The 60,401-nt window shown below is 45.2% G+C and overlaps 2 protein-coding genes across 4 annotated transcripts; both read left to right on the plus strand.

Moving 5' to 3' along the window:
• Positions 1–6,166: 6,166 nt before the first annotated feature.
• NMRK2 (nicotinamide riboside kinase 2) lies at positions 6,167–20,190 on the plus strand. Its single transcript, XM_081895939.1, has 8 exons — positions 6,167–6,344; positions 9,390–9,480; positions 14,151–14,199; positions 14,427–14,598; positions 16,015–16,086; positions 17,316–17,422; positions 19,636–19,721; positions 19,827–20,190. Exons 1-7 carry the CDS (start codon positions 6,319–6,321, stop codon positions 19,719–19,721), a joined length of 603 nt encoding a protein of 200 aa, XP_081752065.1. The 5' UTR covers positions 6,167–6,318; the 3' UTR covers positions 19,827–20,190.
• Positions 20,191–21,939: 1,749 nt separating this feature from the next.
• Positions 21,940–56,097, plus strand: FSD1 (fibronectin type III and SPRY domain containing 1). 3 transcript variants are annotated; one of them, XM_081895657.1, is made up of 13 exons: positions 21,940–22,275; positions 33,459–33,554; positions 34,502–34,633; positions 35,652–35,753; positions 37,945–37,967; positions 39,978–40,099; positions 42,427–42,636; positions 44,419–44,517; positions 45,440–45,599; positions 46,597–46,676; positions 49,912–50,163; positions 53,154–53,242; positions 55,565–56,091. In XM_081895657.1, exons 2-13 carry the CDS (start codon positions 33,537–33,539, stop codon positions 55,673–55,675), a joined length of 1,398 nt encoding a protein of 465 aa, XP_081751783.1. In that variant the 5' UTR covers positions 21,940–22,275; positions 33,459–33,536; the 3' UTR covers positions 55,676–56,091. The 3 variants fall into 3 exon arrangements, with proteins under 3 accessions (XP_081751783.1, XP_081751782.1, XP_081751781.1); XM_081895656.1 differs by lacking the exon at positions 21,940–22,275 and adding an exon at positions 29,725–29,856 and having other exon boundaries at positions 55,565–56,090; XM_081895655.1 differs by lacking the exon at positions 21,940–22,275 and adding an exon at positions 29,920–30,053 and having other exon boundaries at positions 55,565–56,097.
• The last annotated feature ends 4,304 nt before the right edge of the window (positions 56,098–60,401 follow it).

Genomic DNA, 60,401 nt, shown 5'->3' on the forward strand with positions numbered 1-60,401 from the left:
TCATTAAAAACGCCGAGCCTTCAACAAGAAATATGTCTGTTGTATTTAAAGTCATAACAGTTGTTTTTTTTAAAAAAAGATCTGCCGTACTTCCCGAGGTAGCAGGAGTTTTCGTAACAGCCTTTACCAAAACCAAGCAGGCAGGATGCGATGAAAAATAGCGACTGGGAGCAGGGGGCACACAAACCATTTGTCCCTTTTTCTCAGCCTGGCAGCAGACGGGAGAGTCTTGCTCACCTCTAAATAGCGATGTCAGAGGTGGAACATGTGCTCTTCTGCTGAACTTCAGTCCTCGTCATCTGAGAGACAGTCATCTTTCCCAGACCCACCCAGAGATGATGGAGGCTTTTTACAACGCCTTGTTGTTGTTTTTTAAAAAAGTCATTTGAAGTGTTTTAGCTGACCTCCTATCACATTTAGTTCCTGCCCTAGATGGTGAGCCCAGAAATGTGGGTGAGCACTAGCAGGAGGGAACGTCATTTGTTCTTGGCAGGGGCTTCCTCACTCATACGAACCGCCTGACTCCGAGGAACGTGACGGGCGAGTGTGCCGGATAAACTTTGCCGCATACCACTGTAACTAAACTATGACTTATAAGTGTACGGCGCGCAACTGAAAGAGGATTAGCGGCTGCTTTTATGAGAAACGCCAAATGTGCAGGTGGAAAGAGGCAAGACGTCCTTGGTGAGACGCACAAGGCTCTGGGTGCCCATTGCTGTGTTTTCCACAAGCACCGATGAAAAATGTGCCAATATTTCCTTCCAAGCTGGGGTGGGAAGAAGAAGAGTCGTGGCCGCTCCATACAGCTGTTTCATCGTAGCTGGCTGCTGCAATATATTCTTGACACCGTAATAGCGCAGGGTGGCTCAGTTGGTTAGAGCATGGTGCTGATGATGCCAAGGTTGCAGGTTCAGTCCCCGTAATATACAGTGGTACCTTGGTTCTCAAACGCCTTGGTACTCAAAAAACTTGGAACCTAAACACTGCAAACCCGGAAGTGTTCTGGTTTGCAAACGTCTTTTGGAAGCCGAACGTGCTCCGTTTTGAGTGCCACACTTCCGTTTTGAGTGTTACGCTGAGGTCTGTTTTTGCTATTTATTTTGCGTTTTTGTGACTTTGTGGAACCCAGTTCAGCTACTGTATGACCGCAATACAGTGGACCCTCAGGTAATATAACTTTCGGGTTGCGAATGGGGCAAACCCGGAAGTGTATTCTTCAGGGTTTCGCCGTGCGCGCATGTGCAGAAGCGTGCTGCGCATGTAGAAGCAGCACATCTGCTTACGAAATTTCCAGGGTGCGCACGGACCCCTGGAATGAATCAAATTCGTATCCGGAGGGTCCACTGTACATTGTTTATTGCTTTCATTTTATGGATCAATGGTCTCGTTAGAGAGTAAAATTCATGTTAAATTGCCGTTCTAGGGGTAGTTTATTTAAAAAGTCTGGAACGGATTAATCCATTTTGTATTATTTTCTATGGGAAAGCACACCTTGGCTTTGGAATGCTTTGGTTTTGGAATGGACCTCTGGGGTGGATTAAGTTTGAGAACCAAAGTACCACTGTACTTTTTATACAGTCATACCTCGGGTTAGAGACGCTTCAGGTTGCGTTTTCTTGGGTTACGGACCGCCGAAACCCGGAAGTACTGGAACGGGTTACTTCAAGGATTCGGTGGTCGTGCATGCGCAGACGCACTGAATCGCGCTTTACGCATGCACAGACGCACAGCTGCAGGTTGCAAACACTGCGGGTTGCACGGATCATGTTCGCAACCTGAGCATCCACTGTATACACTTTTGACCCCAGCCCCCCACAGTTATAAACTCATGGTGGTATGGATCACATAGAGACAGGGCCAAGGCACCATCTAACTCAGAAAAGGGGCTTACCGGAGTCTGAAGAATAGCCAAATGCCTTGCTATTTAATAGTGACATTAACAACAACAACAACATGAATGGGTGAGATTCACACCACCCATACTGGCTCTCTAGTGTAGGGCTGGAGAACATGGATGGAGCTCTCTAGCTCTTCTTAGACTACAATTCCCATCATTCCTGATCATTGGCCATGCTGGCTGAGGCTAATGGGAGCTGGGAGTCCAATATCACCTGGTGCCCCATCACTATCATGTAACTTCCTAAATTATAATCTGTTACTGGAACCTGGGATAGCTCTGTAGGTAGAGCATGAGACTTCATTACAGGGTTGTGGGTTTGAGCTCCACAAGGGGCAAATGATTACTGCATTGCAAAGGGTTGGACTAGATTACTCTCGGGGTCCCTTTCCAATTCTATTATTCTAATAAAAATGATGTGTCGTTTACATACCGTGAGGAATAAAGAGAGAGGCAACTTGATTGCAGTATGCTAGGGGCTGTGCGATGGATCTTGGAACGTTTCTGTTTAAATAGAAATAATTTGACGGCAATTATTTGAGGCAATTACGGAGCAATCCGAACCCCTGATCTGTGCTGCTGGAGAATGTTTGGCTCTGGCAGAGGTCTTCTTCCGCTGTGCGCTGCCATGCCTCACAAAGAGCTCTGCTTTCCTGCTAAACCTGCCAGAAGCAGAGCAAATACTTGTTGTTTAGTCGTTTAGTCGTGTCCGCCTCTTTGTGACCCCCTGGACCAGAGCACGCCAGGCACTCCTGTCCTCCACTGCCTCCCGCAGTTTGGTCAGACTCATGTTTGTAGCTTCGAGAACACTGTCCCACCATCTCATCCTCTGATGTCCCCTTCTTCTTATGTCCTCCATCTTTCCCAACATCAGGGTCTTTTCCAGGGAGTCTTCTCTTCTCACGAGGTGGCCAAAGTCTTGGAGCCTCAGCTTCAGGACCTGTCCTTCCAGTGAGCACTCAGGGCTGATTTCCTTCAGAATGGAGAGGTTTGATCTTCTTGCAGTCCATGGGACTCTCAAGAGTCTCCTCCAGCACCAGAATTCAAAAGCATCAATTCTTTGGTGATCAGCCTTCTTTATGGTCCAGCTCTCACTTCCGTACATCACTACTGGGGGAAAAGGGTAAAGGATGTCAATCAGGTCAACCAAAGGCCTGGCGCCGAAAGGTGTGTGATGAAGGTGCCAGGCGAGCTTCCCTGGGGAGAGCATTCCACAGATGGGGAGCCACTGCAGAGAAGGCCCCGTTCTCGTCTTGCCACCCTCCGGGTCTCTCGAGGAGGAGGCACAGGAAGGACTCAGGGCTGATTTCCTTCACAATGGAGAGGTTTGATCTTCTTGCAGTCCATGGGATTCTCAAGAGTCTCCTCCAGCACCAGAATTCAAAAGCAAGAGCCAATACTACCAAGCATTAGTGCCAAGTGCATTCACAAGGTTTCAAAACGGGCCGTCACGGAGGCAGAATGGGAAAAGGTGATAAATCGGCTTCATCCAAAGCCACCTGTTTCCTCATGGGGGGCCTGAACTGGGTTTTCTCTGCTGCACCCAGGGCCAGATTTAGGTTTGATGAAGCCCTAAGCTCCTGAAGGTAATGGGGCTCTTTCTATGTCCAGCTGTCCTTTGTCAACAACAAATTGTCGCTGTTTGGTTGTGTTGAATATACGCTATATGGACATTTATGGACCTAATGGGTATCTAAAGCCGTTTGCACATAACAAAGTAAGTATTTTATCAAAGGAATTGTTGAACTGAAATACAATTAAGGAGACGTATATTAATAGTGATTAATTAAGAAGGAGTATATTAATAGTGAAATAATTATTAAGCTCTAACTTAAAATGATTTTTTTATTCGTAACAAACTTAATAATGCAAACACATTGGCATTTGGCAATAACAAAAGTTCCTTTAGAAACACAATTTACAAACACTAATAACCTAGTCTCTAGAAACTTACAATAACATGAAATAATAATAGGTGTCAATATATGATGCAAACTACTAATAATTACTAGTAATAATAACTAATAATTATAAATAGCAGGATGTAGGCACCCTATATATAGAAATGAGCAAACCAGTGATATTTTAGGGAGCAGGCTAGCAGACAGGGCCCAAGACTTGCATCACAGGAGCCTACACAACACAAAACACTGTTGCTGTATGTAGGCTTTATTTTATTCGTTTTTTATCTTATATTTTGGAAATGTACATCCGGGTGTTCTTTTCCTTTAAATATTTTCGGGGGTCCCCAAGAGAGCGGGGCCCTAAGCTACCTGCACCAGTTTGTCGCTTCCACGGCCGGGAATTGGCGGTTTTCTGCTTCCGCCCCAAGAGGCACCAACTAGCAGGGTTGTGGGTACACCATTGAATCTGCCGCGTTGCGCCAGCCGAGTCTCAGCTTGGTTTGCTTTGCACTGGGCCAGTAAATCGCTTAGCAGCCTCACACACAGATGTTTAGAGATGTTTGGGCCTTCAGCTGGCTCCTTCATTACTGGCTCCCATGAGAAATTTAAAAACATTCCTTTTTTTACCCATGCATTTGATAGCTGTTCCTGACACACTCGGGGCAACTGTTTTAAGAATGTCTATATCTGCTTTGAGAATATATATATATATATATATATATATATATATATATGTATGTATGTATAGTTATTGATGTGTTTGCTGCTCCAGGAGGAAGATACATACAGTGGTACCTTGGTTTCAGAACAGCTTAATTTATGAACAACTTGGATTAAGAATGCTGCAAATCCGGAAGTAGGTGTTTTGGTTTGTGAACTTTGCCTTGGAAGCAGAACATGTTCCACTTCCTGCTGAGTGTCCCTCGCCGCTATGGGAAAGCACGCCTTGGTTTAAGAACGCTTTGGTTTAAGATAAGAACGGACTTCCGGAACGGATTAAGTTCGTAAACCAAGGTACCGCTGTATAAATAAACCAAGTTCTGCTGCTCCAGAGAAGCGGACACGGAGCAATGGATCCAAACTACAAGAAAGAAGATTCCACCTCAACATTAGGAAGAACTTCCTGACAGTAAGAGCTGTTTGACAGTGGAATTTGCTGCCCAGGAGTGTGGTGGAGTCTCCTTCTTTGGAGGTCTTTAAGCAGAGGCTTGTCAGGAGTGCTCTGATGGTGTTTCCTGCTTGGCAGGGGGTTGGACTCGATGGCCCTTGGGGTCTCTTCCAACTCTATGATTCTAAGTTAAGGGACTATGCTGAAATGGCGAAATTGACTGGAAAGCTTAGAAATCAAGATGACAAGAAATTTTAAAAAGAATGGGAAATGCTGATTATCTATTTGCAAAAGTATTGTAAACAGGTTAATACACTGGATTTTTAAAAATCACTTGCAATTTTAGAAATACTGTAGTAAAGGAAATCTGAGGCAAAAATAATAATAATTTGGAGTAGAAATGATATGCAGTTAAAAAGAAAATTTAAGGAACCAGGGGTGAGGCGAGGAGGGAAGTCACAGGGTTCAGAGAACCCCATTCTATGGATTTGACACTGATTTTGTGTACAACTTTCTCTGTTTGTGGTTGGTATTGTATTTTTTGTTGTTGAAAACCTAATAAAAATATTATTAAAAAGAAGATTTAAATAAATAAGCCCTATGATTAAAGGCTTACATGGATTAGATAATTAATTAAATAATAAGCAAGCCTGTTCCTAGTATTTAGGAGGAGTAATAATAATAATTTATATCCCACCCATCTGGCTGGGTTTCCCTAGCCTCTCTGGGCGGCTTACAACATATAAAACGCAACAAAGCATCAAACATTAAAGAAACAAGATATCCTATACAAGCAACATAGAAACCAATAAATCAGCAACAATAAACAGTTTGTAGTTATAACCCAAATCAAAGTAACCACCAACCCCAGCTGAACATTTAACCGACCCCAAAACTGACAAAAAAATGAAACAAGAGGAACCAAAATTAGGGAGGAAAAACCCTGCTGTACTTCTAGGGAATTCTGCCATAGAATCCTAAAAGGATAAAAGAAATAGGTGACATTTCTGTGTCCCCGTTACTAATTTTAGGCAAAGGAAAGGCAGCCACCAGAAGCTATTTATAACAAAGCAAGTGAGAAGTGAGTGAGGAGATGTGAAAAGTGCCTAACAGGTGCAAGGCGAGTGCGCATGACTTCTGCGCATTGGCTGAACTGTGCGCCCCTTGTGCTCTGGAGAGATATTTGTGCTTTTCCACCAGGCTGGGGAGGGGAAGGGGGGGGGGAGGAAAGGGGAGAGGCCATTGCTGCAGTGCTGTATAAATTACAGGCACACACGCCTTTTTTTCCTGAATGAAATAGCTGGGCAGAGCAGAGCACAGGATTTAAGGCAGGAGGCCTCCAGTGCTTTTCCTCCGTTCGTTTTCTACATTCCCGCCTCAAGAAGAAGGAAAAAAAAATCAGGAAGAAGATGAAGTACATCATAGGAATAGGAGGGTAGGTTGTTGCTGAATCCCTCGTTGCGTTTTGTACTTCTGCATGCTCCGGGATCCGAAATGCGCCAATGTGCTTTACGCCTTGGACAAAAGCCAAGTTTGTAAACAGAAGTTAGGCTCAGGAATTCCATGAAAACCTCAGGCTCTGTTATAATAATAATAATAATTTTAAAAAATGTAGTTTGGACAGATGTAGTGATGTTTTCAAAAGTATTACCCGTTCTTTCTCACTGTTTATGTATGAAATAATGAGATGAGGAGTCAACTAACCGTGGCCTAAAAATGGGATATGGAAGCCTAAAAGAGGGAATCTTGAATAGCCAATTAAAAGGCATCGCTTTTATTCTACTATTTCATAAAACCCCAAAGCATCGCTTTTAATAATGGGAGATGTAATAATGTAATGGGGTGGGGAGGAGAGAGAAGGCGCCTGGTGTAACCTGCAGAAAAAGAAAACTATCGAAAGAATTCCTGTTGCAATGCGCGGAATGAAATTGCGGGGAGACATCTGTCCATGTCCTTCCCTAAATTTGCTTTCGTGTGAGTATTTTGGATAGATCTGGAGCCTGGCCGAGACACTGAGATATTAATTCCCACCCCCACCACCTCCATTAATAGGGAACAATCCAGGCAGTGGCTGCAACCCTAATACTTTCGTTAACAGCATTTAGAAAACCTTACAGAGCAAGAATAGTAATGATATGCACTGCCCTATGCCAATAACCTTATTACAGTGCATGATTGAGAAGTACCGGGAAAAGGGTGGGTGGAGTTTGGGAATCCAAAGGGTATACAAATATAATTTGCTTGGTTTTTATATTTTTGTTAGTTGTATGGAAACTGGGAAAACCGTGGAAGGGAAATTTTGGTCGACTTTAGGAAAAAGGTTTAAGAATAATTAATGAGGTATAAGTATTGATGTGTAAATTTGGATAAGTTAAAATTGGTTTTTTAATCAAATAGAAATAAGGTGTGCAAAAATATAAATTGAGGAAATGGAAGAAAGAAGAAAAGTAAAATAACAGCAGGTTAGAACAAATTATTAAGTTAAAGTGGAGGAATAAGTTAAGGACTTGCTGAACTGACAATTTAAATTGGAATACAAGAAGGGGAGGTGTGAGGAGGTCTGAGAAATAAGGTAAAAGAAAATACGTAATTGAAACTTTATGTGTTTTTAATTGTTGCTAAGTTTTGAATTTTTTGTATTTTTGTGTTGTTTTTATTTTGTTTACTTTTTATTTTTGTTTTTGATTTTTATATGTATGCTGAAAATACCAATAAATATTCATTAAAAAAAAAAGAGAAGTACCGCTTTGTATTAATTGGGGTGCTTTCAGCCAACACGAGTTTTGAGGTTGCTAAAGCCTATGGGATGTAGGAGGCCCCACATTCAAATCCCCTCCACTCTGGCAAACCTTAAGAATCCCAGAATTGCAGATTTGGACGGGACCTAGAGGGTCATTCAGTCCAACCCGCTACAATGCCACAGCTGCCAACTTTTCCCCTTTTTTAAGGGAAATTCCCTTATTCCGAATAGGATTCCTCGCAAGAAAAGGGAAACGTTGACAGCTATGTACAATGCAGGAATCTCAACCCACAGCCCTGGCAGGGCTGTTGCAAGGACAAAAACAGTGGGAGTGGGAGATGAGATATAAAATATCATGATTATTATCTTAATGGATTTACACAAGGTGCTTCCAGGAAGTATTTTCATCTGAAGGTGTGTTGCGACAGGTGCTTGCTTTCCTAATTTACCAGATTCCCCCCAGAAAGGATAAAATCGGGACTGAATTAGGGATGCAGCCTGGCATTTTGAAATAATAATGGGGAGGGGGAGGACGAACTTGCAGGCAGGAAGGTGCACCAATTCCACAATAAATGTCAAAATGTGGATTATTGGGGGGGGGATGTACTTTTTTTTTAAAAAGCACAGGCATTTCCTTCTGTTTCAAAGCCAAAAATGCTTTCAGAGCCTGCAAGATCCCCTTTGCCCAACCATAGGTTGAGCTTCCTTAAACCCATTATTACTGTGCAATGCCTATTAGATGCTATTAATAATAATAATAATATACCACCCTATACCCAGAGGTCTCAGGGCAATTCACGGAAAAGATCAACATAAAAACCGCAATATATATAATTAATAATAATAATAATAATAATAATAATAATAATAATAATATACTGCCCTATACCCGGAGGTCTAAGGGCGGTTCACGGAAAAGATCAACCTAAAAACTACAATATAAATAATCAAAATAAAAACAGCAACCCAATAACATGCTATATATTTTATAGCATGGTATTACTTCAATTTGAGTTCACAGCATTAATTTTAGGAGGGTGGGCAAAAAATAAAATAAAGAGCAGCCATGAGTCGCTTGCCTCCGGGATCTTACAAAAGGGTTGTTGTTTTTTTAGGGAGGGTAGCAAACCCACCGCCAGATCTTAAGTTATTATAATTTATTATAATAATAAATTCTTGTTGTTATGGGAGCTCCAGACGAGAATCCAAACATCACTTCTATTACTGCTTTAATTAAACAGTTCTATCCGGTTCTATCCAGATAGTATCTTTTTTACTTTCTTCATCTCCTTGTTGTTGTCATATATTCCTTTCTTTGCGATCTCTGATAATCTTCACAGGCAGGTTAAGAACAGAAGCTTGTCTTTCTAAATGGAATTGAAGTGTTTAGCTTTAATGTTGTTTTTTCAAACAAACAAACACATATTTGATGCGATTTCGGCACGTATCTCGTTCTGATTTCATAGCAGGAACGTCTGAGGTCGTCTTATACACGGAACGTTGCAAATAATTATCTCTTAATTTGGGGCTCAAAAAATAGGGGTTCGTCTTATGCACGGGGGCGTCTTATACACGGAAAAATACGATATATGCACATCTACATTGTGTATTTAAAGTGCACAAAGAAAACGGGGGACTATGCTCAAAGGCTTCCTATGCGCGTTGAATTTGCATCCTTGCTCTGTTAACCATTCTCACATTATCCCCACCCCAATTCTGCTTCATGTTTTCTTAATCTAGGGTGACCAATGGTGGCAAAACCACTTTGACCAAACGACTTACCCAAGCGCTCCCAAACTGTTGCGTTGTCCATCAAGATGACTTCTTCAAGGTAAGCATCACACCCTCTTTGCTTTAATGTTGATTTTTTCAAACAAACAAAGACGTATTTGATGTGATTTAATGCATAGTGCAACAACTAAAACTGGTAAGCATTGCTCTGTCGTTGCAAAAAAACCCAACTTGTCCGGGGAGGGCATTAAAACCTTAAAGGCATAGATGCTCATTATTTTTGGTCCGGGCCACAATTTTAGGGCTCGTATATACTGTATTTTTCCCGTGTATTATTTCCCCCCCCCAAAGTTCAAAATTGGGGGTCGTATTATACACGGAATGTTGCAATTAATTATTTCTTATTTTGGGCTCAAAAAATATACACGGGAAAATATGATATATGCACATTCACACCGTGCATGGCTCTCCCCCACAAAGAAAACTGGGAACTAGCTTGTGATCGGCAAGGATAACAGGGAGAAGGAAACTACAATTCCCACGATTCCTTGCAGGGGAACAGTCCCCTTAACTGCATGGTATGGAAGTGACTGCCTGCAGCGCAGTTCTTAACTGTGTCTACTCAGAAGCAAGTTATGCTGAATCCAAGGGTGATTCCTTCTCAAATAGGTTAGGATCATAGCCATTTGTACTGTTTTTACTCCAGGTTGGATAACCTGGGATAGCAATTGCACCCTTGTTTTGGGGATAACTGCAGACGCAGGTTAAAATCCCCCACTTCTCCCATACCCATTGAAAATACAGTTGCACCTTGGAAGCTGAGCAGAATCCGTTCCGGAAGTCCGTTCCACTTCCGGAATGTTCGGAAACCGAACCGCGGCTTCTGATTGGCTGCAGGAAGCTCCTGCGGCCAATCAGAAGGCCCGCCGGTTCGGGTTCCGAAAGAACGTTCGCAAACCGGAACAATCACTTCCTGGTTTGCGGCGTTTGGGAACCAAAACGTCTGAGTCCCAGGGCGTTCGGAATCCAAGCTACGACTGTATTCCATTCATTCTAATCTTTCTATTGTGAATATATTGTAGTGGTTCAAATGCGTTACCTGGCGATGGGCTGGTCCGTGGGATATGCTACCAACAGTGGTTTTCCATTTTTTAAACTGTCTAGGACGGTTGCCATACATTGAAAGTACATAAAGGTGTGTCCCCCCACCCCAATTAATCCTGGTCACTGAAGATTGTTGAGAGTGCTGGAACCTGAAGGGTAGAAATGTAGATCTGCAAGGAGTAAACTGCAATACCCGCGATTCTTGTATAGCGTGAAGGTGTCTTTCTAGAAACTCCTCGTGTCGCAAAGTTGTGTTCTTGGGGGCATGGATTCGCACTCGGGTCACGTGGGGCCAGACAGGCAGATTGGGGCTCCCCGCCACGCTGTGTGAATTGGGGGGGCGGGTTGAACTGTAGAATACACCCAGATATTCCATATGATTGATAGCAATGAGCCAGGGCTGGATAGGGATAGGTTCAGGGAAAATAGCAGCCACAGAATCGCAGAATTGTAGGGTCACCTACAAGTGTCTCCATCTTGTCCAACTCTCTGCAATGCAGGAATAACAGATCTTCTCGCTGAGGGGACCACACACCCCAGTTTTGCCCAAACGCCTAAACCAATATTGCACATTTTAATTAGTTGCTACCTGCCAGCTATATATATATGTTATAATTTTGCATTGAAAATAATATATGTGTGTATATAGATATAGATAGATAGATATAGATAGATAGATGATAGATAGATAGATAGATGATGATATAGATAGATAGATAGATAGATAGATAGATAGATGATAGATAGATAGATAGATAGATAGATAGATAGATGATAGATAGATAGATAGATAGATAGATAGATAGATAGATAGATAGATAGACACACACATATATATTAATAAATTTTATTTTCAATGCAAAAATATAAAAAAAATTACAAACATTGAAACCAAAATAATACTATACAAAGAAGAAAGAAAAACAGAACACACAAAAAAGAAAAAGCACACATCTACAAATAAAACCATATCTCCGGTCTAATCTAGTCATTACATACATATACATATATTGACTTCCTTCCTTTGCTCTAAGACCTCAAAATTTTTACTCTTACTAAATTCTTGTGTCTAATGTAGATTACGTCTATCTTTATACTTTTTTACACCATTTTTCTTTTTCTTTAACCCTGCAAAGCATCATTCATTACATACGGATATGCTTACTCCAGAACAATGTTTTTTTCATATACTCTTTAGCACATCCCCATTCTTTTAATAATTTCTGGTCCGGTTGTCCCCTTACGAATGCTGTGAGTCTTGCCAGATTTATATATTCACAAAATTTAATTTGCCATTCTTTCATTGATTGATTTTTTCTCCCTTTCCAATTCTTTGCTATAAGCATCCTGGCAGCTGCCGTAGCATAAAGGAATACTTTCCTCTGATTGTCAGGAATATCGTTTGTGATTATACCTAAAAGGCATGCCTCCGGTTTTTCACCTGCCAGCTATATAAACCGAGTACCCTCCGGGTATCTACACATGTATACGGACAAACAGGCATATGCTTTGATTTAAAAAACAGCAGAACTGATTTTCTGTTGCAGCTGTTCTCTTGTATATTGTGCAAGATTTCATCTTGCGTCACAAAATATTTGATTCTGAAGAGCAGGACAGCATTGGAACTTTAAGTGACCCCAGAAGACAGTTCTCCCCTCCGCAGAAAATTAGTTTAACACCCCACCCCAAATTAGCCATTGTAGCTAATTAAAAGAAATATACTTTTTTGGGGGGGAGTCCCCCTTCCACCACCAGAGAAATGCACTTTATGCCCTCTGTAGCCTTATTTTTTTCCCTTTCGGGAAAGCCATAACTCATTGGTAGAGCAATTTGCGGCATATCCCTGCCTGAAATCCTGGAGACTGCACTGAGCTAGGAACACGGATATATGTTCCTGAGCATGCCTAATCTAAGCAAGTTACATTAAGCCCAAATCATTTGTGTTGTTAAGTTGTGGGTCAACATATCAGACGACACAGCGATTCTTCAAACAGCTCTTGTTTATTCACAGGCCAGGACAGAACTGAACTGAAGGGTTCAGTCAGCCTGCTTATATAGAGCTCCAGTACAACGCAACTGTAACAACTTTCTAAAACTATCCAATCACTGAACGTCACTTTCGATCCCTTATTTGCATATCTACAATATCCCCCTGCTGGCCCAGGGTGAGAACTTCAGTACATAACGTGTGTTGTCATTTCCTTTAACCAAAATTATTACTGCTCCTTAGAAATGCCCTTCCAGCATTCCTTTAATTTTGTAGAACTTGAATTGCAGTTACACACACACACACACACACACACACACACACACTACTCAGCTGTTAATAAATACAATTTTCACCTGTGTACTTCTTTGGGGGTGTTGTTTTATTTCAAAAATGTAGCTCAACCTGGCAAAATTAATTTGCTACAGAGTTTAGAAAATCTCCCCCCATCTTTCCCACTTCCTCTCCACACCGCATGTACCACATGATTCCCAAGTTTTCCCCCAGAATGCCAGTTCAGATATGCAAGAACGAGCCGTTTCATGTCTGGAGATCACATGTGTGTACCTTACCTGGTGCATATAGGACACTGACACATGTTTGTGTGCACAGGTCACTGCACATGTATGTGTGGCCGGTGCAATACGGCAGGAGTGGAGAACATTTGACCTCCTTAGATGTTCTTAGGCAGACACCCCCAACCTGCAGCCCTCCAGATGTTTTGGCCTACAACTCCCATGATCCCTAGCCAACAGGACCAGTGGTCAGGGGTGATGGGAACTGTAGTCCCAAACATCTGGAGGGCCGAAGGTTTAGGGTGCCTGTTCTTAGGCTACAACTCCCACCAGCCTTGACTCTTGGCCATGCTGTCTGCCGTTGGCTGGAGATGCTAAACATCTGGAGTGCCCATATGGAGAATGAAACTTATGGATTACGCAGAATTGGACAAAATGACTGGGGAAATTAGATACCAAAAAGACCACAAATTCATCGAGGACTGGGGAAAGTTTACGGATTATCTGGAAAATAGATGTGATGTACAGACAACGTTAGTCGGTTTTAAAGAGGCTTTGTGATTGTTAAAGATGTACTGTAAAAGAAAAACAGAAGTTACTATTAACTGGCAATACAAGACATGAAAAATGCGTAATGAATAAGAAATATGGATGATTGGTGGAGGAGCTGGCGGAAGTTCAAAAATTGTAAAATACGAGAATAAGATTGTGTTGAATAATTTGTAAAAGAAAATTTAATAAAAATTATATAAAAAAAACAAACATCTGGAGTGCCCAAGGTTCTCCACCCCTGAATCAGCGCAAAATGGGGCACTGCCCCTCCAACCACAATCAGCCCTTATCTATCGGCTTTCTTACTTACCTGATATTCAGCAGGTGACCCCAGGTGTCTTCGTGTTGGTCACCACAAACGGGGAAAAATAGCAAAAAATGGAGATCAGCTAGCTTGGGACTCGGGTGGATCGGTGGGGCTGGGGGTTGTGTTGGTATTGTCGTTTGTGCTGCAGCACAGCTGTTTTTGCTAAGTCAGCACCTTTGCCTCCGTTGTGTGTGTGTGTGTGTGTATGTGTGTATTTTGCAGTAGTGTCCAGGTTGTGATCGGATCGTAGATAAAACTGATCACCCTGCCTTTGCAGCAATGTTTTATTGGTCACTATATTTCAGCCACAAGATCAGATACAAGTCGGGGAAGACGGATTTAAACAATGGGATGGTAAGAGCGGTGTTCGCTGTAGGATGCAGTAATGTATATTTTCCTAAGTATATATATTTTATTTTTATCACTATAATATTATTAAATAAAGACTTAACAGTAAAATCTGCACCATTCTATAAATACACCTTTAATTTACACACTTTCACACTCTTGAGTTTTTCGTCTTTATTTCTTTACTGACTTTTCTGCGTGTCTGTGTACATATATATATATTTCCCACCTAGTGCTGGCTTCCTTGGATATGGATGCGATGGTGAGCACTGTTCATGCATGGATTGAGAATCCCGTGAAGTTTGCCCGATCCCATGGAGTGAGTGTTTCCTGTGAATCAAAGCAGCCCAGTTCTGATGATACGCATATACTGATTGTTGAAGGTTTCCTGCTTTACAACTACAGGTAATAATAATAATAATAATAATAATAATAATAATAATAATTTATACCCCGCCCATTTGGCTGAGTCTCCCCAATCAAATGTTAAAAACAGTACAGCATTAAATACTAAAAACTTCCCTAAACAGGGCTACCTTCAAATGTCTTTTAAAGATAGGATAACGGCTTATTTCCTTCACATCTGAAGGGAGGGCGTTCCACAGGGCGGGCGCCACTACTGAGAAGGCCCTCTGTCTGGTTCCCTGTAACCTCACTTCTCGCAATGAGGGAACCGCCAGAAGGCCCTCGGAGCTGGACCTCCGTGTCCGGGCTGAACGATGGGGGTGGAGACGCTTCTTCAGGTATACAGGACCGAGGCCATTTAGGGCTTTCAAGGTCAGCACCAACACTTTGAATTGGGCTCGGAAACGTACTGGGAGCCAATGCAGATCTCTCAGGACTGGTGTTATGTGGTTCCGGAGGCCACTCCTAGTCCCCAGTCTAGCTGCCGCATTCTCAATTAATTGCAGTTTCTGGGTCACCTTCAAAGGTAGCCCCACCTTTGCTTTTTTTGCTTTTTTGTAGTAAAAAAAAGGTAAAGGTAAAGGACCCCTGACAGTTAAGTCCAGTCGCAAACGACTCTGGGGTTGTGGCGCTCATCTCACTTTACAGACCGAGGAAGCCAGCCTTTGTCCGCAGACAGTTTTTCCGGGTCATGTGGCCAGCATGACTAAGCCGCTTCTGGCGAACCAGAGCAGTGCACGGAAATGCCGTTTACCTTCCCGCCAGAGTGGTACCTATTTATCTACTTGCACTTTGATGTGCTTTTGAACTGCTAGGTTGGCAGGAGCAGGGACCGAGCAACAGGAGCTCACTCCGTCGCGGGGATTCGAACCACCAACCTTCCGATCGGCAAGCCCTAGGCTCAGTGGTTTAGACCACAGCGCCACCAGCGTCCACTTTAAAGTATGCAGTTGGTTGCTGCCTGTCTTATTGACCCCTGGTGCTGGGCTTTGGATAAGAGTGTCATCTGCAAACATATCACCCGCTCTCTGTATAACACTTGATTGTCTCTGCCAGTCAATAATAATAATAATAATAATAATAATAATAATAATTTATTATTTATACCCTGCCCATCTGGCTGGGCCTCCCCAGCCACTCTAGGTCCCTGTTGCAAGAGACCCTAGAAATCGTTGCTGGTGATTATGATGATTTTATTATTTATTAAATTTCAGCACCACCACCCGAAGATCGCAGGGTGGTTTACAATATGAAAACGCAAAAATACACAACATAATAACAAATGAAAACAATAACCCCTGCCCTACCCACAATATTATTATTCACCACAAACAACAGTATGACTTTATGCACCCATGCGGTTTAGGAAAGATCATTTCTCAAGTAATTTTGAACCTTAATTTTTCTCACCTGCAGGCCACTGATTGACTTGTTCGACAAACGCTATTATCTAGCAGTCCCATACAGTGAATGCAAGTGGAGGAGGAGGTAAGAACGGGTCCTCGACTTTAATATTGTGATGCTGAAATTTCATGTCGTAGTCACCTCATTCCTATGACATAATTGCAAGTTGCAGAATTGGAGAACCTCTGAGCTCCACGTCAGGCTAAAAGATTCCTGCATTGCAGAGGATTGGACGAGATAACCCTCTCATGGTCCTTTCCATCTCTGATTCTATGATTCAGTCACACTTCTCTGAATTTTGCAGTTCAGTTCTCCAGATTTTTGTACTGTATACAAAAATACATGTGCTAGGGCAAATAATACACACAAAAAACCCACATTACATTAAGGGAAATCGTCTTGCAAAATTGTATAGGTTAGACGTAAAGGTAAAGGGACCCCTGACCATTAGGTCCAGTCGTGACCGACTCTGGGGTTGCGGTGCTCATCTTGCTTTATTGGCCGAGGGAGCTGGCGTACAGCTTCCGGGTCATGTGGCCAGCAAGACTAAGCCGCTTCTGGCGAACCAGAGCAGCGCACGGAAACGCCGTTTACCTTCCTGCCAGAGCGGTACCTATTTATCTACTTGCACTCTGACGTGCTTTCAAACTGCTAGGTGGGCAGGAGCAGGGACCGAGCAATGGGAACTCACCCCGTCGTTGCGGGGATTCGAACCGCCAACCTTCTGATCGGCAAGTCCTAGGCTCTGTGGTTTAACCCACAGCGCCACCCGCATCCCTCGGGTTAGACATAACTGCATAGAAAAATATGTAGATTAGAAGAAATCAACACTAAAATGCTGGCAAATTTTCATGAGGGCTTTTAAAAAATAAAATTGAAACTGATTGATGAGGACAACTGAAGACTGGGGGGAAATGAGAAATTGAGAGAAACCATCTAACCCTAGTAGTTGCATATGGCACAGAAGTGCTTACCAACACTGCTGTACACACCAGATGTGGGAATTCAGTTGTTGTTTAGTCCATTAGTCATGTCCGACTCTTTGAGGCCCCAGCTGTGGGCCGGTCCATCGTCCCACAAACCATGTGGGGGGCCGGACTATATATTTTGGGGGGAATGAACGAATTCCTATACCCCACAAATAATCCAGAGATGCATTTTAAATAAAACGACACATTCTACTCATGTAAAAACATGCTGATTCCCGGACCGTCTGCGGGCCGGATTGAGAAGGCAATTGGGCCGGATCCGGCCCACGGGCCTTAGGTTGCCTACCCCTCGTATAGATTAACAAATTCCTTTTCTGTTTGCAGTACACGTAAATACACAGTACCGGACCCACCTGGTCTCTTCGATGGCCACGTATGGCCCATGTATCTTAAGCACAGGAAGGAAATGGAGGCGAACGAAGTGGATGTTGGTAAGAGACAATTTGGAGTGTTGTGCAAGTGTTCGCATGTGATAATTTTTTAAAAGATGTGATGTGCTTAGAGCAGGGCTTTCCAATCCTCTCACATTGGTGGCACCATTTTTAAGACATGCATTGTTTCGCGACAAAGTACCGTATTTTTGCTCCACAAGACTCACTTTTTCCCTCCTAAAAAGTAAGGGGAAATGTGTGTGCATCTTATGGAGCAAATGCAGGCTGTGCAGCTATCCCAGAAGCCAGAACAGCAAGAGGGATTGCTGCTTTCACTGCGCGGTGATCCCTCTTGCTGTTCTGGCTTTTGAGATTCAGAATATTTTCCCCCTTGTTTTCCTCCTTCAAAAACTAGGTGCGTCTTGTGGTCTGGTGCGTCTTATAGAGCGAAAAACACGGTGATTCAGTTTTACTAGCAAACCAGAGGTCAAACTAACCCCTTTCCAGCCCTGGGAGTAGCACAGGGGGCGTTCGCGCGACATACCTACACGCTGCGGCCGACACACTAAATATGCTGCGGCGCACAGTTTGGAAAGCCTTGGGTGGCCCTCCCATTGTTCCTAAACATCCCGTCAACCCCAGAAATGGTCAACGGTCAAGTCTTAATGGGAGTTGTAGTCCAACATGGGGCTTATCCACACCTCCACTTTCCCCTGGGAAAACCCGTGCTTTAGTGCTGAATCGGAACAAAAGGCAGCCGGTTTTCCCATGGATTGCTTTTTGTTCCAATTTAGCATGGAAGAGAGTGCTTTCTGAGGGGGGGGGGAGTGGCTGGGGAAAAGCAAAACCGCTCAGATCCATGCCTAGAAAATGCAGTGTAAGTGGAGAACTACCCCGGGGCAATGTTTTCTAGTCAGAACTGTGTACAGCCCATCTGGAGGGCTAGAGGTTTCCCACTCCTGAGCTAGGTGATGAAATTATTTCTTTTAGTTTTGCTCAATCGTCTCTTCAGTTTATATCCTGCCCTTCTTCCCAAAGGCATTTTGAACGCACCAGTAATATTGTTAAAAAATAGTTAAACAATCAAATTCTCTCAGCCAATAATTTCAGGGTTGCTTATTTTGTATGCTTGCTAATATAATAATAATAAATAATAATAATTACTTATTTATACCCCGCCCATCTGGCTGGGTTTCCCCAGCCACTCTGGGCGGCTTCCAACAGAACACTAAAATACAATAACCTATTAAACATTAAAAGCTTCCCTGAACAGGGCTGCCTTCAGATGTCTTCTAAAAGTCTGGTAGTTGTTTATCTCTTTGACATCTGGTGGGAGGGCGTTCCACAGGGTGGGTGCCACCACCGAGAAGGCCCTCTGCCTGGTTCCCTGTAACTTGGCTTCTTGTAGCGAGGGAACCGCCAGAAGGCCCTCGGCCTTAATTAATTTATTTTTTAAGTTTGATTATAGATAATAAAATCACCTCTATCTCCTTTGTCACCTTGTGAGGGTGAACCAACCAGATCGTACTTTGAATAAGTAAATATCTTTTCCCACAATACCGCACTGTTGAGCCGTCCTTTTATAAGCACTTGAGCCGGCTCCAGATCTGCAGGGATCCTTCTCCCTCATTGAGTCTACCTCCTCACTCAAATTACCGCCTACTTGCTGCCAAAAATCCACTGAGCCAACAGGGCAGTGGTGTGTTCAGCTCCTCTTTATTTTGGCAAGAGCGAGAGTCTGGTGAATAAGCAAGTAAGCCTCACTGGATTCAATGGATCATACTCACTTGCTTGGCAAGATTGCAGTATTATACATTTTGCGAGCCTGACTCTAGCGGGTTAGATCTCTTAAGGTAAAGGTAAAGGGACCCCTGACCATTAGGTCCAGTCGTGACCGACTCTGGGGTTGCGGCGCTCATCTCGCTTTGTTGGCCGAGGGAGCCGGCATACAGCTTCCGGGTCATGTGGCCAGCAGGACTAAGCCGCTTCTGGCAAACCAGAGCAGCGCACGGAAACGCCGTTTACCTTCCCGCCGGAGTGGTACCTATTTATCTACTTGTATTTGGACGTGCTTTTGAACTGCTAGGTTGGCAGGAGCAGGGACCGAGCAGCGGGAGCTCACCCCGTCATTGCGGGGATTCGAACCGCCGACCTTCTGATCGGCAAGTCTTCGGCTCTGTGGTTTAACCCCGTGTCCATGCAAAACTGTCGTGTTGATTTATTTACTGGCATCCCTGCCTGTGAAATTCACAACTGCCTGTTCTTCTTTTCAGTTTATCTGGATGGGCTGAAGTCCAGAGACGATCTTTACATGGAAGTCTTTAAAGAAATACAGAACAAGCTTTTGAATCACTCATAGGTGAATATACTCCTGGATGAAAGGGGAGGAGGTTATTTTCTGCCTTGCTCTTTATATCTTCCTCATAATACTTTGGGTATTAATTGCCTGTTGTTTGCTTTTCAGGATCTGTGGGAAGCTGAAAGATCTATGTACAAATCTGATGTAAATACTATTTTGGATATTTACTGAAACATGTTAAGCGAACATGCCTTCCTTGGCACTGCCCTTTGGAAAATAACTTTATGTATATAATTGAAAAAATAAGGTAGTTCATTTACAACTCAACCACGGGCAGTTGTTGTTTTTTATGTACTTATTTTATATTCCATCGGCTTAAACGTGTATGTTTTAAAAACACATTTTTATAATGGAAGTCTGTAAAATACCACTGGTTTTACGTCTGCGGCTTTGTGTCAGTAATAAGCTTCTGTTTAACTGCTTGTGCAAGAACACACGGCATACTCAATAAAGAAACATTTGAACGTTTGGTCTCTCGTTTTGCTTTACGGAACGTCATCAGGGCTGGACAAAAATTCAGAGAAGGCTACCAGATCTCTAGGGAGGGACAACAATTGTCTAAAATCTTAGAGAGCCGCAGTGTAGTCAAACCTGAGCAAAACAACCCACCTTTGTTCCTTTAAAAAAAAATATTCGGTTTTACAAATAATATATAGAATTATAACAATACAATACAAAATACAAACCCATATTTAGAGATTTTTCCAAATCTCTGGACTTCTCACCTTCCCTTCCATGGCTTCTATTGCCATCCTCTTCAACAGCATATTATTTCATAATCCATGTTTTATGTCTCTCCATTTTGTCCATAATATTTGCTACATTACAAGTGTTATTGCGATCCTGCTAGTGTTTTCATCTACTTACAGTGGTCCCTTGGATAAGTTATACAATTTTTTTGAAGCTTTGGTCTTCTTGGTTTCCTGAGCTTTCCGTTTCAGCATAGTCCAACAGCTTAATTTGTCATTTCTCTCTGGTAGGGTCTTTATCTTATTTCCATCTCTGGGCTAGCAGCATCCACAATCCACCTTCGTTCCTATTTGCATCAGTATTCAGAACTAGGAGGACTGGAACCTTATTTTAAGGGTGAGTTCAGTAGCACCTGCTTTGGCTGCAAAAGGACCTGGGTTCCAGTTTAAAGGATGAAGTACCAGGTTATGGAGAAAGCCTTCTCTCCCTGAGACCCTGGTGGCGCTGTGGGTTAAACCACAGAGCCTAGGACTTGCTGATTAGAAGGTCGGCGGTTCGAATCCCCGCAATGACAGGGTGAGCTCCCGTTGCTCAGTCCCTGCTCCTGCCAACCTAGCAGTTTGAAAGCACGTCAAAGTGCAAGTAGATAAATAGGTACCGCTCCGGCGGGTAGGTAAACGGCGTTTCCGTGCGCTGCTCTGGTTCGCCAGAAGCGGCTTAGTCCTGCTGGCCACATGACCCGGAAGCTGTATGCCGGCTCCCTCGGCCAATAAAGCGAGATGAGCGCCGCTACCCCAGAGTCGGTCACGACTGGACCTAATGGTCAGGAGTCCCTTTACATTTTGTATAGTTTTATTATGTTTTTATATATGTTGGAAGCCGCCGAGAGTGGTTGGGGCAACCCAGTAAGATGGGGAGGGCATAAATAAAAATATATATATTATTATGGAGTAGGACGTTCCTATTTTCAGAAATATTGGAGTGTATGCTCTCCTGATTGATGGTACACACTGGTGCTGGGGGGTTCCCCCCCCCTTGGTGGAATGAGTAGCAAATAGCAAGACAATTGCGTGTTCTTAAGGAAGTAGCACGGGGGGCTGAGTCACAGCACTCAGCAGGGAATGAGCGCCAGGGAATCTGATACACCTCTCCCCCCCCCCCATGGTACTGACTGACCTTTTATATGCTCACACATTTGGAAGAGGGCTTGGAAATGTCGCGGAAAATCTCAGCCATGTGCTAAAGGGAAGTTGTCAGCTGCCAGGGGGATCAGAAGGACTTGGGAGCAGATAGAATCATAGAGTTGGAAGAGACCCCAAGGGCCATCGAGTCCAAGCCCCTGCCAAGCAGGAAACACCATCAGAGCACTCCTGACATATGGTTGTCAAACCTCTGCTTAAAGACCTCCAAAGAAGGAGACTCCACCACACTCCTTGGCAGCAAATTCCACTGTCAAACAGCTCTTACTGTCAGGAAGTTCTTCCTAATGTTTAGGAGCAGGTGAGGTGTCCCGGCTTGCCCACATTCTGAAATAAAGCAAGCGATACGAATTGCCATCTGTAGGGCACCCCCTTAGGGCCATTATGCACGATTCTAAAATTACCCAACTGAACCACTGCTTTGGTTCATCGTCGGGTATCAAGGGAACACAATATGAGCCTTTCCTTCCATGGGCATAGCCAGGATTTATGTTTATGGGGTGGGGGGCGAGACACCCACCTGTCTTCATCCTCCGTATGGGCTCCACCTAGCAGATCCGGAATGAAATGTCTCCACGCCACTTGTTTCGAGTTATAGTGGTACCTTCGTTCCTGGACGGCTGCGTTGAGGAACAGATCGGTTCCCGAACGCCGTAAACCCAGAAGTAAGCGTTCCAGTTTGCAAACGTTTTTCGGAAGCCGAACGTCCATTTTGACTGTCGGCTATTGTTTCCAGCTGTATTGTTGTATTGTTTTTAACACTCGATTGGGAGCCGCCCAGAGTGGCTGGGGAAACTCAGCCAGATGGGCGGGATATAAATAAATTATTATTATTAAAAGGGGAAGAAATGGAGGCAGTGAGAGATTTTACTTTCTTGGGCTCCATGATCACTGCAGATGGTGACAGCAGCCACAAAATTAAAAGACGTGTGCTTCTTGGGAGAAAAGCAATGACAGACCTAGACAGCATCTTAAAAAGCAGAGACATCACCTTGCCAACAAAGGTCCGTATAGTTAAAGCTCTGGTTTTCCCAGTAGTCATGTATGGAAGTGAGAACTGGACCATAAAGAAGGCTGATCGCCGGAGAATGGATGCTTTTGAATTCTGGTGCTGGAGGAGACTCTGGAGAGTCCCATGGATTGCAAAAAGATCAAACCTATCTATTCTTAAGGAAATCAGCCCTGAGTGCTTACTGGAAGGACAAATCCTGAAGCTGAGGCTCCAATACTTTGGCCACCTCATGAGAAGAGAAGACTCCCTGGAAAAGACCCTAATGTTGGGAAAGATGGAGGGCACAAGGAGAAGGGGACGACAGAGGACGAGATGGTTGGATAGTGTTCTTGAAGCTACCAGCATGAGTTTGACCAAACTGCGGGAGGCAGTAGAAGACAGGAGTGCCTGGCGTGCTCTGGTCCATGGGGTCACGAAGAGTCGGACACGACTAAATGACTAAACAACAACAACTATTATTATTATTATTCCAGGACCAACCAGCCAATCAGAAGCCATGCCTTGGTTTGCGAACTTCTTGGAAGTTGAATCGACTTCCAGGAAACCGATTGAGTTCTGGAACCAAGTTGCTGAACCCGTGGCTGAAAACTATGGCCAGAAAAGCCACCTTGATTGACCTGCCATCATCCCTCTTATATTATCTGGGTTACGACACTGCCCTCGAATCCCTGAGGCAAAGACTTTGGGACATCTCACATAGCGACCTGCAATCCAGGTCTTATGTAATTTGTAGCCCGGTCGCAGCTGGAACCCAATACGGGTATGACTTTCAGATATCCTCATACCTTAGGAATTTGTCTGTACCTATCGGTGTTTATTTACTAAGTCTAATTCCCTCAGAAGTTCTAAATGGCGGACTGAGGGGCACCTTTCATTCTACCTGGAAAGCTTCCCTGTTTGAAAAGATAAGAAGCTTGGGATTCTCCCCACAGATCTTGATAGCGGCAGGATATGAGAGGGCCAAAAGTCAAGTGCTTCAACGCATTAGGGACACAGAGTTGCAATGTCATATGGGCAAAATGGATAAACATGCCACCATTAGAGATTTTGGGAGAGGGTTTTCACCCGCAAATTATCTGGCTGATTTACAAATACCTAAGTACAGACACTCCTTTACCCTGGCCAGATTCAACGTTCTGCCCTCTGCCCTGCTGCTAGGCAGATATGAGGGCAAACCATATGAGTCACGTGTTTGCCCATGTGGCTCATTGGAAGTGGAAACAAGTCTGCATGTATTGCTGCACTGTAGTTACTACGAGGATCTACGCCTGACCTTTATTGCCCCAGTTCTACAAAAGCTTAAAAATGAACCAGAACTCCAACGTATGAGAGCCTTGGTAGAAGATAAGGTTCCTGAAATTACGATCAATGTTGCCAAATTCTGTGTAGCCGCTATTAGGCGCAGGAAACAAGAGCTTTCCAATGTCAATATGCAGGCGAAGGCAAATACCTAACTTTATTTATGCTGTCTAATTCTAAATTGCTGTTATGGCCTAATCTGTATTGAAATTGTCCTTTGTTTTTTCCGGTGTTATGCTTCGCTGACTAGCTGTACGAGTTAATCTGGTCTGTGACCGTTTAATAAAATTTGATTTGATTTGATTAGGTTTTGTTTATGTCCCCAGGACGTCGATTGTATGAAGCATATCCTACTGCAATTGGGGGATCAAACCCTGAAGCCTTCCTTTTAGGAATTCTAGGTGCCAAAATCCCAAGAGAGCAGAAAAGACTATTCATGTATGTGACCACGGATGTGATTGGTCCAGCAATGGGAAGAAGCTAAAGTTTCCACCAGAGAAAAATGGCAGATGAAGTCGATGGACTACACCGAAATGGCTAAAATGACTGGAAGAGTCAGAAATCAGGAAGACCAAAATTTTAGTAAGGAATGGGGAAAATTTATAAGACAGTTCAAAATCATTAGTAGGATTGGAATAGCACTTGTAGTTTAAGGCTGATTCTGGACATAATGGAAGGGGTAAAGTGTTTGGATGATCATAAAGGATACGAGAGGAAAGGATTAATAATAGGACCCACAAAGGGGAGGAGGAAAATCCAGAAGATTCCTTGGAATCTTGTTTTTTTATGCTTTATGGTTGATATACCTCTGTTAATTTTTTCTGTTGAAAAATCAAATACAGCGGTACCTCTGGTTGTGAACGGAATCCGTTCCAGAGGCCCATTCGCAACATGAGCAGAACGCAACACGTGTCTGTGCATGCGAGGGTCACAATTCGCCACTTCTGCGCATGCGCGTGACGTCATTTTGCGCATCTGTGCATGCGCAAGCAGCGGAACCCGGAAGTAACCCTTTCCAGTACTTCCGGGTCACCTGAAAACACTCAGCCTGAAGCAAACGTAACAAGATGTATGACTGTAAATAAATTTAAAAACGAAAAGAGCGATGGGAACTTCTTTCCGTTTGGCCCCACCACGAAACCCACCCTGGTGCAGAACTCATGGTTACACCCCAGAACGGATCAATGGTCCATGGAACATTTTCCAGGGTGCTTGTAACGCGATCTTGAGACGACGTGAAACCGTGTTGTGTAAAGGAGATGTGAGCAGGTGGGAAGACCGGTCGGCGGCCTCCTCGCTTCGAGGGATTAGTCTTCTCTCGCCGGAGTTGGGGGTGAGAAGAGGTTATGCGAGGTCTCCAGGCCTCTGGAACAGCCCCACGGCAAATTCTGCAAAGGGCGGACGGGGGGGGGGGGGTTGAACCAACCCTTCGCCTTCAGCAATTTGGCCCGGAGAAATCCCTGAGCCACTGCCAACTCCCCGGGCGTTTAACCAAAGTTGGGAAAGGAGGTCGGCGAGACAAGCCTCCTGCTATTAATAGAGGCCAAATTTCTCTCTCCCTATAATGTGCAGCCTTGCAGAAGTGGAATGAAAGATGCTCAACAGAGGGCAGGGGGGTGCGTACTCATAGATATTAGGCATATTAAAAAGCCAAGAGAACCAGTTTCTCCCTCCTTCTCCCCCCTCTCCAAAACACACCAAATATTTGTGGGGTTTTTTAATTCTTTGAATAACAACCAAACAGAGTACAATCAACCTACTTGAAATAAAAGTTTTAAAAAATTAAAAATTGTCCAGTAGCACCTTATAGACCATCTCAGTTTGTTCTGGTACAAGGTTTCGTGTGCATGCACACTTTTTCAGATGCTTGTTGTTGTTCTTTAGTCGTGTCCGACTCTTCATGACCCCTGGACCAGAGCACGCCAGGCACTCCTGTCTTCCACTGCCTCCCACAGTTTGGTCAAACTCATGCTGGTAGCTTTGAGAACACCGTCCCAACATCTCGTCCTCTGTCATCCCCTTCTCCTTGTGCCCTCCATCTTTCCCAACATCAGGGTCTTTTCCAAGGAGTCTTCTCTTCTCATGAGGGGGCCAAAACCTTGGAGCCTCAGCTTCAGGATCTGTCCTTCCAGTGAGCACTCAGGGCTGATTTCCTTCAGAATGGAGAGGTTTGATCTTCTTGCAGTCCTTGGGACTCTCAAGAGTCTCCTCCAGCACCAGAATTCAAAAGCATCCATTCTTCGGCGATCAACCTTCTTTATGGTCCAGCTCTCACTTCCATACATCACTACTGGGAAAATACAGTGGTACCTCGGGTTAAGTACTTAATTTGTTCTGGAGGTCTGTTCTTAACCTGAAACTGATCTTAACCTGAAGCACCACTTTAGCTAATGGGACCTCCTGCTGCTGCCTCACCGCCAGAGCAAGATTTCTGTTCTCATCCTGAAGCAAAGTTCTTAACCTGAAGCACTATTTCTGGGTTAGCAGAGTCTGTAACCCGAAGTGTCTGTAATCCGAGGTACCACTGTATATAAATAAATAATTTTTTGTTGTTGTCAAATAATTTTTATTAGTTTTCAATTATATGCCACGTTGTATCAATACATATTACCCCGTACATTTCTCATTAACATTAAAAAATAACCGAAAAAAAAACATTTTTAACCCCCCTCCCAATTCGCAGACTTCCCTCCACCAAAGCGGCTCCAAGACTTTGGCCACCTCATGAGAAGAGAAGACTCCCTGGAAAAGACCCTGATGCTGGGAAAGATGGAGGGCGCAAGGAGAAGGGGACGACAGAGGACGAGATGGTGGGACAGTGTTCTCGAAGCTACAAACATGAGTCCAACCAAACTGCGGGAGGCAGTGGAAGACAGGAGTGCCTGGCGTGCTCTGGTCCAAGGGGTCACGAAGAGGCGGACACGACTAAACGACTAAACAACAACCACTGTATTTGACTGGAGGGGGGGGCTGGAATGGATATATACCCAATGCCTGAGCTCAAAATCCACGTATGTCTATAATCGATAAAATGGTGGCCATTTCTAATCCAGACCTTTGTCTGCTTGAGTTTATTAATCACATCTTACTGCCCAGGATTTGTGTGTGTGTGTGTGTGGCACTGCAATAAAACAATAAAACAATTGCAATAAAAGTAACAAGCAAACTTTGTTGTGAGTTCCCCCACCTTTTTTTTCCCCCAAAAGAAAAGCACCGTAGGTGCAAATAATTGCAATATTCTTGCAAGTCATTGCAAAACCGCACACAGAGAGAGAGCAGATTGAGTGCTGTTTTTTTAAGAAACAAATTACACAGGCGCAGGTTGCATATAGCCAGGTTTTCTTTTCCTTTCACCTTTTTCTCCCAATCCTAATTCCAGTTCTCCAACATTTCCCACATCAGATCGCAGGTTTTTTTTAAAAAAAGTCATGAAAATTCATTAGCGGTTTAGTTGGAATGTCTCCTGATACATAGCGTATTTTTCCGTGTATAACACACCCTCGTGTATAACACAACCCCTATTTTGGGGGACTCAGGTTTTTAAAAAGGGGGGGAGATGGCCCAGAGTTATTGAGCCAGCCCCAACTCTGAACTACCATGTATAAGACGAGCCCTGATTTTAAACATCCTTTTTAAAGGGGGGGGGGGAAGCTTGTCTTATACACCAAAAACTATGGTACGCTTCAGTGTATTTTTGTCTAACATATCTATTTCTGCAAAGCGGTTTCCTCTAATGTTTGTACAGTGGTACCTCGGGTTACATACGCTTCAGGTTACAGACTCCGCTAACCCAGAAATCGCACTACAGGTTAAGAACTTTGCTTCAGGATGAGAACAGAAATCGTGCTCCGGTGGCGCGGCAGCAGCAGGAGGCCCCATTAGCTAAAGTGGTGCTTCAGGTTAAGAACAGTTTCAGGTTAAGAACAGACCTCCGGAATGAATTAAGTACTTAACCCGAGGTACCACTGTATGCTATTGGCACACTTTACCCTAGTATCACGTTAGCAAATTGTTTTCCTGGGGAACGCCACTGCAAAATTCAGTTACATGTGAATTTCTGAGGCTGGCTGTGCTTCGGTTCTCATATTGTTTCGGAAAATGTGGATTAGGTAGGTTTGCCTTCAAGTGCAAACTTAGATTTCGTTTCTCCTCCCCATCTGCGGCTGTCAGTCAATGTGGAGAGTCACATGCAATATGATATCACTCCAGGGTGTTACTGAAATTCAAAGGGCATCGGTGGAGACCTTACGAGAACTGAGCGGATGTTAAAATGCTTTAATTAAAATAACAAATCTCTTGACAAAGTACATGCAGTTAAAGCATGAGTCATTGACTTCTGAAACCCTACGTCTTACCTTGACATCTCAAGTTTACACAAGAAGAAAGAAAGAAAGAAAGAAAGAAAGAAAGAAAGAAAGAAAGAAAGAAATCTCTAGAGTTTGCAAGTGTTGTGTTACTGTGGAGAAGAAGGAGAGTCTGTCTCATAGTTTTCCCCAACCCAAGACCTCGGATTAAGACCTTAATTCATTCTGGAGGTCCGTTCTTAACCTGAAACTGTTCTTAACCTGAAGCACCACTTTAGCTAATGGGGCCTCCTGCTGCTGCCGTGCCGCCAGAGCCCGATTTCTGTTCTTAAAGTTCTTAACCTGAAGCACTGTTTCTGGGTTAGCTGAGTCTGTAACCTGAAGCATATGTAACCCGAGGTACCACTGTATAGGGTAAGAGACGCGGGTGGCACTGTGGTCTAAACCACTGAGCCTCTTTGGGTTGCTGATCAGAAGGTCGGCAGTTCAAACCCCCGCGACGGGGTGAGCTCCCGTTGCTTGGTTTCCAGTACCTGCCAACCTAGCAGTTCGAAAGGACGCCAGGGCAAGTAGATAAATAGGTACTGCTTCGGCGGGAAGGTAAACGGCGTTTCTGTGCACTGCTCTGGTTCATCAGAAGCGGCTACCACCATTTGGATTCCGTTCTTAGACCGAGGTAAAGTTCGCAAACCGGGACACTACTTCCGTTCTGCTGCTGCCGTCACGCGATTTCTGCTCTCATCCTGAAACAAAGTTCTTAACCCAAGTTACTATTTCTGGGTTAGCGCAGTCTGTAACCTGAAGCGTCTGTAACCTGAGGTACCACTGTAGGTAGATTACACTTGTTCTTAGGGCACCAGCAATGCTTGTTTAAAGGATTTAAAATTTCTATTTTTTATAAAGCACCTCAAAACAGTCATCATGGGAAGTACTTAATTCGTTCCGGAGGTCTGTTCTTAACCTGAAACTGTTCTTAACCTGAAGCACCACTTTAGCTAATGGGGCCTCCCGCTGCCGCCGCACGATTTCTGTTCTCATCCTGAAGCAAAGTTCTGAACCTGAAGCACTATTTCTGGGTCAGCAAAGTCTGTAACCTGAAGCATATGTAACCCGAGGTACCACCGTATTAATTCATCACTTAACTTATATAAAATCCTAAGCCAATCTAATACCTGCAAGCTATTTCCAATTAGTTTAACTTAACAGCTTTAACCAAACAATCATTAAATTTTGTCTATTCTTCCTCCCGCATTTCATCCCCTGTGCTGAAAACCTTTTCTTCAGCTTTGGATGAATTGCAGACTGCTACATACACCAGGAACCTAGCCATGCAGGCGAATCCTTTGTCTACAAGCCTGCTTTCATCGCCACCCAGTGCCACCCCTCCTCTATTCTCTCTCTTTCTCACTGGACTACATTTCCCAGCATGCTCTTCCATCTGCGCAGAGAGGAAGGGCAGTAAATTCAGAAGCATTTCTCTGCCCCCACCTCCCCTCCACCCAGCCACAACCCCCCAATCAGCTTTGTTAATTCCACAAGAGGGAGGGGGAAAGGATCGGTTCCTCCCCCTGCCTCTCAGCATCCTTTCTGGTCCATGACAGAGGAAGCAGCTGAAGATGGGGGATCAAAAGGTAAAAAGATGCTGATGCGAGGATGCAGAGGAGGAAAAAAGAGGGAGGATACAGGATGCAGCAACCAGGAAGCTGAGGACGATGGAGAGATGGAGAGATGCTCGCTTTGGGCCAAAGGAGTTTCGGTCTCCTCCCTTCATCTCTGCTTTGTCATCCTTGTTCCCCGCCGACTTTGCATCTTAGGGCAGGTTGCAAAGGTGCAGAGTTTGGGAGTTGCCTCTGCAGACTGAGATGGAAAAGGTGGAGAGAGGGGTTAAGGAGCGCTTTGTGTGTTGGGAGAAAAGGTGCGACGGGGAGGCGACCTCAGGGCTGTGGGTGCCTGTCCGCGTTGCCTCTCGGGCTGCGAGCATAGGCGCTAGTACGGTGGGGTGTTCCTCCAAAGTCAAGCAAAATAAAATCCCTACAGGTAGAAAGCTAGGCCTTCCCCTGCTGTCCTGCTTTTCTGTGTGCAAGGATTTTTTAAAAAATGTAGAAGGTTGGAAATTGAAGCCCTACAATTGCATTGCAGAAAAATTGACAGGAGTACTGCAATACCATCAAGTCAACGATGTTCTTAAAGATGATAAAAACTAGAGGATAAGAAATCAAAATTCCGAACAGATATTATAGAAAGTAAGCTCAAACCACTCTCGAAAATGTACAATCTTTTATTAGAATGGAACACCAAGGATGAATTCATAAAAGAAGCCATGACAAAATGGTATTGACTTGGGACATAACATAGACTATGATGCATGGGCTAAACTTTGGAATGAGAGTCTAAAATTCACTGCATGCTCTGCTTCAAAAGAGAATGTTATGAAAATGGTCTATTGTTGGTATCTCACTCCCACCAAACTGGCAAAAATGTATAGGACAAGTAGCAAAACTTGTTGGAAATGCAAGGAAAAGGATGGCGATTTTTACCACATGTGGTGGTCATGTAACAAAATAAAAGAGTTTTGGGAATCGATCTATAATGAGTTAAAAAATATGTTTAAATATACTTTTCCAAAAAAGCCAGAAGAATTTTTGCTAGGTTTGGTGGGAGAAGATATTAAGAAGACAGACCAAAGATTATATCTGTACGCAACAAGAGCAGCTAGAGTTTTGATAGCCCCAAAGTGGAAGTTACAGGAGATTCCGACTGTAAGGGAATGGCAGATAAAGCTGGTTGAATACGATGAAATGGCAAAATTGACACACAGAATTCGCAATCAGGAGACGACGAATGGAGTAAATTTATGGTTTATATAAGTGAGAACTGTAGAAATAGGAAAACGTTGCCAGGATTGAATTAAATCTTATGTCGTGGTGTAATTTTTAACCAATGAAACTGTGAATTATAGATTGGAATAAGAAAACTTGTGGAAGGAAAGGACGGAAGTCAATGGCTCTATGGAGCATAAAGTAGGATATATGTAATATGTAATAAGATTTGATGTTTTTGTTGGTTGGTGTTGGTATTCTTAAATCTCAATAAAAAGCATTTGGAAAGGAAAAATAAAAAATTAAAATAAAAATAAATGTAGAAGAGAGCACTGCCAAAGCGGTGTGGCTATTGTGCTAAAGGAACCAGGTGTCTGGCTCATAAAAGACAGCTTCTTTGTGTTCAGGCTTCTCATGAGGACTAGAATGTTCCTTAATTTTGTAGCTGTGCCATAGCTGAGTGGCAGAACATTTGCTTGGCAAACAGAGATCCAGATTCAAATCTTGGGCATCTCCAAGGAAGGATGGGAGATGTTCCATGGCTGAAACTTTGGAGAGCTACTGTGAGTTAAGATGGACCAGTGGTTTGGCTAAGGGGAAACTTAGAATCATAGAATTGTAGGGTTGGAAGGGACCCCCAGGGTCATCTAGTCCAACCCCGGGCAATGCAGGAATGTATTTTTAAAAGTACGGTTGTCTTCAAGATATGCAATAAACGAAAGTGCAAAGAGAAATGTTTTAAAAATGCTTTATCAGGAGACTTACAATTTTGACCTATGTTCCTTTTTGCAAAATTCAAAACTCATGCGCCCACTCGACCGCTTTGATCAGCAGGTGCCACGCAATAGCCGCTCCACATTTGTAAGAACTGGGTCATTTACTGTGGAACTCCCTGCCTCTTGAGCTCAAGCAAGGCATCTTCACGTTACCTTTCCCAGCGCCTGCCGAAAGCATCCTCGTTTCGGCAAGCCGAGCTAACTGCAATCTTTTCCAGCATTCTAGCTTTTGTATGTTTTAAAATTGGGCTGTAGTTTTTTCTTGGTTTTATTGACTTACCTGTTTTGTAAACCTCTTTGAGGTTATTGTTGTTGTTTTACAAGCATGTGGTGTGTAAATTTTATGACATAGAGATAGAGATGAGAGATGAGAGATAGATGATAGATAGTTAGATAGATGATGATAGATAGATAGATAGATGATAGATGATGATGATTAGATAGATAGATAGATAGATAGATAGATAGATAGATGATAGATAGATAGATGATAGATGATAGATAGATAGATAGATAGATGATAGATAGATAGATAGATGATAGATAGATAGATAGATAGATAGATGATAGATAGATGATAGATAGATAGATAGATAGATAGATAGATAGATAGATAGATAGATGATAGATAGATTAGATAGATAGATAGATGATAGATAGATAGATAGATAGATAGATAGATAGATAGATAGATGATAGATAGATGATAGACAGACAGATGATAGGTAGATAGACAGACAGATATAGATGTAGATATAGATATATAGATATAGATAGATAATAGACAGATGATAGATGATAGATGATAGATGATAGATAGATAGATAGATAGATAGATAGATGATAGATAGATAGATAGATAGATAGATGATAGATAGATAAATAGACAGACAGACAGACAGACAGCTATAGATATAGATAGATAATAGACAGATATAGATAGATAATAGATGATAGATAGATGATAGATATAGATAACAGACAAACAGGTGATAGATAGATAAATTATAGATAGATAGATGATAGATAGATAGATAGATGATAGATAGATAGATAGATAGATAGATAGATAGATAGATAGATAGATGATAGATGATAGATACATAGATAGATAGATAGATAGATAGATAGATAGATAGATAGATACATAGATACATAGATAGATAGATATAGATATAGTTGATAGATAGATGATAGATAGATGATAGATAAACAGATAGGTGTTTAGGATTTGTGTGCCCTGCCTTTCACTGGCTATATTATTCATTTTTTTTTATTGTTTACTTGTCACTGCAGTTTCATGACAATTTGAAAAGCAAATTTTAAAAAGTTTCATTGAGAAAGTGGGAGCGGATCTGACCTCCCCAGGTAGCTGAGTGGGCAGAGCATGAGACTCTTAATCTCAGGGCTGTGGGTTTGAGCTCCACGCTGGGCGGAAGAGTCCCGCATCGCAAGGGGGTTGGACTAGATGACCCTCGGGTGTCCCTTCTGACTCCACAATTCTATTATTATCGTGAATACTCAATAGCAAGAACACCTGGGTGGTTAAAGTGTCATCAGAGAGCATGAAAGGAATGCACGAACACACGCAAATAAAAGGAGCCGTTGATTCGAGATTTTTTTTTCCTTCTGGGACAGGACGCCCTTAGAAAGATCATCACCACCCTGGCTGTGAAAAACGAGGAAATCCAAAATTTCATCTACGTCCTCAAACAGATGCTGCAGAACGTGGAGGTAACTGGGATGAGAGTTCAGGGGTCAGCAGGGTTTGATTTCTGCAGTGCGAGGTCCTGGCGCAGACCCTCGTCAGAGGAAGTTGCATGACTGTATAATCAGCCTACTAGGTAAAGGGTAAAGGGACCCCTGGCCACTAGGTCCAGTCGAGGCCGACTCTGGGGTTGCGGCGCTCATCTCGCTTTATTGGCCGAGGGAGCCGGTGTACAGCTTCCGGGTCATGTGGCCAGCATGACTAAGCTGCTTCTGGCGAACCAGAGCAGCGCACGGAAACGGCGTTTACCTTCCTGCCGGAGTGGTACCTATTTATCTACTTGCACTTGGACGTGCTTTCGAACTGCTAGGTTGGCAGGAGCAGGGACCGAGCAACGGGAGCTCACCCCGTCATTGCGGGGATTCGAACCGCCGACCTTCTGATTTGCAAGTGCCAGGCTCTGTGGTTTAACCCACAGCGCACCCACGTCCCTTCACGGCCCTTATAGCTTTGAGCAGGTAAAGGTAAAAGGACCCCTGGCCACTAGGTCCAGTCGTGGCCGACTGTGGGGTTGCAGCGCTCATCTCGCTTTCTTGGCCGAGGGAGCCGGCATACAGCTTCCGGGTCATGTGGCCAGCAGGACTGAGCCACTTCTGGCGAACCAGAGCAGCGCACGGAAACACCGTTTACCTTCCAGCCGGAGTGGTACCTATTTATCTACTGAGTGATAGTTCAATAATAAAATGCTTCCTGTTATTTGAGTTAATAACTCTGCTTCTGAGATCTTTCTTGACTCAAGTCCTTTGCTGCTTTTATTATAAACATTTTCACGTGCCCATCAAAAAAAATCTGGCAAATCTCCACCTCTGCAGTCATCTCATTAAAGCTAGCAAATTTACAAGCCGGTGATCTACAACAATTATATGATACATTTTTGTATCAAGCTCATACGTGCCTGATTTCATCCTGCCAGGCCAATTCGGACCGAGTCCAGCAAGACCTTGAGGCAGAGTTCCAGTCGCTGTTCACCCTGTTGGACGAGCTGAAAGATGGGATGTTGATGAAGATCAAACAGGATCGAGCCAGCAGGACTTACGAGCTGCAGGTAAGGGGCACCTGTATTGCAGTGAGATGTCTGGCCAGAGTGGTCCATGCCCCCTGCATGTCTGGCCAGAGTGGTGCATAACCCCTGCATTGCACGGGGGTCAGACTAGATGACTCTTAGTGTCCCTTCCAATTCTACAATTCTATATTCCTCATTTCAGAGTCCAAGCTATCAGATTTGTGGATTCCTCCCTCCGCCCCCAAAAGCTCTACCTCTCTTTTAAATCAGAACCAGTGAAGGTCCTGTGTGAGTGTCTGGAGGCGGTTGGAGGATGGATGGCGGCTAACAGATTGAGGTTGAATCCTGACAAGACAGAAGGGCTGTTTTAGGGGGACAGGGGCAGGCGGGTGTGGAGGACTCCCTGGTCCTGAGTGGGGCAACTGTGCCCCTGAAGGACCAGGTGCGCAGCCTGGGAGTCATTTTGGACTCACAGCTGTCCATGGAGGCGCAGGTCAATTCTGTATCCAGGGCAGCTGTCTACCAGCTCTATCTAGTACACAGGATGAGACCCTACCTGACCACAGACTGTCTCTCCAGAGTGGTGCATGCTCTGGCTATCTCCCGCTTGGACTACTGCAATGCACTCTACGTGGGGCTGCCTTTGAAGGTGACCTGGAAACTGCAGCTAATCCAGAATTCAGCAGCTAGACTGGTGACTGGGAGTGGCCGCTGAGACCACATAACACCTGTCTTGAAAGACCTACACTGGCTCCCAGTACGTTTCCGAGCACAATTCAAAGTGTTGGTGCTGACCTTGAAAGCCCTAAACAGCCTTGGTCCAGTATACCTGAAGGAGCGTCTCCACCCCCATCATTCAGCCCGGACACTAAGGTCCAGCGCCGAGGGCCTTCTGGCAGTTCCCTCCCTGTGAGAAGCCAAGTTACAGGGAACCAGGCAGAACCCTGCCTCAGATATGCTTGCTATAACATCTCTCTCTCTCTCTCTCTCTCTCTCTCTCTCTCTCTCTCTCTCTCTCTCTCTCTCCTTCTTCTGTTCCACAAACCACTCCTTGCTCCAGAACCAGCTGGCTGCGTGCACAAAAGCCTTGGAGAGCTCTGAGGAACTGCTGGAAACAGCCAACCAAACACTCCAGGGGGCTGAGAACCATGACTTTAACCAGGTACAAAGAGCTGCTCGCTCGACTTGCCTCCCTGGGCAATGGGCTCAGTGATTTTGGGGAGTGGGTCAGGTGTAGAGAGCTTGGCGGGTTATCTCCCGGCCCACATATTTTGGAGAAACAGGATGACCGGTAAATGATGACGGAACAGATGCAAGGCTCTGCAAAGCCTGTGTGACTTTGGAAATATTTCGGGATTCCTGTTGTCGCAGAGCCCAAACTGGCCAGCGCTTCTGTGGGAATTTAGGTGGGGGGTCCTGAAAGCCACCGACAAAGAGCGAGCACAATAAGGCCATCATTATCAGATTATGATTATTAATTAAATGTGTATCCCGCCCAATAACTGCAGGTCTGAGACCATGCCTTTTAGGAATGGACGGTTGATAGGCTTTAACGTTCAATTGTGGGATCAGGAGTTCCAAGGCCAAACGGCAGTTTTAGGGACTCGTTGCTGGGAGCAATGTGCTTTTAAACTTGGTTTGCATGGGTATTTCTGAAATATACTCGGAGTCGAGAGTGGATTTCATGCTCTTTATTCAGCTCATAGTGGTGAGGAGGAATGGAAGTTCCCCCACAATATCTGTTTTATATACAGTGGTACAGTGGTGCCTCCTTTATGGTCCAGCTCTCACTTCCATACATCACTACTGGGAAAATACAGTGGTACCTCGGGTTAAGTACTTAATTCGTTCTGGAGGTCTGTTCTTAACCTGAAACTGTTCTTAACCTGAAGCACCACTTTAGCTAATGGGGCCTCCTGCTGCTGCCGTGCCGCCGGAGCATGATTTCTGTTCTTATCCTGAAGCAAAGTTCTTAACCTGAAGCACTATTTCTGGGTTAGTGGAGTGTGTAACCTGAAGCGTATGTAACCCGAGGTACCACTGTATATTATTTACACAATGGGCTGCATGTGATTGGCTAATTCTGGGATTCTCCTGTAGGCCAATCAGGTTGTGGATTCACTTCCACCTGGAGCTGGATTGGGCGGCTCCTGTGGACCAATCAGACTGCTGCATTGTTCTAGGACCAACCAGACTGTTGCATTCTGAATCCTATTGTTCTAGAACCAATCAGACTGCTGCAGTTTGGATCCTATCATTCTAGGACCAATCAGACTGCTGCATTCTGAATCCTATTGTTCTAGGACCAATCAGACTGCTGCATTTTGGATCCTATTGTTCTAGGACCAATCAGACTGCTGCATTCTGAATCCTATTGTTCTAGAACCAATCAGACTGCTGCATTTTGGATCCTATCGTTCTAGGACCAATCAGACTGCTGCATTCTGAATCCTATTGTTCTAGAACCAATCAGACTGCTGCATTTTGGATCCTATCGTTCTAGGACCAATCAGACTGCAGCATTTTGGATCCTATTCAACTCAGTACATAACATCGCCCAATAACTGCAGGTCTCAGACCATGCATTTTAGGAACGGATGGTTGATAGGCTTTTACATTCAATCGCGGGATCATGAGTTCTGATGCTAAATGGGGGAGTTGGGAGGGGACAGACGGCCGGCAGTTTCAGGGACTCTTTGCTGGGAGCAATGTGCTTTTAAACTTGGTTTGCATGTATATTCCTTAGTCTAGTACAGAGATGGGGAACTTTGGGGAGGGCCCAGAACTTAAGGTAAAGGGACCCCTGACCATTAGGTCCAGTCGTGACCGACTCTGGGGTTGCGGCACTCATCTCGCTTTATTGGCCGAGGGAGCCGGCGGACAGCTTCTGGGTCATGTGGCCAGCAGGACCAAGCCGCTTCTGGCGAACCAGAGCAGGGCACGGAAACACCGTTTACCTTCCCGCTGGAGCGGTACCTATTGATCTACTTGCACTTTGACATGCTTTCGAACTGCTAGATTGGCAGGAGCAGGGACCGAGCAACAGGAGCTCACCCTGTCGCGGGGATTCGAACCGCCGACCTTCTGATCAGCAAGCCCTAGGCTCTGTGGTTTAACCCACAGCGCCACCCACGTCTCATATGCCCAGAACTTACTTGGCTGCAAAACCCATCGTCCCTGACCATCGGCTGCTGGGGCAACACCTGGAAAGTTGCATGTTCTCCATTCCTGTACAGGCAATGTGTTGGTGCTGTTTTCCTCGACTTGAATTATAACTGGTGACCCCCTTCCTCCCTCCCTTTCTCTCTCTCTCTCTTTTACTCTTTCGCCCTCTTTCTTGCGCTTCTTTGAAGGCTGCTAAACAGATCAAGGACAGGTACGTTGCATTCCGGAAAAAAACCTCTTGCTCCACAAGTATTCTCCTCTGCCAAAGACTACGTTTAGACCAAAGGGCATAAAATATACCACCATGGTCACTGTGCCCAGGCCCCCATCCCACCCACCCCCCGCCCTTATCCAAGGCCCAACTTGCTGCGGACCAATTTATTTCCGACGCACCCCCGACTTCTTCCTGAATTTCAGTTGCGTGTCTATTCCCACCCCCTCCCACTGAATGGAATAAATAAAGACACAGGACACGGAATTTAGGTTAATGGGCGAAAAATGGCCACAGCTTTATTGATTACAGGTAAGAGCGGTATTGGCTATAGGCATTGGCCCTATCAGACTAACCGGTATAACCGGGAAGGGTTAAGCACCAACAGGGGGAGCCTCCGAGATGCACATCCCTGGGCGCTCCCCGAGGGGTTACCGCTTGGGAGCGCGCTTTAGGCCCTGGACTAGGTTTCGGACGAGGCGACACCCCCCGGAGTCCTTTAACGACTTCAGCATTTTGGGGGAGGTGATGGCATTCCTCCCCCCATCTCATTTGCATAACAATACCCCCTGCCAATGCCTAACCGCCCAAACCAAGGTGTTGTGACGTTTTGCTACGAGGTAGGCGAAAAAACCAAGTGGCTTCCAAAATATAGCCAATTAGCCAAATGGAAAAACTCCTACCAGGCCCCTTGCGGCGACCAGCCGAGGCCCATAGCAAAGTCCAGATGAGAACCTAAAGGGTGGGAGGGAGGGAAACAGCAGCTTCTGGAAGGAAAAGAAAGGGGTGAGTATGGGCTGCCCCGACCTTAAATGCCCCTTACTAGCCCCGCCCCGCTGCCAGCCGATTGGCTGGTGCGGTGAATAATGCATACTAATGAACCCGGGATTCCCTTGTTCCCGCGGGGCTGCAGGCAGCCCCTCGAGAATGTGAATGGGGCGTGAGACCGCAACCCACCACCCCCCTCCGGATGTCGGGAGTGGCATTATGGCGGGCGAGAGACTTTAGCAGTTCATACACAGCCTGGAGAGGGATGCTGGAGTGTCTAATCCTCATATTATTCTTGGCCTTCCCTCCCCCTGCAAGGAAAGCCCACTTTGTACGTGCTCAGAAGCAACCTGCCCCATCCTGTACCAAAAGACCGAAACTCACCTTTGCTTGTAGTCAGGGAAAGACGCTTTGCGCATGTTCTGTGGCATTCTCTTCCCACCACCCCCTAACTTGATTTATTGTTATTCACGTTTTATACTGTATTTTATGCTGTTTTTTGTTGCATCTAATAATAATAATAATAATTTTAATAATAATAATAATTTATTATTTATACCCCGCCCATCTGGCTGGATTTCTCCAGCCACTCTAGGCGGCTTCCAACGGAATATTAAAATACAATAACCTAGTAAACATTAAAAGCTTCCCTAAACAGGGCTGCCTTCAGATGTCTTCTAAAAATCTGGTAGTTGTTTTTCTCTCTGACATCTGGTGTTTTAAATAAGTGCTTTAAATTTGTTGTTAGCTGCCCTGAGCCCCGTTTTTGAACCAGGAATAAAAAATTATTATTATTATTATTATTATTAAAAACCTTGGTATTCTCAGTGGTTTCCGGGCTGACCCCTCTCAAAGTCTAGACACTGGGTTCTTGTATGTTTCACAATCTTTGCTCCAAGGTCTCTTTGCTTCACCCCCCCCTCCATTTGTGTGGATGTACAGTGGTACCTCAGGTTAAGAACTTAATTCGTTCCGGAGGTCCGTATTTAACCTGAAATTGTTCTTAGCCTTAAAGCACCACTTTAGCTAATGGGGCCTCCTGCTGCCACCACGATTTCTGTTCTCATCCTGAAGCAAAGTTCTTAACCTGAAGCACTATTTCTGGGTTAGCGGAGTCTGTAACTTGAAGCGTATGTAACCCGAGGTACCACTATAGTTGGGATGAGGGTTGTCGTTTTTTGGGGGGACGCTCTCTAACAAACTCCTCTCCACCCCCCTCTCTTCGGACCCAATCCTCTGCAGCGTGACCATGGCGCCTGCGTTTCGCCTCTCCCTCAAGGCAAAAGTCAGCGACAACATGAGCCACCTGATGGTCGATTTTGGCCAGGAGCGTCGGATATTGCAATCTCTGAAATTTCTGCCAGGTATTCGGGGTTGAACTTTATCACGGTCACAGACCAGGATAAACAAACAAACAAAGATATAAATAAAATAGCAGGTTTTGTTTTCTTTAACCGATAATTGTTAGAGCAAATAAGGACAAAGAAACAAGCATAGGATAAAACATCTGAATAAAATAAATACAAGATTAAACACGGATAATGGATGGGTGAAAACTGATAATTAAAACAGATAAGAAATAAAAACAAGCAGTTAAAACAACTGTAGGAGGATAAGAACTAAAAGACTCGCAGTTAAAACTATAAGAAGTCTCTGAAATAGAGGACACTCACAACATTAGAAACTGATGTGCAAATATGGTTAAAACAGTCAATTAAAACAATTGTAAAACAACGTACAACGATAAATTTAGAAACAATGTACAACAATAAACTGTTGACTCAGAGTCACCCATGGAACCGAGTTTTGGGATTTTCATGCCGGACTATTTTGAGTTGGGCAATGGTCTGCAACCTACAGATTTGTACACAGAATCTGGCGACCATCCAGGTCATCTTCTGATCTTTGCCTAACAGCAAATAGTCAAATTTTTGCTTTTGCGGGAGGTCAGCGAGCCTCACCAGCAGGGGATCCATGATCTTACTACGTGCCTCTTCATAAAACGGGTTCCTGGATGGTTAGCATGTCAGGCAAGCACTGCGGGGGTGCTGGGTTCGAATTCCCCCTTGCTGGCTGACCGTCTACCAGCCTAACCTACCACGCAGGGTTGTCGCCTTGTCATTTCACCCAAACTTTTTCCAGGTGCCGTGCAAAGTTCTAAGACAACAACACAGTCCCTGCCGTAGATACAAAGGGCGAAAGAACTGGAGGCAGGGAAGGCGAAAGAAGCAGATTCCTTAAGATTTTTGTAATTATCATTTTAAGGCGGTGGAGCCTAGCCTGCTGCCCTCCTCCCTCGGTTGCTGAGTTCTGCTTGTCCTACACTCAGCATCTTGCGAAATAAAATAAATGAATTAAATGAGCTACATGCATTAATTTCGGTGAGTCTGAGTAAGGTTCCTGATCAGGGACGGATTTAGGTTTGATGAGGCTCTAAGCTACTGAAGGTAATGGGGCCTTTTATATGTCCAGCTGTCCTTTGTCAACAAGAAATTGTCGCTGTTTTTTGTGTTGAATATATGCTATATGGTCATTTATGGACCTAATAGGTATCTCAAGCCATTTGCACATGTGGCTGTGCAACCAGTCCATGCAGAATATAGGCACCCTATATATAGAAAGGAGCAAACCAGGGATATTTTGGGGAGCAGGCTAGCAGGCGGGGCCCATGACTCACATCATAGGAGCCTACACAACACAAAACACTGTTGCTGTAGGTTTTATTTTATTTCTCTTTTATCTTATATTTTGGAAATGTACATCCAGGTTTTTTTTCCTTTAAATTTTTGGGGCCCCCCGAAGAGAATGGGGCCCTAAGCTATAGCTTGTTTAGCTTATACGTAAATCCGGCACTCTATCCTGATCTATAATTCTGTGCACCTATCCTCTCTGATTGTCCACTTGCAAACCTAGTCCCCAGTGCCCCGGAGATAGACACGGCCGAATCTTTGATGGCTGATAACTGTTGAATGGTCTCTTTAAATTTGTGATTGGGTCATGCTTACTGATATATTGTAAAAGGAGTTTTTGCTTTTGTTATTAAAACCTAGCAAAAGTTATTTTTGTGTTCCTTGTAATGTGTGGTCTCCCCAGCATGCCTTCTGCAGCAGTGGCGTAGCGTGGGTTGTCAGCACCCGGGGCAAGGCAAGTAATTTGCGCCCCCTAACCTGTGGATTTGCGCCCCCTAACCCATGGATTTGCGCCCCTTAACCCTAACCCCCAGATGTTGCGCCCGGTGCGGCCGGCCCCCCCTGCACCCCCCACGCTACGCCACTGTTCTGCAGTGCAGCTAATCTGCAAATGGCCAATATACATAGCTGTCAACTTACAGATTTGAAAATAAGGGACCAGCAGCCTTGAAAATAAGGGATCAACAATTACTTTTATAAAATACATATTTTGTTGCGTGCAAATGGCTTTAGATACCTATTAGGTCCATAAATTATAGCATATATTCAACACAAAAAAACAGCAACAATTTGTTGTTGACAAAGCAAGCTGGGCATAGAAAGGGCCCCATTACCTTCAGTAGCTTATCTAAGAGACATCATCAATAAGGGACAGCAGCGGGACGTGGCGCTGGGATAAGGGACTGTCCCGCCAAATAAGGGACGCTTGACAGCTATGCCAATATATCCTGATCTATAATTCTGTGCACCTATCCTCTCTGATTGTCCACTTGCAAACCTAGTCCCCAGTGCCCCGGAGATAGACACGGCCGAATCTTTGGTGGCTGATAACTGTGTGACCCTGGTTTGGAGAATGCCTGAAGAGGACAGCAAGATTGACCACTATGTGCTAGAGTACCGTCGGACCAACTTCGAAGGTCCCCCCCGGGTCAAAGAAGACCAGCCGTGGATGGTCATCGAAGGAATTAAGCAGACTGAGTATACGCTCTCTGGTGAGACAGCCCATTATTTATACCCTGCCTATCTGGCTGGGTTTCCCCAGCCATTCTGGACGGCTCCCAATAGAATATTAAAAACACGATAAAACATCAAACATTAAAAACTTCCCTAAACAGGGTTGCCTTCAGATATCTTCTAAAAGTCAGGTAGTTGTTTATTTCCTTGACTTCTGATGGGAGGGCGTTCCACAGGGCAGGCACCACCACTGAGAAGGCCCTCTGTCTGGTTCCCTGTAACCTCACTTCTCGCAATGAGGGAACTGCCAGAAGGCCCTTGGAGCTGGACCTCAGTGTCCGGGTTGGATGATGGGGGTGGAGATGCTCCTTCAGGTATAGTGGACTAAGGCCATTTAGGGCTTTCAAGGTCAGTACCAACAGAAACATACTGGGAGCCAATGCAGATCTCTCAGGACCGGTGTTATGTGGTCCCAGCGGCAACTCCCAGTCACCAGTCTAGCTGCTGCATTCTGGATTAATTGCAGGTTCCGGGTCACCTTCAAAGGTAGCCCCATGTAGAGCGCATGGCAGTAGTCCAAGCAGGAGATAACCAGAGCATGCACCACTCTGGAGAGACAGTCTGCGGGCAGGGAGGGTCTCATCCTGCATGCCAGATGGTTGCAAGTGTTATAAGAAAAAACTGCTCCCTCTCCCTTGTGGGGTATTCCAGAGCCCGTATAGAGTCCTTAAGTGGATGCACTATAGGTAGGAGAAAATAACAGAGGCCAACCAGAGAATATTGAGAAGCAAAGCGGCTAGTAAGCCTGATCTTTATTAAAGGAAATAAACTGTTGCAACAGGATCCCCACCCACCACACGCAGGAGGGAAGAGGAACCCAGAACAATGGTGCACAAGCCCATATAAAGACTTTTGAAATTGCCCACCCAGCAGCCCAAGACCACCCCCCAAAACATCACACGTACGTCACAGAAGGAGGTGGTCTCTGGCAGAAATTTGAGAGTGTTGTTTCTCTCCTGTCTGCCAGTTACCTGATAATAATGGCTTACTTGATTGCATTTTCAGGGTAGCCCGGCCATTCCTTTGAGATGGTAAATACTTAGTTCCTGAATCTCTTAGGCATATTTATTATGTGTGTTCAGCTTAACAGATACTTGCCAGACTGTATTTGCAAAGGGAGCTGTGAGCCCCAGTCAAAAGACAACTGCAAAAAGCTTTTCCAATTTCCTTCCTCCTTGCAGAGAAACATTTGAGGTCAATTTGGGAGAGTCAAAATGGCTTCAGGATTGCTCTTCTGTACTATTTCAGACATGTGGTTTATATACTTGTGCATGTGTTTGCCTTGCACATTTATTTTATTTTTGGGGATGCGGGTGGCGCTGTGGGTTAAACCACAGAGCCTAGGACTTGCCGATCAGGAGGTCGGCGGTTCAAATCCCCGCCACGGGGTGAGCTCCCGTTGCTCGGTCCCTGCTCCTGCCAACCTAGCAGTTTGAAAGCACATCAACGTGCGAGTAGATAAATAGGTACCACTCCAGCGGGAAGGTAAACGGCGTTTCTGTGTGCTGCTTTGGTTTCGCCAGAAGCGGCTTAGTCCTGCTGGCCACATGACCCGGAAGCTGTACGCCGGCTCCCTCGGCCAATAAAGCGAGATGAGCGCCGCAACCGCAGAGTCGGCCACGACTGGACCTAATGGTCAGGGGTCCCTTTACCTTATTTTATATTTGAGACCTTAGAATTCTTATAACGCAGGGTTTGGGGAGCACCTATACACAATTGTTGGCCGAAGAAGCTGACCCTTTGTCCGTTTCCCACTGCAGGGCTGAAATTTGACATGAAGTACATGAATTTCCGCGTCAAAGCCTGCAACAAAGCTGTGGCGGGAGAGTTTTCTGAGCCGGTCACTTTGGAAACGAGAGGTGAGGGTTCGCTGGGAAGGCCTGCCCTTGCAGAGACTTCCGGACTTGACCAGCGAGAGGGAACGCTGTTAAAATGGCAGCATCAAAATGGGCAGGGTTTGTCAGCCAAAGTAGAAACCCACTGCAGATCCACCACTTCCGGCCACAAACTTGTGGGACTTGTGGCTGGTCCTGGGCCTGAGAACAACCTTAGCCCTTCCCCCAAACAAAGGATAAATATTAGGAGATGTTTCTTAATGGTACGTCTGTCTTGGGAGCTGGTAGGATCTTCTTCCTTAAGTAGAGGGCAGAGTTATTTCAGTGACAAACCAATACGGCATTTATAATCTATAAAATAATTGTTATTGTTGTTGTTGTTATTTATTACTAATACCCCACCCATCTGGCTGGGTTTCCCCAGCCACTCTGGGTGACTCCCAACAGAATATTTAAAAAAAGATAAAACACAGATAAAACAGGGCTGCCTTCAGATGTCTTTAAAAGTAAGATAGTTGCTTATTTCCTTGACATCTGATGGGAGGGCGTTCCACAGGGAGGGTGCCACTACCAAAAAGGCCCTCTGCCTGGTTCCCTGTAACCTCACTTTTCACAGGGAGGGAACCACCAGAAGGCCCTCGGAGCTGGACCTCCATGTCCGGGCTGGACGATGGAGGGCGAGATGCTCCTTCAGGTATACTGGGCCGAGGCCATTTAGGGTTTTAAAGGTCAGCACCAACGCTTTGAACTGTGCTCGGAAAAGTACTTCAACATTAACAGTACAGTAGATCATCATCATCTAAGCACTGTTGAAACAGAATTATGCTTGGACCATTGTGGATGCTCTAGTTGAGATTTCTGCATTTCACGAGTTGGACTGGATGACCCAACTCTGATTCGATGGCTCTCCAATGAGCTGCTAGAACCTGCCTTTCTCTGCCCTCAGCCTTCGTGTACCGCCTTGATGCCACGACCAGCCACCAAAATCTCAAGGTGGAAGACCCCAGCGTGGAATGGGACGCCACGGGTGGGAAGGTGCAAGACATCAAAGCTCGAGAAAAAGACGGGAAGGGCCGTACCGCGTCGCCAGTTAACTCCCCAGCCAGGTAAGACCTCTTGCCTCTATCCTAGGGGTAGCGAACATGGTACACCCCAGATATTGTTAGATTCCAGCTCCCATGATAGCCTACGGACATACAGAGAGGCAGTGGCCCATCAAGTCCAGCATCCTGTTTTCACAGGGGCCCATGGAAAGCAGGGACACAGGTGGCGCTGTGGTCTAAACCACTGAGCCTGTTGGCCTTGCCGTTTGGAAGATCGGCAGTTCGAATCCGCACAACGGGCTGAGCTCCCATTGCTCAGTCCCAGCTCCTGCCAACCTAGCAGTTTGAAAGCATGTCAAAGTGCAAGTAGATAAATAGGTACCACTCTGGTGGGAAGGTAAACGACGTTTCCGTTTTCTGGTTTCCGTCACGGTGTCCCATTGCACCAGAAGCAGTTTAGGAATTCTATTCGGAATAAGGGAATTTCTCTTAAAAAAAGGGAAAAGTTGACAGCTATGCACCCAACCTTCCTATGGTCTTTATAGGGACGTGGATGGCACTGTGGTCTAAACCACTGAGCCTCTTGGGCCTGCCGATCAGAAGGTCGGCAGTTCGAATCCCCGCAACTGAGTGAGCTCCCGTTGCTCTGTCCCAGCTCCTGCCAACCTAGCAGTTCAAAAGCACGCCAGTGCAAGTAGATAAATAGTCACCACTCTGGTGGGAAGGTAAACAGCGTTTTTGTGCGCTCTGGTTTCCGTCACGGTGTCCCGTTGCGCCAGAAGCGGTTTAGTCTTGCTGGCTACATGACCCGGAAATCTGTCTGCAGACAAATGCTGGCTCCCTCGGCCTGAAAACAAGATGAGCACCACAACCCCATAGTCGCCTTTGACTGGACTTAACCATCCAGGGGTCCTTTACCTTTCTTTACCCGTGTCCAGGCCCCTCTCCCCTGCAACAAATCCTGGAGCCAGCACTGTCAGCACCAAATATTGGCTCCCTGTCTCAAAGTAGAGTTCTCTGCTACCTCTTTCCCCCTTCACTCTCTCCTTCCTCTCTTCAGGTGTGTTCAGTCTCCCAAAAGGATGCCCACGGGCCGCAGTGGAAGAGACCGCTTCACGGCTGAATCCTATACCGTGTTGGGTAAGAAGCTTCCCTGCCCAGAACTCCATCTGCTTTTTGTGTTTTCATCGCTTTATTCTTTTGCTGTTTGTTCATCACCGGGGAGGTCTCAGGGCGGTTCACAGAAAAGATCATGATATATGTTGCACTATTTTGGTGTTGTTAGCCGCCCTGAGCCCGGCTTCGGCTGGGGAGGGCGGGATATAAATAAAAAAATTTTATTATTATTATTATTATTATTATTATTATTATTATTATATAAAGTCAAAATAGAAACAATAACCCAATAACACCCCCCTCCCAAAAAAGAACCACATTTTTAAAGGATTGTTGTTGTTTAGTCGTGTCTGACTCTTCGTGACCCCCTGGACCAGAGCACACCAGGCACTCCTGTCTTCCACTGCCTCCCGCAGTTTGGTCAAACTCATGCTGGTAGCTTCGAGAACACTGTCCCACCATCTCGTCCTCTGTCGTCCCCTTCTCCTTGTGCCCTCCATCTTCCCCAACATCAGGGTCTTTCCCAGGGAGTCTTCTCATGAGGTGGCCAAAGTCTTGGAGCCTCAGCTTCAGGATCTATCCTTCCAGTGAGCACTCAGGGCTGATTTCCTTCAGAATGGAGAGGTTTGATCTTCTTGCAGTCCATGGGACTCTCAAGAGTCTCCTCCAGCACCAGAATTCAAAAGCATCCATTCTTCGGCGATCAGCCTTCTTGATGGTCCAGCTCTCACTTCCATACATCACTACTGGGGGAAAAGGCTAAAGGATGTCAATCAGGTCAACCAAAGGCCTAGCGCCTAAAGGTCTGTGACGAAGGCACCAGGCGAGCTTCCCTGGGGAGAGCATTCCACAGACAGGGAGCCACTGCAGAGAAGGCCCCGTTCTTGTGTTGCCACCCTCCGGGTCTCTCGAGGAGGAGGCACAGGAAGGAGGACCTCAGAAGATGATCTCAAGGTCTGGGTCGGTTCATATGGAAAGAGGCGGTCTTTGAGGTATTGCAGTCCTGAGACATTTAAGGCTTTATAGGTCAAAACCAGCACTTTGAATTGAGCCCAGAAACTCATTGGGAGCCAGTGCAGTTGGACCAGGATCAGTGTAATATGCTTAAGCCGTCTTGCCTCAATTCTGCACCGGCTGGAGTTTCTGAACAGTCTTCAGAGGCAGCCCTACGTAGAACGCATTGCAGTAATCTAACCTTGAGGTTGGGACACAGGTGGCGCTGTGGGTTAAAGCCTCAGCGCCTAGGACTTGCTGATCGAAAGGTCGGCGGTTCGAATCCCTGCTGCGGGGTGCGCTCCCGCTGCTCGGTCCCAGCGCCTGCCAACCTAGCAGTTTGAAAGCACCTCCGGGTGCAAGTAGATAAATAGGGACCGCTTACCAGCGGGAAGGTAAACGGCGTTTCCGTGTGCAGCTCTGGCTCGCCAGAGCAGCGATGTCACACTGGCCATGTGACCCAGAAGTGTCTCCGGACAGCGCTGGCCCCTGGCCTCTTAAGTGAGATGGGCGCACAACCCCAGAGTCTGTCAAGACTGGCCCGTACGGGCAGGGGTACTTTTACCTTTACCTTTAACCTTGAGGTTACCAGAGCATAGATGACAGTAGTTAGGCTATCCCTGTCCAGATAGGGGCATAGCTGGGCCACCAGCCGAAGCTGATGGAAGGCACTCCGGGCCACTGAGGCCACCTGAACCTTGAGCGACAGCAAAAGATCCAGGAGGACCCCAAAGCTACGAACCTTTTATTCAAATTGTCCACAGAATACATTTAAAGTACTCGTGCTACTTTGGGGAAGGGTAAACAGCACGTCCCAGGATTGCCACATGCTTTCAACGTGCTTTAGATATATGCTGAGGGTGGGACTATACCGTACTTTCCCGTGTATTTTTTTTTACTCTAAAATAAAGGGTTTTTTACTCTAAAATAAAGTTTAAAATAAAGTTTAAAATTGGGGGAGGGCGTCATATATATATATATAATTGATAATATATATATATTATTGATTTTAACATATAAATTATAAAATGTACCACAAAACCTATCACTTATACAATCTTTTTAAAACAAATCTGAAGAAGTGTGCATGCACACGAAAGCTCATACCAAGAACTAACTTAGTTGGTCTTTAAGGTGCTACTGGAAGGAAAAAAAAAATTGTTTTGACTATGGCAGACCAACACGGCTACCTATCTGTAACTGGAACAATCTTTTTAGACTTTCTTCAGCACCTCTGACGATCCACCGTTTTAACCAGTTCTTATGCATTTCTTAACTTTATATTGCCTTTACATCTCTTAACAAATCATCCTTCCTCTTCTCCATTTTTGCAATACTTCCAATAATACTCCTCACAAAACGTCTTGCAAACCTACAAACGTCGTCTGATCTTCACAAATACTTTTCAAATAGTCCGTAAATTTACTCCAGTCTTCCGTGAATTTCTGGTCCCGCTGGTTTCGAATCCTTCCTGTTAGTTTATCTAGTTCTGCATAGTCCATTAACTTCATCCTCCATTCTTCTTGCTTCCTCGGTAATTCTTCTTGCTTCCATTTTTGGGCCAGTAATATTCTTGCTGCTGTTATTGCATATAAAAAGAGCTTACATTCCTTTCTATTTTTATCACTCCCCACAATGCCCAGTAAAAATGCTTCTGGTTTCTTTATAAATGTACATTTCAACATTTTTTCCAACTCATTATATATCATCTCCCAGAAGCATGTCACCTTTTTACATTCCCACCACATGGGATAGAATGTTCCTTCTTTTTCTTTGCATTTCCAAGATTTATTACTGACTTTATACATTTTTTTCATCTCATTATATATCATCTCCCAGAGGGCGTCTTATACACAGATAGTGCATACACGGGACAGGCAATAGGTTGCAGCTGTGAGTAGGAGCTTTTCAGCGGCGATTGGGTAGGTGATCTGTGGCTGCGGCAAGGGCTACTGTGGATCAGCTGCCTCTGCAGCTATTGTGTGAGCGGTTTGCGGCTGCCGGCGCTTGTTTTCTTCTGCGACTTGTGCTATTGGCAGCGTTCGTGAGCTGGGTGAGAGATTTTCGGCATTCCCCTCCAAAATAAAAAAAGTTCAACAACTCTGGGCCATCTCCCCCAACCCCCATTTTATAAAATGGGAGCCCCCCTAAGTAGGGGGCGTCTTATACACGGGAAAATACAGTATTTGGGGAAGGCAGCTGAGGAGATCCCAAGTCTCGAACCCCAGCCTCGATCTGACGAACACCCCCTTCCTCTGCGTTGCAGGTGACACGCTAATTGATGGGGGTGACCACTACTGGGAAGTGCGATACGACCGCGACAGCAAAGCCTTTGCTGTCGGGGTGGCTTACCGGACTCTAGGCAAGTTTGACCAGCTGGGCAAGACGCCTTCATCTTGGTGCCTCCACCTCAACAACTGGCTCCAAGTCAGCTTCACTGCCAAACACAACAACAAATCGAAAATCTTAGACGTACCGGTCCCGGACATCATCGGCATATACTGCAATTTTCACGAAGGTGAGATCTCGTGAGCTGCTTCCGGGAAATAATAATTCCTTTCAGGCTTCCCGTTGCATTTTTGTCCCCCTCTGAGCTAAGCGACGCAGCAAAGCGATTTGGGGTGTGATACATTGTAGCCTTATTAGACTCTACCGATTGGTAGGGTGAGCGTTGCTCGCACAACAGGGAGGAAGGAGTCAAATGACACCGAGGTTTGGTTCAGAGAAAGAGTTTATTCTGATCTCCGGATAGCAGAAGGCACTGCGTGGTCAGTTCACAGCAAGTCCAAAGAAATGAGAGATTCCATGCAGTATATATAACCTCCAGGTACCCTCTCCTCCCTTCCCCAGGAATCCAGACACGTAAGCTTATACACGTAAGTTGACATCACAGATGTTCCTGCTCCTGTACTCTTAACCATAAAACGGTGTTCCTGTTCCTGTATTCCTTATCTTGGGGTAAGAAGGTCACCAACTCTAAGAGCACTCCTGGCGCCGTTCCTGGGGGGCTGAGAAGGTCTGTGCGTCAGTGTGGTCAGGATGTAAGATAAGACCCAGATGTATCATCCCTGCTACACTTTGGAACTGGCAAGGCCATTCATTAGGCATCACGGACTGATAAAGGAGAGGGCTTTGAGCACTTGTTTATATAGCTGGGTTTCTGTTTACACATTGACTCCAGTGCTCAAGTTAATGCATTTTAGAAATGCTCCCTTGGAAAAGGAAAAATGAGGATTTTGGGTCCCGTTTCAGACTGATTGCACAGAAATCCATTCCTTCAACATAAGTAGCAGTCAAGTACAACATTCTTTGTTTTCCTAGAGTGGACATGCAGGGGGATGTTTGGTCCAGCCAGTCGGAACTTCCTGTTTCCTCCTGGGCTGGGACATACTTCCTTTGCATGTGACTAGAGGCGGGCGTGACCTTACCTGTTCAGGTAACAAAAGCACAAGGCACGCAACACTCTCTCTCTTTGACTTCCTCTCTTTTTGACTTCCTCCGTCATTGGAGCAGCATCTTAGCTAGAAATGCTCTGTTGGCTGGAAGCCTAGGGCACGAATCTCTACAAACAGAATAACTGTCCATGCCTGGTCAGATCAGGTTGACCCATAGCAGGTAGGAGCCCTCCAGATAAATTTCATAACTCCCATCGCTTTACTCTGGCTGCAAAGTTTCTGCTCCTTCCTGAATTAGCCGTGGCGGTGATCCCAACCAATCAGGGATCCTATAGCAAGTGGGTAAAACTGCTGGCACATTTGCAAAGCTAAGCAGGGTCAGGTGTGGTTTCAGAATGGATGGGGAACCACTTTTTGAGATTCTTGCATTGCAAGGAGTTGGACTAGATGGGTCCCTTCCAGCTCGATTATTCTCAGACATTGACATCGCCATGCATAAAACCAGTTCCAGTTTTATGGTGATATGCCGCCACTGATTTAAATACGAATGCAATTGACAGCAAGTGAGGACAGGACATTTGCAAGCCAATAATCATCAGATTCCTTCCAAGTGAAATCAGGACACACGTCTTTGGGAGCCAGGTGACTTACATGAGAGCGTTAAGGGAGGCAGGAGAGGATATGCTGTTTATTAATGCCCAATTTCAGCTAGAGCATGGTGGGCTGCCCTAAGACATTGGCTCAGGATTTCAGTGTTTAATCTAGGGAAGGGTCTGTACCAACATATCACCAATGAGGAATTTGTCAGCAAATGGCAGAAAACCATGGCTAAAAAAGCCACCTCTATTGGTCTGTCTCCCCCCCAACTGTATTACCTGGGCTATGAAGGCGCCCAAAAGGCTTTAAAGCAAAGATTATGGGACAATGCACACAGTGACTTGCCATCTCGGTCACACGCAGTCTGTAGTCCACTGGCAGCAGGAGTTCAATATGGGTATGTCTTTGAGTTAACACCTTACATCAAAAACCTGACAGTACCTAACTATCGAAGCCTTTTCACCAAGGCCAGACTGAATGTCTTCCCCTCTGCAGTGCTGGATGGTAGGTTGAGAGGAGTTCCCTACCAGGACAGACTTTGCTCGTGTGCTCAAGACATCGAGTCCATAAATCATATTTTGTTACATTGTGCGAAGTATGAGCAGGTCAGGGCTGAATTGATACTACCCTTGCTGGTGCCTTTCCCGGGAAAGTCAGAGGCTCACTATGTCAGGTTCCTACTGGAAGACCGGACAAAAGCTAGAACTTTGGCAGTGGCAAAATTTTTATCGGTGGTTGAAAGAACAAATGAGCCCTATATTCCAAACAAAGTGCTTGATTAACCTGGAGGTAGGCTGTATGAACTCTGTATTGATTTGTAATGTTTTGTTGGTCTCTGGACCGTAATAAAGATTGTTTGTTTGTTTGTTTATTAATATCCTTCCTAACTTGCACTAGGGGACACGGGTGGCGCTGTGGGTTAAACCACAGAGCCTAGGACTTGCCGATCAGAAGGTCAGCGGTTCAAATCCCCGCGACTGGGTGAGCTCCTGTTGCTCGGTCCCTGCTCCTGCCAACTTAGCAGTTCAAAAGCACACCGGTGCAAGTAGATAAATAGGTACCGCTCCGGCGGGAAGGTAAACGGCATTTCTGTGCGCTGCTCTGGTTCGCCAGAAGCGTCTTAGTCCTGCTGGCCACATGACCCGGAAGCTGTACGCCGGCTTCCTCGGCCAATAAAGCGAGATGAGCACCATAACCCCAGAGTCGGTCACGACTGGACCTAATGGCCAGGGGTCCCTTTACCTTTAACTTTAACTTGCGCTAGCAAGTTCTTTTTTTACTTAGCAGAGTTTTACATTCCCCTTTTAAACGCACAGCGGATAGCTGGTTGCAGGCTTGTGTAAGCCTCTCAATATCATACAATTCAGTCCCCTAAAATATGGGGAGTCTTATATATGGGGGCGTCTAATAGATGGGAAAATACGGTAGCTCTTTGATCTGGTTCAGCCAGGTCCCTCTGACCGGTTATTGCCTTTTCCTCTTGCCTCAAATGGATCCTGTGTTGTCCAATTTGCAGGTTTCCTCTCGTTCTACAATGCCAAAACCAAACAGCTCCTGCACACTTTCCGGGCCAAATTTTCCCAGCCCGTTCTTCCGGCGTTCATGGTAAGAGTTTCGGAGTTTGTGCCTTTATCCGCTGGAGAAAAACAACAGTTGTTGGCGGAGTAGCTAATCTGCAGCTAGGAAGCCAAACCATGTGCAATGCTGACTCTTTCCTCGAAATTAGAACGATGTCCGAACACTTGTTAAAATATTCAAAAGCTTTTGTACGCACAACATATAGCGAAAGAAATGTATATGCAAACTATTGGCGTTCACATCAGGGCCAGATTCAGGTTTGATGAGGCCCTAAGCTACGGACGGTAACGGGGCCTTTTATATGTCCAGCTGTCTTTTGTCAACAACAAATTGTCACTGTTTTTTGTGTTGAATATATGCTACATGGTCATTTATGGACCTCATAGGGATCTAAAGCCATTTGCACATCACAAAATATGTATTTTATCAAAGTAATTGTTGAACTGAAATACAATTACGAAGAAGTACTCACTTTTTCCCTCCTAAAAAGTAAGGGGAGATGTGTGTGCGAATGCAGGCTGTGCAGCTATCCCAGAAGCCAGAACAGCAAGAGGGTTTGCTGCTTTCACTGCGCAGCGATCCCTCTTGCTGTTCTGGCTTCTGAGATTCAGAATATTTTTTTTCTTGTTTTCCTCCTCCAAAAACTAGGTGCGTCTTGTGGTCTGGTGCATCTTATAGAGCAAAAAATATGGTATATTAATAGTGTAATAATTACCAGTGATATTTTAGGGAACAGACTAGCAGGCTTACATCCTAGGAGCCTACACAACACAATACACTGTTGCTGTATGTAGGTTTTATTTTATTTGTTTTTTTATCTTATATTTCTTCTCCTTCATATTTTTTGGGGGCCCCCAAGAGAGTGGGGCCCTAAGCTATAGCTTCTTTAGCTTATACGTAAATCTGGCACTGGTTCACTTGCTTATCCAAGCATCGGTTTGGCTTTTCTTAGCTGAAGGTTGCAGCTTCTTCCTTAAACATTCAAACAAACTGTCTCTTCCCTGTACAGTCGTACCTTGGAAGTCGGAACAGCTTAGTTCCCGAACGTTTTGGTTCCCGAACGTCGCAACCCCGGAAGTGACTGTTCCGGTTTGCGAACTGTTTTTGGAAGCCAAACGTCCGGCGGGGCTTCCGCGGCTTCCGATTGGCTGCAGGAGCTTCCTGCAGCCAATCAGAAGCTGTGCTTTGGTTTTCGAGCCTCTTGGAAGTCGAACAGACTTCTGGAACAGATGCCCTTCGACTTCCAAGGTATGACTGTACTTGCCCACTCTGTAGCCCGAGACCACCCCCCAAAAACATCACAGAAGGAGGCTGTCTACAGCAGAAATCCTGTTTTGCCAGGATACCTGATAATGGTCACTGATTGCTTTACCTGGGCAGCCTGGCCATTCTTTTGTGATGGTTAATGGTTTAGTTCCTGACAGGCTCACCCTATGCACACACAAATATGCCCTTAAGATGGGATTTGCAAAGAAAAGACAATGGGGAGGTTTTCCCGTTTCTTCCTTCCTTGCAGAGAAACATTTGAGGTCAATTTGGGAGAGTCAAAATGGCTTCAGGATTGCTCTCCTGTACTATTTTAGACACATGGTTTATATAGTTATGTACAGTGGTACCTCAGGTTAAGTACTTGATTCGCTCCGGAGGTCCATTCTTAACCTGAAACTGTTCTTAACCTGAAGCAGCACTTTAGCTAATGGGGCCTCCCGCTGCTGCCGCGCGATTTCTGTTCTCATCCTGAAGCAAAGTTCTTAACCCGAGGTACTATTTCTGGGTTAGCAGAGTCTGTAACCTGAAGCGTCTGTAACCTGAGGTACCACTGTATGTGTTTGCCTCGTACATTTATGAACATTTACTTTTTGGAAGGCGATTGGGGCAGATGCGGCCCCTGGGCCTTAGTTTAGAAAGCGATTTAGGTGCGGATACGGCCCCTGGGCCTTAGTTTGCCTACCCATGCTTGAGACCAAATTTAACTGCTCACATGAGAGTTACTGGGAAACATTCTGGAATTAATGCATTTAAGCATTCCTAACGTTCACTATCACCTGCCAACCTAGCAGTTCGAAAGCATGTAATGTGCAAGTAGGTACCGCTCTGGCGGGAAGGTAAACGGCGTTTCCGTGCGCTGCTCTGATTCGCCAGAAGCGGCTTAGTCCTGCTGGCCACATGACCCGGAAGCTGTACGCCGGCTCCCTCGGCCAGTAAAGCGAGATGAACGCCACAACCCCAGAGTCGGTCACGACTGGACCTAATGGTCAGGGGTCCCTTTACCTTTACCTTTAACGTTCACTATACTTAACGCAGATTCCCTTTTCCTAATGTCCTGGCTGTTTTTCTCTTTTATGTTAGGTCTGGTGCGGCAGCTTTCACGTCTACTCGGGTTTGCAAGTCCCCAGCACCATCAAATGTCTTCAGAAGAGAAACAGCGCGACCAGTAGCTCCAACGCCAGCCTGTCTTAGAAACGTCCTCCTTCCCTCGTTTTGCAGGATTGGGACCCTCTGGCCGCAAGAGAGGCCTTGGGCAACACCCAGCCTAATAAGGAAGCAGACTCTTAACTACAAATGTTGTGGGTTTTTGGTTTTTTTGTGCATTTTCAATAACGGTTTGCACCACCCTCCCAGGCGCTCTTAACCCATGCCAAAGCAACAGAGTTGGGGGGGGTGGACTTTTGCTTGAAACACGCTCACGCCATGAATGTATTATGTCGTTTTATCTGCCTACGATTGTAAACACGTTGTCAATTAAGGAGAGGGGGCTCTTCCCCACCACCACACCAAATCTCCACTTTTGCCTTCGACGAGATGTGGGGCAGAGGGTTTTGCATGGTCAGAAATGTATGGAAAAGGCTGGGGGGGAGAGAGAAAGAAAAGACCAGTCCGCAAGGCTACCGCTTGTACAGCCCATGCAGTGGCGTAGCGTGGGGGGTGCAGGGGGGGGGCCGGCCGCACCGGGTGCAACATTGGGGGAGCGGCGCGCTCGCACTCGCAGCTCTCTGCCCCTACCTGGCTCACTCACTCTCTCTCACTGCAAACAATGCATGTGCTTAGGGGATAAGGGTTTCTTTAATCTAGTGGAAGAGACTCGAGTGCTAAAATCCACGGGTTAGGGGGCGCAAATTACTTGCCTTGCCCCGGGTGCTGACAACCCACGCTACGCCACTGAGCCCATGCCGTGTTGTGTTCTGGTTTTGTTTTTTTAAAAGTCATTCTGCGGCGACTCGGTCCAAATTCTGACGTTATGCAAATGAAACGAAGTGACACAGAGCCCTGACGTTGCATAATTTGTTTGCGGGGGGGGGGGGCAAAGGATAGCGCAGGCCGTGAATTGGGTCGGCGGGGCCGCACCGCTGCCTATTCGCTTTTTAAAGTCTTTGGCAAGGGCTGGCACACCCAGGGGAGGACAGCTGTCTACCAGCTCCATCTGGTACGCAGGCTGAGACCCTACCTGCCCGCGGACTGTCTCGCCAGAGTGGGGCATGCTCTAGTTATATCTCGCTTGGACTATTGCAATGCGCTCTACGTGGGGCTACTTTTGAAGGTGACCTGGAAACTACAACTAATGCTGCGGGTTAAACCACAGAGCCTAGGACTTGCCAATCAGGCGGTTCGAATCCCCGCAATGACGGGGTGAGCTCCCGTTGCTCGGTCCCTGCTCCTGCCAACCTAGCAGTTCGAAAGCACGCCAGTGCAAGTAGATAAATAGGTACCACTCCGACGGGAACATAAACGGCATTTCCGTGCGCTGCTCTGGTTCGCCAGAAGCGACTTAGTCCTGCTGGTCACATGACCTGGAAGCTGTACGCCGGCTCCCTCAGCCAATAAAGCGAGATGAGCGCTGCAACCCCAGAGTCGGTTACAACTGGACCTAATGGTCTGGGGTCCCTTTACCTTTAATATTGGGCCACATCAGTCCCTATGCCCGTGTCACATAGTAAGGTCTCCTCTGATTGGCAGAAGTCTTTTTTTAAAGGGGAGCTGTCGGGAACTGAACCCGGAACCTTGTGCAATGCAAAGCCGGTGTTTGGCCTCCTCCAGCACGAACAATTTGTTCCAAGTTGTATTATTTGTCCCCCTGGCTCAGTACTGTCAACACTGAGCAGCCAAGTTCTCTGCAAGGAGTATTTCACAGTCCAACCTTGCATCGAGGCTGGATTTGAATCTGGGGCCTTGCAGCTGCCCTCCCTCTCTTTTAAGGAACAGCAGCTCATTTTAGAGCAGACTGAACAACAACAAGCAACACGTCAGCTAATAATATACCGACAATGTTTTTATAACACTATACCGTTTCAAAATTCCTAAGCAGAAAACATATAATATGTGCATAGAGTCACAAACTAAAAAGAATCAAATAAATGTTCCGTGAACAGGAATGGAAGGCGTGATAAGTCACTGTCAAAGATCACTGAAATGGAGGCAGAATAATAATAATAATAATAATAATAATAATAATAATAATAATAATAATAATAATTTATTATTTATACTGCCACTCTGGGCAGCTTCCAAAAAAATATTAAAATAGTGTAATACATCAAACATTAAAAGCTTCCCCAAACAGGGCTGCCTTCAGATGACTTCTAAAAGTCTGGTAGTTGTTGTTCTCTTTGACATCTGGTGGGAGGGCGTTCCACAGGGCGGGTGCCACCACCGAGAAGGCCCTCTTCCTGGTTCCCTGTAACTTGGCTTCTCGCAGTGAGGGAACCACCAGAAGGCCCTCGGAGCTGGACCTCAGTGTCTGGGCAGAACGATGGGGGTGGAGACGCTCCTTCAGATATACAGGACCGAGGCCATTTAGGGCTTTAAAGGTCAGCACCAACACTTTGAATTGTGCTCGGAAACGTACTGGGAGCCAATGTAGGTATTTCAAGACCGGTGTTATGTGGTCTCGGCGGCCGCACCCAGTCACCAGTCTAGCTGCCGCGTATAGAATGCCTTTAGTCTAGAATGCCTTTCCACAGTCAATATCCTACAGATGTGAGATGATGGGTGCTCCAAACATTGCACAGCAGCAGACAGGACGGTTCTTCCAGGATAATTAACTGTTTCAATGATAAATCTTCACCAGCAAATTAATAGCCCCCCAAAGGCACATCAAATGGCCTTGGATCAGCTATCACTAAAAAGTGTAGTAAGCCGATCAGAAACATTGCTGTTTGGAACGTGGTCGGTGGCCCTGAGACCCTTTAAAATGACAACGTCCCTGACTGGCTGCTCAAAAGCTCCCTCTGGTTTTTGATCATGCATTTATTACAGTTTGTGCTCGAGATGTTATTGGGGAGGTCAGACGTGCTCCCGATTTCAGCACCGTTTCTTCCGGCCAAGGTTTGGTCAGCAATTGGTGCATATCCTGCAACTCTCTGCTGCAATCCCATGACCTCTTTTACACCACAAACATTCTGGTTTATTTTTGTGTCCCCGCCCTTTGGTTGCCCTACCTGGACAGCAGTCATATGGTGGCATAATGGGGGGGGGGGAACCATTGCAGAACAGAGTACCTCTTTAATCTACAAGCTTGTAGAGTTGTTTGCTTTTTTAGAAAACGACTCTTTCATACCACGCGGCCAGCTTCCAGCCTTAACAATAAATTTCAGATTTCTGCACAACCACAGCTGCGTCTGACGATTTGTGGGGCTCTTAGAGCGAATTCAAGTGACTTCTCTACAGCATCGTCTTTTTGTTTGCATCGCCGCTTCCAAAAAAATATTAAAATACATCAAACATTAAAAGCTTCCCTAAAGAGGGCTGCCTTCAGATGTCTTCTAAAAGTCTGGAGAAGCCCAACTGCGGCTTTTGGGACGACAATTGAGCCAGGTAAAGCGAAGCCTCTTCAGGCCGTCTATTTTTTTTTTTTAATGAATATTTATTAGCATTTTCAAAAAAGAACAACACATATAACAACAAAGACAAAAATAAACAAAAAAAATTTACAAAAATCCAAAACTTAAAAATAAAAACAATTAAAAACACCTGAAAGTTCAAATACTTATTTTCTTTTAACTTGTTTCTCAGACCTCCTCACACCTCCCCTTCTTGTATTCCAATTTAAATTATTGGCTCAGCAAATCCTTAATTTACTTCTCCATTTTAACTTAATTTAATTTATTCTAACATATTATTATTTTATTTTTCTTCTTTCTTCCATTTCCTCAATTTATATTTACAAACCTTATTTTCATTTAATGTAGCCATTTAAGAAAAGATCAATTTTAACTTAACCAAATTTGTACATCAATATTTATACCTCATTATTTTTTCTTAAACATTTTTCCTAAGGTCGACCAAAATTTCCCTTCCACGTCTTTCCCAATTTCCATACCAATAGCAAAGCGAAGCAAAAATTAAAGCAAACTATATATATTTATATATCCTTTGGATTCCCAAACTCCACCCACCCTTTTCTTCAGGCCGTCTAAAGGTCCCCCCAAAATATAGTCCGGCCCCCTGCCAGAAGCTTGGCTCCGCCCTCGCCGGTCCTGGAAGGACCCTTTTAAAAAGTCCCATATGCTCAGAGACTTTGCGCCTCTTCATTGGGGGAGATAGGAAGCCCAGAGCGCTTGCTCTTTAGATGTCCCTTTTAGGAGGAGGCACGGAATGAGACCATTGATCCCCTGCTGGTGAGGTTTGCCGACCTCCCGGAAAAGCAAAAATGTGACCTTTTCCTGTTAGGCAAAGATCATAAGACGAACCGGATTGTCGCCAGATTCTGTGTAGACGCAGACCATCCCCTGACCCAAACTAGTTTAAGAAAATCCCCAAACTCGGTTCCATGGGTGGCTCTGGGTCATCTCTCTGCGGTAGTTTATCTTAAAGTTTTAAGTGTCTATACGCTTATCGCATTTATAAATTTTAAACCTATTGTTGCACATTGTTTTAAATGTTTGTTTTCCTTCTGGGATTGTACCCCCAAGTGTGTTTTATAAGCTGGTCTCCGACCGTAATAAATTATCTATCTAGTCCGGCCCCCCACAAGGTCTGAGGGACAGTGAACCACCCCCCTGCTGAAAGTTTGCTGACCCCTGGACTAGGATCTGGGAGGTCTGGGTTCGAATTCCTGCTCAGCCATGAAGCTCAATGGGAAGCCTTGCAGCCAGCCACTGCCTCTCGGTCTTGCCTGCCTCGCTGGAATTGCTGCAAGGATAACTACGTATGAGTTCCCTACAGGGAAAGTGAGACATTAGATGCAAAA

Source organism: Podarcis melisellensis (genome assembly GCF_964234715.1).
Source record: "Podarcis melisellensis genome assembly, chromosome: 18".
NCBI classification, from domain to species: domain Eukaryota; kingdom Metazoa; phylum Chordata; class Lepidosauria; order Squamata; family Lacertidae; genus Podarcis; species Podarcis melisellensis.

Excerpts from the sequence above, each read along its gene's own strand:
- FSD1 (XM_081895655.1), top strand. The coding sequence starts at position 29,946 with ATGGAGAGATGCTCGCTTTGGGCCAAAGGAGTTTCGGTCTCCTCCCTT. Across the intron at positions 37,968-39,977 it reads GCTAAACAGATCAAGGACAG|CGTGACCATGGCGCCTGCGT; the intron begins GTACGTTGCATT and ends AATCCTCTGCAG. Across the intron at positions 44,518-45,439 it reads GGTCACTTTGGAAACGAGAG|CCTTCGTGTACCGCCTTGAT; the intron begins GTGAGGGTTCGC and ends CTCTGCCCTCAG.
- NMRK2 (XM_081895939.1), top strand. The coding sequence starts at position 6,319 with ATGAAGTACATCATAGGAATAGGAGG. Across the intron at positions 14,200-14,426 it reads CGGATTTAAACAATGGGATG|TGCTGGCTTCCTTGGATATG; the intron begins GTAAGAGCGGTG and ends TTTCCCACCTAG. Across the intron at positions 16,087-17,315 it reads GAATGCAAGTGGAGGAGGAG|TACACGTAAATACACAGTAC; the intron begins GTAAGAACGGGT and ends TTCTGTTTGCAG.